The 72,089-nt window shown below is 50.3% G+C and overlaps 1 protein-coding gene across 1 annotated transcript; it reads right to left on the reverse strand.

Annotated features, from left to right (window-relative positions):
• Positions 1–24,270: 24,270 nt before the first annotated feature.
• On the reverse strand, positions 24,271–57,803 carry LOC133359957 (immunoglobulin superfamily member 22-like). Its single transcript, XM_061578522.1, is given in 26 exon segments — positions 24,271–24,407; positions 25,418–25,744; positions 27,082–27,381; positions 28,536–28,728; positions 29,866–29,954; positions 32,338–32,658; positions 33,301–33,429; positions 34,000–34,173; positions 34,759–34,984; positions 34,986–35,062; positions 36,731–37,027; positions 37,592–37,733; positions 38,420–38,544; positions 40,542–40,735; positions 42,968–43,070; positions 43,805–43,934; positions 44,880–45,022; positions 45,700–45,862; positions 46,784–46,900; positions 48,189–48,378; positions 48,703–48,745; positions 49,276–49,375; positions 50,256–50,401; positions 51,618–51,773; positions 52,589–52,790; positions 57,562–57,803. Coding segments are annotated over 25 exon segments (3,996 nt in total). The 5' UTR covers positions 52,689–52,790; positions 57,562–57,803; the 3' UTR covers positions 24,271–24,396.
• Between the last annotated feature and the right edge of the window lie 14,286 nt (positions 57,804–72,089).

Raw genomic sequence — 72,089 nt, forward strand, 5'->3', positions numbered from 1 at the left:
GATCGCCACCCTGACGCCTGCTGTATATTTGGAGTTTGCAGTGGCTCTCTCCCGGTGGTCGCGTGGATTTTTCTCTTGGACGTCACAACGCGTTTAGATGATTTGGCTGCTGCGATAAATTTCCACGTGTTAATTCGCCACTTTGCTGAGCCGCTATCGCTTGTCATAGCCAGCTCAGTGGAGCCTTATCTGGGCAAGTATGAAATAGTTTAGTTTTTGTGCCAATGCAGAAAACTATAACTGGCTTTTTACTTTAATGTTACCATGTGTAAAGCTACTATACGCGGCTGTGTTGCGCCCGAAACGTCGTGATTAAATGTATTAAAAATTTCTCCTCGGTTCTTTCGGTAAAGTCACGTAGAAGGGAAATAATAACACAATAAAAATTAAACATAATTAAATAAAATTATCATTTTATTATAAAATTCTCATTTTATTTTATGATGTTTTTTTATTATTATTTCCCTTCTACTTGACTTTACCGAAAGAACCAAGAATATGAATCCCTGTAGTTACGAAATCTAATAAAATTCTCACAACGTTTCGGCCACAACACAAGCAGCCGTCCTCAGGTGAGGATACAGAGCTGTCGGGAAGACAGCGCTCCAATGAACACCGCTAAGCTTGGCAGCGTATTTTAAGCTGGGTGGGAGGAGCAGAGCGCCTTGACAAAGGAGTTTACATATCAACAGAGGAATTTAGCATAGAAGTAGCTGTGATAATGTGAGAGATAAGCATGATGTGAAAGTGAGAAATGAGCATGTAACGTGGAGATTAGCATGATGTTAATGTATTTCATTAAAGTTTTTTTTTTATACCTACGTGACTTTACCGAAATAACCAAAGAATATGGATCCCTGTAGTCACGAATACTTCAAATCTCGATCAAAGAGTATGCAGCTCTTATTCAGAAGCGACTAGGCCATCACAAATGATAGCTCAACGCAGTGGCTCATCATCATCACGTGGACATTTATACAGGTAGGAACAGTGTTCCACACTGCCCATCAGGGATTTTTTGTCTGTATGTCTGTCTGACTGTCTGTCTGTCTGACTGTCTGTCGGGTACGGAGAGGGGAGGTGCCTAAGGGAGGAGGGTCAGGAGGGGCCTAAGGAAGGGGGGAATCAGGAGAGGGGCCTAAGGGAAGGGGGGTCAGGGGAGGGGCCTAAGGGAGGGGGGGGGGCGATAGTTAAGGGGGCTGTCTGCCTGGCTACCTCAAGTCAAGTGATCTTTTATACATACAGGTAGGAACAACAGGTTCCACACTGCCCACCAGGGATTATTTGTCTGTCTGTCGTCCACGAATGCGCTGTCCAACCAAGTTCCTACCTGCCCACTCCGAAGGAACGTGTTAATCGCATCCAAATACTCTAAACGCGTGGTGACGTTGATTCTCAAATTTGGAGGGGTGAAAACCGGAGGTCCCGGAGAAACCACGCGACCATGGGGAGGAGAGAGTGAGATAGAGAGACGCAGACTTCAACTTTACAGCAGCAGGCATCGTCATGGTTGGGATGGAACCCCATGACCTCTCGCAAACCAGGCGAGGTAGTTAACATCTCCGAGCCGCAATGCCAAAAACCACCGGACGGATGCTGATTCACTCCTAGGTCGACTCAACCTGAACAAAAAACTGAACACGATTCCAGGTGCGGCGTCCCCTGGCCTCACATTTTAGGAAGTGGCTTGCTCGCAAACGACACAGGTCTTTGTCTTTGCTTGTGTTTGCGCTGCTGCTGCAGGGGAGTGTCTCTCCGGCGACTGCTGTAACAGGAAAGAAAGTGAATCCGCGACAATGAATGGTGAGGTATGTTCATGCGGAAGGAAGCCAATCGGCGTCAAGGAGGGTGGCCTAATATTTTGGGGGGCTTTTTCAATCAACAACTCGTCCCTTTAGGTCCAGAAATCACGTGACGATGAACGTGTTTTTATTCAAAATGTCATAGCCATGCTGGATCCACACTCGAACACACAGGCACAGGTATTGAAAATTTCATAGCCATACCCGAACCATGCTTGAACACATAGGCAGAGGTATTGAAAATATGATAGCGATGCCCGATCCATGCTCGAACACACAGGCAGAGGTATTGAAAATGTCATAGCCATGCCTGATCCACACTCGAACACATTGGCACAGGTATTGAAAATATCATCGCCATACCCGAACCACGCTCGAACACATAGGCACAAAAATAATATAAGAAATAATATGATTTTATTTCTATTATTTCTTATATTATTTTTATTATTTATTTTTATTATTAATTTTTTACCTACGTGACTTTACCGAAAAGACCTAAGAGTATGATAGCCATGCTGGATCCATGCTCCATCCATGCTCGAACAGATCAAGCTTTGCATTGTTAAACAAAACCGGTCGATTCCCGTTTAACCGAGCATTGGATCGTTAAAAACACGTGGATTCCCGTCCCATTATTCCTAATGTGGAAAAAGCCGCCGCTTCCATACTCCATGTGCGGGCCGAAACACGAATAAAATGTATCATTCATTCTGTCGCGGGTAAAAAAAAATTACCCTGTAACAGCACGCCCCCCACTGTTGCTGCCCCGCTGAACCGGAAAAATAAGTAATGAATTACACTGGTAAACACACTTTTTCTGGCATAAGGTATTCCAACGGTGTTAAGGTTATTTTGGGGTGCTGATTCTAAAACTGGCATCAGTTTTTGTCTATCACATCAGGTTTTTGAGATATCAAATATTGCATTTTCAATAAAAACTGCAGAAGAAAAATATTAAATAAATGTGGATATCTATATAAAATGATATTATAAACACACTATCCTAAAAATACAGCACCATATTTTAACACTAAAGCAGTCACTGACTCGCAACAACTTGCAATCATAAGCGACAGAGTTAATTTCGGGTAAAATCAATGAAAATGGGGTATGCCGATAGCATAAAAATGAGACGTGATAGAGCAAATCTGAGATCAGATTTGGAATCAGCACCCTGAAATTAGTCTAAAACAGCTGCAAAAGTCCAAGCCAGAAAAAAATGTTCTTTTTATGTTGACCAGTTAAATAAATGTAAGGATTGTTTCATTTATTTATTTCCTTACTTTCAGTCGCCCTCCCTCTCGTTTGTTGATGGGGCTGAGTTTCCCCAATTCATGCATTGCCCCCCCCCCCCTCCCCTGGCCAGCGCTCTCCCCCTTTCCCTTGCAAAATGCCAAAGGGGTGGCCCCCCCTCTCTCTCGTCTTCTCCCTCTCTCTCTCTCTGCCTTCATGAATGCCGTCATTATCTCTCGCGATGTCGCGGTCAAAGGCAAAGGTCCCCCGTGTAGCCTCTCAACATGACTGTCACGGGGGCAAGTGTTGCGAGCAGCGAGCGGCACCGTGATGGGGTGAGGAGGGAGGGCCAGCACCACGCCCGCACGACCGCCTTTGTCTCCCCCAGTGTCAATGTCGCCTACACATCGCACCGGGTATACTGCTTTTGAGACTGAGTCGACCTCGTGCGAGGCCCACTTCCGGTTGGGACATTCGTCACCGATGCCTGCACCACCGCTACGAAGACAAAGATCCCCCATATAGCCTCTAACAGACTGTGGGGGCAAGTGCTGTCAGTAGCGAGCAGCGGCGGTAGCGCGTATATCACACACACACACGCGGTACGCGTGTGCCCGAGCGAGCTCTCAAAAGCTCCACACATCTTCTTGGTTCTTTCGGTAAAGTCACGTAGAAGGGAAATAATAAAATAATAAAAATATAACATAATACAATGCAATTCTCACGACGCTTCGGCCACAACGCAAGCAGCCGTCCTCAGGTGAAGAACAGGTCTGTCGGAAAGACAGCGTCGTGAGAATCAGATGCTGTCTTGAGAATCGGCTCATGAATCGGTTGCAACCGCAACAAACAAAAAAACAAAAACATGAACAAGAAAACATCTTAAAGTGACTATGTGCATATTCTTAGGTTTTTTCGGTAAAGTCACGTAGGTAAATTTTTTTTTAAATTAATTATTTTACTTTTATTAATTAAAATTTTTTACCTACGTGACTTTACCGAAAAAACCTAAGAATATGAATCCTTGCAGTCACGAAAGCTTCAAATCTCGAATGACTAAGTGCAAACAGAAAATCCAAGAAAAGACAGTAAGTTATTGCAGAAAAATCACCGTACACCAACACCGTGTGCAAAAATCCCAGTGGGATGCAACTCAGTTATCATTCGTGTGATGGCCACACCTGGTCACAACAAAACCTCGTTTCACAGCGAGTCGCCTTGAGTCGTCTTGAGTCTCGCTTGGAACCGAGACGACGACTCACAGAAGATGACGCCGCGGCAGATGAGCGGGCGATTGGGCTCCCTTCGCAAACGCGGATCTCCATGTCGAACAGCGAAGGATGTTTTTAAATCCTTTATATTAAGTTAGCTTGCTTGCTTGCGTGCGTGCTTGCGTGCTTGCTTGCTTACGACCGTGCAAATCTTTCGGTCGTTCTTTAACCCACTTCCCGTGATCCAATCGAGCTGACATTTTGCACACAAACTCGTTGTGCGAGACAATTAATGTTCGTGAAAATGTTTTTCCAAAATTTTACACTGTTTAGGGAAAACAAATTAAATAATTAATTACCAATTGCTTAATACTGGCAGACAATCATCTGACCCATAGGTGGCAGCCATCTCAAGCCAGAGGACGAGAGGACTCTAGCCGCCACGCATATAAAGGATTTATAGTGATAAACTTTATTTTTACGGGTTATAATTATTTTTTTAACACATCCCACATATGCATACTATCACCGGCATTGCTTGCGTACGATCAACAACTCTGGACCGGTTTCCACTTTCTGCGTCTCATCAGCAGTGTCAGTCTCCCTCGTGACCCAGTTGCTGAGTGAACTGCCAAATGTTTAAATTTCGATTTAAAACTTTCGTGACTGCAGGGATTCATATTCTTGGCTCTTTCGGTAAAGTCACGTAGAAGGGAAAAATAAAATAATAAAAATAAAACATAATAAAATAAAATGAGAATTTTATTTTATAATAAAATGAGAATTGTATTTAGTAAATTTTTTATTATTTTATTATTTCCCTTCTACGTGACTACCGAAAGAACCAAGAATATGCCAAATGTGTATATGCACGGACTTGTTTCAACATGCAGTGCCTTATCAGCAGAGGCTAGGGTAGCTTGACCCAATGCTAGCGAACTACCTGACACTTAGAGGTTAGGACCGCGTGTGTGTCTACGAGTCTCTGTGTGTGTCTGCGGGTCTCTGTGTGTGTCTGCGGGTCTCTGTGTGTGTCTACGAGTCTCTGTGTGTGTCTACGAGTCTCTGTGTGTGTCTGCGGGTCTCTGTGTGTGTCTACGAGTCTCTGTGTGTGTCTACGAGTCTCTGTGTGTGTCTACGAGTCTCCGTGTGTGTCTACGAGTCTCTGTGTGTGTCTACGAGTCTCTGTGTGTGTCTACGAGTCTCCGTGTGTGTCTGCGAGTCTCTGTGTGTGTCTACGAGTCTCTGTGTGTGTCTGCGGGTCTCTGTGTGTGTCTACGAGTCTTTGTGTGTGTCTGCGGGTCTCTGTGTGTGTCTACGAGACTCTGTGCGTGTCTACGAGTCTATGTGTGTGTCTACGGGTCTCTGTGTGTGTCTGCGGGTCTCTGTGTGTGTCTACGAGTCTCTGTGTGTGTCTACGAGTCTCCGTGTGTGTCTGCGAGTCTCTGTGTGTGTCTGCGGGTCTCTGTGTAAGTCTGCGTTTCTACGGAAGTCTAGGTAGGGGTTTCTTTACGAGTCTCTGGGTATCTGTGTGTGAGTCTCTGGGTCTCTGTTTGTGATTCTATGAATTTATGGGTCTGTATGTGAGTCTATGGGTCTCTATATGAGTTTACGGGTATCTTTGTGTGATTCTATGGGTCTCTATGTGAGTCTATGGGTCTCTATGTGAGTCTATGGTTCTCTGTGTGAGTCTATGGGTATCTTTGTGTGAGTCTATGGTTCTCTGTGTGTGAGTCTATGGGTATCTTTGTGCGAGTCTATAGGTCTCTGTGTGTGATTCTATGGGTCTCTATGTGAGTCTATGGGTCTCTATGTGAGTCTATGGTTCTCTGTGTGAGTCTATGGGTATCTTTGTGTGAATCTATGGGTATTTGTGTGTGAGTCTCTGGGTCTCTGTGTGTGAGACTATCACTCTCTTCGTGAGCCAATGGGTATCTATGTGAGTCGTTGAGTAAAGTTCTGAGTCTACGGCTCTCTATGTGAGTCTATGGGTCTCTGTGTGTGAGTTTCTGGGTCTGTGTGTGAGTCTCTTGGTCTCCACGTGAGTCTATGGGTCTCTATGTGTTGAGTCCATGGGTCTCTATGTGAGTCTATGGCTCTTTACGTGAGTCTCTGGGTCTCTATGTGAGTCTCTGGGTCTCTAACAGTTGAACCGAGATGAACCCACGATATATAAATAAATTAGGCACTAACAGTTAAACCGCAGCAGCCAATTACATGAACCGTGGACTACCCATTAACCGCGGGGGTCATTTAAATTTTACAGGCCGCAGTAAAACGACAAAGGTAGAAGTTCAGCCCTGCAAGTGCGTTGTCACGGCATGGTTGTCGATAAGGGGGACCTCTCCCGTTATCTTATCTTACATTTATATATTGAGAAAGAGAACGTATTATCTCAATGTGGTCTCTGGCAGAGGTTAAACGGCGGTAATGATAACGAAGTGATAACGATGGCAGGGGCAGTGCAAGGGCCGAGGAATGAGGTGACACTCACAACTGCCCATAGAGCAGTGTTGGCTCTGTGGGCAGTGTTGAGGCTATGGTGCAGTGTTGAGTCTATGGGCAGTGTTGAGTCAAAGGGCAGTGTTGAGTCTGTGGGCAGTGTTGAGTATGTGGGCAGTGTTGAGTCTATGGGCAGTGTTGAGTCTATGGCGCAGTGTTGAGTCTATGGGCAGTGTTGAGTCAATGGGCAGTTTTGAGGCAATGGGCAGTGTTGAGTCTATGGGCAGTGTTGAGTATATGGGCAGTGTTGGGTCTATGGGCAGTGTTTAATATATGGCCAGTGTTGAGGAAATGGGCAGTGTTGAATCTATGATGCAGTGTTGAGTCTATGGAAAGTGTTGAGTCTATGGGCAGTGTTGAGTCTATGGAAAGTGTTGAGTCAATGGACAGTGTTGAGTCTACGGGTAGTTTAAGTCTGCAGTGTTGAGTCTATGGAAAGTGTTGAGTCTATGGGCAGTGTTGAGTCTATGGAAAGTGTTGAGTCTATGGGTAGTTTAAGTCTGCAGTGTTGAGTCTATGGAAAGTGTTGAGTCTATTGGCAGTCTTGAGTCTATGGGCAGTGCTCGTCTATGGGCAGTGTTGAATGAATGTGCATTGTTGAGTCTCGAGTGTAGTGATGAGTCTATGGGCAGTGTTGAGTCTATGGAAAGTGTTGAGTCTATGGGTAGTTTAAGTCTGCAGTGTTGAGTCTATGGAAAGTGTTGAGTCTATTGGCAGTCTTGAGTCTATGGGCAGTGCTCGTCTATGGGCAGTGTTGAATGAATGTGCATTGTTGAGTCTCGAGTGTAGTGATGAGTATATGGGCAGCGCCATAACGGGGGCCATCTTTCCCTTTGTGCGTATGTCTGGCGCTCACTTAACAACACTTGCCCCAACAGGCGAGTGAAGGCTACGGGGGGGGGTGGGGGGGGAGGAGATCGTTGCCTTTTGTGTGTGTGCGTGAGAGAGTGTCAGTGAGCGCGTGTGTCAGGACGAATCGGGTTCATGCCGGATCTGCGACGCTGGCATTTCGACCGCACTCTGTGTGCCTCTCTTTGTCTTTGTGCGGGCGAGCGAGCGGTGGCGCAGCGGTTAGCGCCACGCCGTGCTGAGAATCCGAGAGACACCCCCCCACCCCCCCCCCCCCGAATTCGAGTCCCACTCACGGCCACCACCAACACCCAGTGACGAATTATCTGGACCGGTCCTGGGCCTCATCCCCTAGGTGGCGAGTGGCGTTGTTGAGTATGCTGCTGCTGATTCTTGTTTTGCTGCTGATGATGATGGGACACTTAATGATGGCTAGGCAGCTGTTGACGATGCTGATAATGCTGTTGATGATTGGGCGCCACGCTCGCTAGGAGATGTTAACTACCTCGCCTGGTACGCAGGAAGTCGTGGGTTCCTTCCCAACCCTGACGCCTGCTGCTGTATATTTGGAGTTTGCGTGCCTCTCTCTCTCTAAGTTGAGAGATGTTAACTACCTCGCCTGGTACGCAGGAAGTCGTGGGTTCGATCCCAACCCTGATGCCTGCTGTATATTTGGATTTTGCGTGTCTCTCTCTCCAAGTCGGGAGATGTTAACTACCTCGCCTGGTACGCAGGAAGTCGTGGGTTCGATCCCAACCTTGACGCCTGCTGCTCTATATTTGGAGTTTGCGTGTCTCTCTCTCCCCGTCGGGAGATGCTAACTCCCTCGCCTGGTACGCAGGAAGTCGTGGGTTGGATCCCAACCCTGACGCCTGCTGCTGTATATTTGGAGTTTGCGTGTCTCTCTCTCCCCGTCCGGAGATGTTAACTACCTCGCCTGGTCTACAGCAGGAAGTCGTGGGTTCGATCCCGACCCCGTGGTCGCGTGGGTTTTTCCAGGTTTTTTTCCCCTTCACCTTTAGAAATGCGCGTTCAAAGTATTCGGCTGCTGCTATACAGATGTAATGTGAGGATATATCCGGCTCACTGACGTATCACAACTCGTCATGATGATTGGCTCTGCCGGTCCTGGTTCATAGCCAATGGGGGGAAGCCTAGGGGCGTGGCCCTGACGTAATGGTAAGGTGACAGCTGTAAGGATTGGTTCTGCTGGCTTTGGCCACAGCCAATGGGGAGAGGAGTCAGGGGCGTGGTCCCGGGAGCTTACGAGGGGGCCTGGAATATTCCATGGAGGCTAACGAGGATTGGCGGAAACGTACCACGTGACCCGGGTATTAAATAGGGGTGGAGACGAACGACACGTGGTCAGAACGGGAACGAACAGAGGAAGGGGGCCACGTGGAAGCGGGGCTCCGGGTTGCCACGTGGCAGTGCGTCTCTCTCTCTCTCTATCTGTCCCTCTCACACTGCCTGTCAGCAGCGTGAAGGAAAGCTGTAATACAAGTTGAATTAAAGACGGATTCCAGAAGTCGCCTCAACGAGCATTATTACACATTTACCCCGCGATGATGATGACGATGGTATCAGCCACTTGGGTTCACTTGCTATCATTCCTGGCAGCCAGGGGCGCTTCTGCAAAGGAGCCACTGCGCGGCTGGTAAAATAAAATAAAAAAAAATGATGGCAATAATGGAGGCGAATCGTTGATGGCTCAGCCGACGATGCTGATGATGATGTTGATGATGGTGGTGTGTAGGTAATAGTTCCATAATGGAGGCAATTGATGATGGCCTAGTAGAAAATGATGATGTTGATGATGGTGGTGTGTAGGTAATAGGTCCATGATGGAGGCAATTGATTATGCTTCAGTCGACGATGCTGATGATGTTGATGTTGGTGATGGTGTGTAGGTAATAGTTCCATAATGGAGGCAAATTGATGATGGCCGAATAGACGATGCTGATGATGATGTTGGTGATGTCTAGGTAATAGTTCAGTCATGGAGGCAATTGATTATGGTTCAGTCGACGATGCTGATGATGTTGATGATGGTGGTGTGTAGGTAATAGCTCCATAATGGAGGCAATTTATGATGGTGGCGTGTAGGTAATGGCTCCATAATGGAGGCAATTGATGATGGCCGAGTAGACGATGCTGATGATGATGTTGATGATGGTGGTGTGTAGGTAATGGCTCCATAATGGAGGCAATTTATGATGGTGGTGTGAAGGTAATAGCTCCATAATGGAGGAAAATTGATGATGACCGAGCAGACGATGCTGATGATGATGTTGATGATGGTGGTGTGTAATTACTCAATAATGGAAGCAAATTGATGATGGCCGAGTAGACGATGCTGATGATGATGTTGATGATGGTGGTGTGTAGGTAATAGTTCAGTCATGGAGGCGAATTAATGATGGCTCAGTAAACGATGCAGCTGGTGAGGAATGTAGGTAAAAGTTCATCACACACACACATACACGACCACACCACCCTCATGTCACCATGACCGCAAGTAGCCACGGGGCTCGCTCGTGACGCCCGATCATCCGACCGAGTCTGCCGACGGCTCGCGCTCTCTAGTTCCCTCTCTCTAGCGCTCTCTCTCTCTCTCCCCTCCCCTTGACTCGCAGTAACCTCTCGTTTCTATTCTCCTCCCCTCCCTCCTCCCTCTCCTCCCCCTCCAGCCCTGCGTCGTCTCACGCAGCGCTCACGCCATCGGCTCGTCACGCATCGTCTGCCCCTGCCGCCCGGGTCTCAAGATAGCGATGTTGTGGTTAAGGGTGGAGGTGGTGGGGGGGATGTAGGGGGGCAGTGGTTAGCGCGCTACTGCGGAACGAACCCGGCGACCCCTATAAATGCGAGTCGAGAAGCACGCCTTCAGAGTTTTTCGATTATTTGGCTGCTGCTATAAACTTTTTTACCACGTGGTGATGATCATCATCATGATGATGGTGATGATCATCATCATGATGGTGATATCAGTTACGTGGTGATGATCATCATGATGATAGCGATGATGCCATCAGTTACGTGGTGATGATCATCATGATGATAGCGATGATGCCATCAGCCACGTGGTGATGATCATCATGATGATGATAATGATGATAATCATGATGATGGTGATGATGATATCAGACACGTGGTGATGATCATCATGATGATAATGATGATAATCATGATGATGGTGATGATATCAGACACGTGGTGATGATCATCATCATGATGATGATAATGATGATGGCGATGACGATATCAGCCACGTGGTGATGATCATCATCATGATGATGATGATATCAGCGCGTGGTTGAGCTGCAATCATTTGTGATGAAAAATAAGCTACACGGCTCGCTGGTGACTTACGCCTGGTAAGATAACAACAATAGTTGAGTTTAATTCGCGTGTTTTCGTTAAGTGATGTGTTCACCTTCACCATGCTTTGCACTACTATCGTATTTACGAGTATTGTGTTTGTTTAACACGAACGGCTTTCTGCGACCAAAATTATTCATACTGGTAGGAACCACCTGGTTCCACCAGCCCACAGGGGATTATTGTGTCCGTCCGTCCGTCGTGAATCCAAAAATGGGAGGGGTCGGGCTGGGTGAAGAGGGGAGGGTGGGGAGGGGCTGGGTGGGGAGGGTGGGGAGGGGCTGGGTGGGGAGGGTGGGGCTGGGTGGGGGGGTGGGAGGGGTGGGGCTGTGTGGGGAGGGGCTGGTCACTCCGTGGTGCCCTTATAAAACGCAACGTTTAACCTACTCACGCCGGCTTGTGCCCGCCCTCACAGTCGGCCATATTTGTGGAATACACCACGCCGCCGTTGACCCTGGCCATTGACCGAGCAACCCAACGTTCCTACCAGCTCCCTCCGCAGGAATGTGTTAAACGTCGCTGTGGGTTAGGTCGCGTGAGTCTAAATGTTGTGTCGTAACCCTCCACCACCCAACACAGCCAAGTGAGGTTTATCACGTAAACAAGGCGCCAATTCGTTTACGACTTCATCCCGCCGGTGTGTTGGAGAGTAAACACCACTACAGCGTTTACGATTAGAGTGTATTGTGTAGTGTAGTGTTGTTGATGTTGCTGATGTTGTTGATGATGATGTTTTTATGTTGCTGATGTTGTTGATGATGTTATTGGTGTCGTTGTTGTTGATGATATTATTGTTGATGTTGCTGGTGGTGTTGATTGTGTTGATGCTTGTCGATGTTGTTGATGTTGATGTTCATGTTGTTGTTGAAGTTGTTGTTGATGTTAATGTTCCTGGTGATGTTGATGTTATTGATGTTGTTGATGGTGTGGATTGTGTTGATGTCTGTCGATGTTTGTCGATGTTGTTGATGTTGTTGTTGTTATTGATGTTTGTTGATGTTGCTGATGGTGTTTATTGTGTTGATGTTTGTCGATGTTGCTGATGTTTATGTTTTTTTTTAATATTGTTGATGTTGTTAATGTTGATGATAATGTTGCTGTTGATGTTGCTGGTGATGCTATCGATGTTTGTTGATGTTGGTGGTGAGTGATGTTGCTGATGATGCTGTTGATGATGCTGTTGCCGATGCTGTTGCTGATGATGTTGCTGATGTTGCTGTTGCTGACGTAGTTGTTGTTGTTAATGTTGTTGTTGATGTTGTTGTTGATGTTGATGATGATGTTTTTATGTTGCTGATGTTGTTGATGATGTTATTGGTGTCGTTGTTGTTGATGATATTATATTGATGTTGCTGGTGGTGTTGATTGTGTTGATGTTTGTCGATGTTGTTGATGTTGATGTTCATGTTGTTGTTGATGTTGTTGTTGATGTTGATGTTATTGATGTTTGTTGATGATGCTGATGGTGTTGATTGTGTTGATGTTTGTCGATGTTGCTGATGTTCATGTTTTTTTAATATTGTTGATGTTGTTGATGTTGATATTGCTGATTATGTTGTTGTTGATGTTGCTGCTGATGCTATCGATATTTGTTGATGTTGGTGGTGTTGATGTTGTTGATGATGCTGTTGCTGATGATGTTGTTGTTGATGTTGCTGATGATGTTGCTGATGATGCTGTTGCTGACGTCGTTGTTGTTGTTGATGTTGATGGTGTTGTTGTTGTTGATGCCGCAAACAGGTGGCTGCGGTGCTCGACCCCACATGAAGCTGCTCGGGACGACAACCGCGACGAGGAGGAGAGGCGAGGATGAGGATGAGAGGTGAGGATCCGATTCCCCACCCGCTCCGGCTCGCATTGCTCTCGACAAAAGGAGCGCACCGCTCTCCGTCTCCAATTCACCAATTCGGCAAACATCCCCCCCCCGACCCCCTCCACCGGCCAATAATTCACTATGTAACACGATTATTTTATTCCTGGGTAGTAAGTGTTATTCTCGAATTGCTTATGAATGAAAAGTACGGAAAATGGCTGTCGTTCCCCCACAAACTTCGTGTTTGCGACCGGGACTTTCTGTGAAGGAATGACGCAAATGCACGCGTTTTCTCACTGACAATAGGTGCATTTCAAAATATCAATGTCCTTATTCTTGGTTCTTTCGGTAAAGTCACGAAGAAGGGAAGTAATAAAATAATAAAATTAAACATTATAAAATAATATTAATATGCTAAATTCCTCTGTTGATATGTAAACTTCTTTGTCAAGACGCTCTCCTCCTCCCACCCAGCTGAAAATACGCTGCCAAGCTTAGCGGTGTTCATGGGACGCTGTTTTTCCGACAGCTCTGTTCTTCACCTGAGGACGGCTGCTTGCGTTGCGGCCGAAACGTCGTGAGGATTTTTATAATGTTTTATTTCCATTATTTTTTTTATTTCCCTTCTACGTGACTTTACCGAAAGAACCAAGAATATGAATCCCTGCAGTCACGAAAGCTTTAAATCGAAAAATCAATGACATGCTCACGAAAGCAAAGTGGGGAGGGGCTGGTCACCCCGTGGTGCCCTTATAAAACTCAACGTTTAACCTACTCACGCCGGCTTGTGCCCGCCCTCACAGTCGGCCATATTTGCGGAATACACCACGCTGCCGTTGACCCTGGCCATTGACCGAGCAACCCAACGTTCCTACCAGCTCCCTTCGCAGGAATGTGTTTTTAAATCCTTTATATTAAGTTCGCTTGTTTGCTTGCGTGCTTGCGTGCTTGCCTGCTTGCTTACGACCGTGCAAATATTTCGGTCGTTTTTTAACCCACTTCCCGTGATCCAATCGAGCTGACATTTTGCACACAGACTCGTTGTGCGAGACAATTAATGTTCGTGAAAATTTTTTTTCAAAAATTTTACACTGTTTAGGGAAAACAAATTAAATAATTAATTACCAATTGCTTAATACTGGCAGACAATCATCTGACCCATAGGTGGCAGCCATCTCAAACCAGAGGACGAGAGGACTCTAGCCGCCACGCATATAAAGGATTTATAGTTAAAAACTTTGTTTTTACGGGTTAGACTTATTTAGCTTCCAAGGCTCCACTGAGCTACTGTGTAGTCGCTCTTTGTCAGAAGCGACCTGGCCACAAACGATCGCAGCTCAATCGATTCGATTATCGTCATCATCATCGTCGCGTGAGAATGCATAGCAGCAGCCGAATACTCCGAACGCGTGGCGATGTCGATTCTAAACGTGAAGGGGAAAGCCGGAGGACCCGGAGACAAAAATCCACGCGACCACGGGAAGAGAGAGACACGAAAATTACAAATATACAACAGCAGGCTTCAAAGTCAGGATTTAACCCACGGCCTCCTGTATACCAGGCGGGGTAGTTAACATCTCCTAACTACCGTGATGATGATGATGAGAGAGAGAGACGCAGACTCCACATATACAGCAGCAGCAGGCATTGTCAGGGTCGGGTTCGAACCCACGACCTCCTGTACACCAGGCGAGGTAGTCAACATTTCCTAGCCACCCGGGGGTGGGGGGGGGTGCCCTCAATAATCACCAACCGTGTGCGGGAATCGAACTCGACTCCCCGCAAGTCAGGGGTCATCGCGTGCCCCCCCCCCACTAACCCCCTGGGGTCCTTCTCAAACTCGCACCGCGCGTTCCACGCTCGATCAACCTTCCACCCAGAGACAGCGAGCTCCCCCCGTACGTCAAGAGGTGGTCTGCCGATGTTTGTACAAACACAGATAAGGCGGTTTCCACGTTGCTGTGTTGGTTGGTCTCCTGCACCCCCTCTCCCACCCCCCCTCGCCTGCTTCTCACCCTCCAACTGCCGGAGTGAAAGCCGTCGCTCATTTTTCCTTTTTTCTTCTTTATTTTGTTATTCATTTTTTTTACGATCAAAGGAAACAAGAAGATGCTCGGTGTAGTCGGCACTTTGGTTCGTTTATCATTTAGTTTTTTATGCTTTGCTTTATGTACCCCCCCTCCTCTCTGCCCCCCCCTCTCTCTACCCCCTCTCGCTCTCTTGTTTTTACGATCGGTGGAAACAAGAAGATGCTCGGTGTATTCGGCACTTTGCTTCGTTCATCATTTCGTATATTTTTTTAAACTTTGCTTTATGTAAACCCCACCTCTCGCTCACTTTCTCGCTCTCCCTCTCTCTTTTTTTTCCGCTCTTGTTTCTGAACCAGCAGCTCGCTCGGGGGACCAGGTTCCATCTCGTACGTACGCATGGAGGTGGGCAAGGGGTGAGGGGGGGGTAACCCAAATGCGTAGCTTGCGTATGGGGGGGTCTACTGACAATGTGCGCATTTGAAACGGTGGGGGGGAGTGAAGCTTCGATAATTATAATTTGTCTACATTGGCCTTCAAATGAGTTAGATAGTCCGTCGGTGGACTATCTGTTTGATTATTATTCATCCTTGATCGTTTCTGCGTGGATTAAATATCAGCCGTTTTATAGGATTCGGGAGGGGGGGGGGTGCGTCAGGCGTACGTACGCAGGTGGGGGGAGGTGTAAAAAGTACGCGTGCGTACAGGGAGCGGGGAAAGGGGTCAAGTTTTGACAGATTTTTGCGTGCGTTCTCAATGGATGCCCCCCCCCAGGTCCCTATCTTCAGGACGCCCTGTGTGCGGTGAGATGCACCGACGCACGGCGAGAACGCACCACGCGACACAATGAACAACGCCTCTCTGATGCTCTGCTGCCATCTACTGGCAGGGCAGTGGCGGGCACGGCTACTCCTCTGCTCTCACCCACGGGGTAGAAGGGAGCGAGATGGGACAGATGGAGATTAGTCCACACTCTCTTCTGCTCTGCTGCCATCTACTGGCAAAGCAGTGGGGGTACGGCTCCTCGTCGGCTCCCACCAACGCTGTAATTATAATAGATATTAAAATATGCAAAATATGCCCCCCCCCATATTTTGCTATAAAAAATGAATTGCTGGTGGGGAGGGGTGGGTGGGGAGGGGCTGGGTGGGGGGTGGGGCTGGGTGGGGAGGGTGGGGCTGGGGTGGGGCTGGGTGGAGAGGGTGGGGCTGGGTGGTGAGGGGCTGGTCACCCCGTGGTGCCCTTATAAAACTCAACGTTTAACCTACTCACGCCGGCTTGTGCCCGCCCTCACAGTCGGGCACATTTGCGGAATACACCACGCCGCCGTTGACCCTGGCCATTGACCGAGCAACCCAACGTTCCTACCAGCTCTCTCCGCTGGACAATGTGTTTGTTGCTGCTGCTTCTGCTGACGATGTTGGTCGTGGTGGACTACCGCCCTCTGCTGGTGCGATAGTTGATGCTGCGCCCTGCTTGCCTGGGTACTGCGAGTCGCGCTCAACTCCGCAGACAATTTGAGGAGGGGCGTGGGGGAGAGGGGGAGACTTAAGGGGGTTGTTAAACCCGTTTGTTTTAGTAATCGCTCGTAACCGGTAACCGCTTGGACGTAAACCGGTTTACGCACATCCGAGGTATATGGCGACTAACACAACGCTGCGACTGTTGGGACGAAGGCACGGAGATGCTGCAAGCGAGTGGTTAAAACCGGTTTGGGGCCGTCTATAAATGACGTCACGCATGTAGGGGGAGGGGGGGTCGTCAGACATTTGTGACGATGTGTGACGAAGAGGGGGGGGGGGTTTGAGAAATGTGACGTCACGTCAAAATGCGCAACTTTAATTATATCGACTTTAATAAATGTTTTCTCCTACATCAGAGTGCAGCGCCACATTAAATACGCACTACAATGACAATAGTTTAAAGCGATTTGAAGCATGTTTTATATTTTTTTTGGGGGGGGGGCAGAGGTTTGTGACGTCATATTTGAGGGGGGGGGGGGTCTGACTTTTTGTGACGCCGTGTGACGGGGGGGGGGTCAAAACATCGTGCAAAATTGCGTGACGTCATTTATGGACGGATTCTATGGTATCGTGTAGTGCAAGGCCTTCGCCATGCAGTCAACATTAGGGGGTCCAAATATTCTAGGGGGTCTGGGCCCCCCCCCCCCCCCAGGAAAAAAAATCTAAATTTGAAAAGATTTTCTGCCATTTCCTGCCTAAAATATAACAAAAAATTCACTAACACTTGGGATGGCCTTTTTTTTTTACAATAATGTCTAATAGTGTATTGAATAACATTGCTCTGTTTTGTGTATTTTTTAAAATCTTTTCTTGTTTCATTGTATGTAATGACAGAGATTAGGGATTGATAAAGTACAACCATAACCAACAACCGCCATTCGCCACTAAGTGGCGGTGACGTCATTACGACGCTTGTGCCAGGCCATGTGCACCTTGAGGCCACGTGAAGTGTCGAACGCCCGCTGGAAGGAGGTCACGGGGCAGACCCAGCAGGTGCCACGGGTCGACTGACTGAGATGACCATAACCACAATCATATAAACAGACATCAATGCATTGTGAGATGAAGAGAAGTCCAGATTTTGTGGCCAAGGTTTAGCAAATTGTTGCTTTTATTTACATATTTACAAGTAAACTCGGGTGGGCAGGAGGGGCGTTTGCTCTGCACTCCTCTCCTATCTTCTCTCCAGCCCACTCTCTAGTCCTCTACTCTGCTCCTATCTTCTCCTCTCTTCTCCACCAATCTCTTTTCCTCTCCCCTGCTCTGCAGTCATTTCTGCTCCTTTCCTCTGCTCTCCTCTCCCATCCTCTCACCTCCTCTCCAGGCAATGACGAGCGTTTTGACTTGTCATTCTTCAAGCAAAGGGCCCAAAAGGCATTTTTGCGCTTATCGTTGACACCCATAAACGATTGCCATATTCCTTCAAGGTCCAGTCTGTCCAGTTTCTCCTCTGGTGCATGTGACACATGGCCACATTATTCAGCCTCGAAGGTCTAGACCATGCCTTAAGCCTCCTTAGGGCACTAAAACTCCATCCCAGGCACGACCAGCAGAAGCCTTACTAAAGCTTCCACCTGATTGAAGAGACCTCTCACCTCTGGCACCATTTCTCTAATAACGCTAGCAACATCTGAGCTCATTATGAGACCTCCTTTGCCAGTAGCAAGAAATAGTAATAGGTTTTTACCCTTTTACCTGCCAACAAAACTGACACCTTTATACAAGGGATCATGTGTGCATTAACCACAACACTTGCGGTCAAAATGCAAACAAAAACACAACTCTGATAACACTGGTCAACACACTTTTTCTGGCATCAGGTATTCCAACGGGTTTAAGGTAATTTTGGGGGTGCTGATTCTAAATCTGACATCAGGTTTTTGAGATATCAGATATTGCATTTTCAATCAAAACTGCAGGAGAAAAATATTAAATAAATGTGGATATCTACATAAAATGATATTATAAACACACTATCCTAAAAATACAGCACCATATTTTAACACTAAAGCAGTCACTGACTCGCAACAACTTGCAATCATAAGTGACAGAGATAATTTCGGGTAAAATCAATGAAAATGGGGTATGCCGATAGCATAAAATGAGATGTGATAGAGCAAATCTGAGATCAGATTTGGAATCAGCACCCTGAAATTAGTCTAAAACAGCTGCAAAAGTCCAGGCCAGAAAAAAAATGTTTTTTTTGTTGACCAGTGTAATGTATGCACTGTCCTTGAAATTGATTGGTCCATACCCGAGACAGCTTTTCTTAGAGCCTAGTCTCACATGGTGTTGCACCTGCAGTAGTTTTGAATTTAATTCAGGAGACTCGTCTATCACCTTGTCCACATCTCCGCGTAGCAGCACATTCTCAAGCTGCTGCTGCTGCTTGTGGAATCCAGCTTGATCAAACACTCTCTATGAATTGAGTATGCACTGTGTCCAAGGCGTTGTAGAATTGGGCTCTGTACAAAGACTGGGCCTCCGGCTGGATATGGGCCATAGCCTGAATGGTGTAACGCTCTGTTGGTTTGCTGATATGAGGCATCTGAATAGGTTGTAGGTCCAACTTTGTTGCCATAGCAGTTGCTTTTGCGAACAAAACATCAAAGTGATCCTCCGTTCGCTTACCCTGCATGCTTGTTTTGACATGGTCCACAGCCTCCAACATGCCTCAAACAGTCTGTTTCCTAAGCTGCAGAGAGGTCATCTTCTTGGTTCTTTCGGTAAAGTCACGTAGAAGGGAAACGTCGTGAGAATGATTTTATTATGTTTTATTTTTATTATTTTTTATTATTTTAATACTTCCCTTCTACGTGACTTTACCGAAAGAACCAAGAAGATGAATCCCTGCAGTCACGAAAGCTTTAAATCGAAACTGCAGGGAGGTGTTCAGGCACTCCAAATCCGCCATCAGGTCTTCAGCCATTGCAAGGCCGAGCACAGTGTTCCTTTTTAGAAATGTTCCATGAAGACCATTGTCCTTAGTTGAAGTGTCAGATGAGCTGCACGATGTCATTTCTTCAAGGGATGTCAGCACTGACTCATACTGGCTGAGAACTGAGCGGATGGCAGGGACGCAGATAGGTTTCAACGAGTTGAAACCATGCTCTGATTTTGCGATTTCCTGGAAAATCACCTTGAACTTGCCAGATTGATTAAAGAAGCCCCCCCCAATTCATGCATCAGACCCATTCATCCTCTTACTAGTGGAGAGGCTACACAGGCAGCCTGAGTAACTAAGTTCACGCAGTGTGGACCATTGACAACACATAGCCAGCGGTTGTTCTTTCCTTAAAATGGCTTGCACCCTATTTGGTAGGGTTTGACTAGGTATGACATTAACATTTGGCTGATTTGGGCGAGGTCCAAGCTCATCCCCTCCCTCTACTGCACCTTTTTGTTTGCTTGTCTGTCTGCTCTCTCTCTCTCTGTCATTGTCTCAAACTCACTCTCACTGCTTGATTGTATTATCTGACATACACATGAGAAGCCATACTTTGAGGAATATCTCAGCTTAAATTAACATTAGGATTAGACTGTAGTGTATAGTAGTGTAGTGTATAGTGTAGTGTATAGTGCAATGTATAGTGTATAGCAAACCTGTCAACCACGTATCAGCGCCCTAACCTATTGCAGACCAATTCAGACCTTAATGGTCACCCAGTTTCCCTTATAAATCTCAACGTTCACCCTACAAAGTCCGATCATAAACGGCTGTACACCGTATGGACCTGAAAACTCAATTCCCTGTATAAGATCACGGGGTAAGCCATATGGGTTTAGAGGTATGGTATGGTGTAGTGTATAGTGTAGTGTATAGTGTAGTGTATAGTAGTGTAGTGTATAGTGTAGTGTATAGTAGTGTAGTGTATAGTAGTGTAGTGTATAGTGTCGTGTATAGTAGTGTATAGTGTAGTGTACAGTGTAATGTATAGTAGTGTAGTGTATAGTGTAGTGTATAGTGTAATGTATAGTAGTGTAGTGTATAGTGTAGTGTATAGTGTAGTGTATAGTAGTGCAGTGTATAGTGTCGTGTATAGTGCAGTGTATAGTAGTGTATAGCAGAGGTGTGGACTCGAGTCATGTGACTTGGACTCGAGTCAGACTCGAGTCATGAATTTGATTACTTCAGACTCGACTTGGACTTGCATAACAATGACTTTGTCCCACCTCTGGTGTATAGTGTATAGTGTAGTGTATAGTGTCGTGTATAGTAGTGTATAGTGTAGTGTATAGTGTAGTGTACAGTGTAATGTATAGTAGTGTAGTGTATAGTGTAGTGTATAGTGTAGTGTATAGTAGTGCAGTGTATAGTGTCGTGTATAGTGTAGTGTATAGTAGTGTATAGTGTAGTGTATAGTAGTGTAGTGTATAGTGTAGTGCATACCTGTCAACCCCTTATCAGTGCCCTCCCTTATCAGAGACCAATTCAGACATTAATGGTCACCTAGTGCCCCTTACAAACCTCAGCGTTCATCCTACAAAGTCCCATCACAAACGGCTGTACGCCGCATGGACCTCAATGTACAAGAATACGGGGTAAACCACGTGGGTTGACAGCTATGCAATCGTCGCATTGGGTGTCATCACCATCATCATCGTCAACAATCAATCATTGCCGGGTGAATGGCGTCCTGGAAACAACAAACGCACCGACACGCGCTTACATTTTCACGTTCAATTTTAATGCTGCATAACAAAGGCAAAGCTCCCCCCCCCATCGGTATAGCCTCAACATTCCTGTGGGGCAAGTGCCGCGAGCGAGCACAACCCGACGCAGAACGGCACGGTGGCACGCGCGGTGGATCGGCGTGCGGGAAGTGATGAACAACCACGCCCGGCCGCCTTTGTCTCTCCCCAGTGATGACGATGTTTACTAAACACCACCACCGCCGCCGAACGCACCAGGTGCTCGTTTGAGGCCGAGTCGATCTAGGGGAATCCCAAGGAGCGGTTCAGATAAGCGCTATCACTGATGTCGGTGGTGGCCGTGAGCGGGGATCGAACTTGAGCGAGCGGGTTCGATAGCGCGGCGTGCTAATCAGTGCGCCACCACTCCCCCCACCGCACACACACACAGAGGCATCGCAGTTCGATTCCCAGCGGTCGCTAGTTAACATCTCGCCACGGTGGCGAGGAGATGTGAACTACCTCGCCTGGGACGCAGAAATTCGTGCGTTCGATCCCGACCCTGACGATGCCTGCTGCTGTATATTTGTGTGTAGCTGGGAGATGTTGACCACCTCGCCTGGTACGCAGGAGGTCGTGGTTTCGATCCCAACCCTGACGATGCCTGCTGCTGTAGATTTGTGTGCGGCTAGGTGATGTTGACTACCTCGCCTGGTACGCAGGAGATCGTGGGTTCGATCCCGACCCTGACGCCGATCTCGGGGGGGAAAGCCTCCGGGCCGGTTCAGATGTTCGCTGCTCTCCACTGCCCTCGTTGTCGTTCGGGAATCGAGCCGGGATGCAAACTCGGGGCTCCAGTGGACTTGCTCCATATTGATTCTAGATTTGAAGCTTTCGTGACTGCACGGATTCATATTCTTAGGTTTTTTCGGTAAAGTCACGTCGGTAAAAAATTTAAAATTAATAAAAGTAAAATAAAAATAAAATAAAAATCACGATGTTTCGGCGGCAACACAAGCTTCCGTCTTCAGGTGGAACCATCACAGCACGCTCGCTGTATCAAGTGCTATCGTGCTGTGACGGTTCCACCTGAAGACGGAAGCTTGTGTTGCCTCCGAAACGTCGTGATTTTCATTTGATTTTTATTTTACTTTTATTAATTTAAATTTTTTACCTACGTGACTTTACCGAAAAAACCTAAGATTATGCTCCATATTGCACAACCGCTCCCAAAGTGATGCACATAAAAGGAAAGATCCACTCCGCCGCCCACCCCGTATAGCTTCTTAACAGAATGTCGGGGCAAGTGTTGTTATGAGCGAGCAGCAGCACCTGTGAAGGCGACCGGCACTGTGGCACACAAGGTGGTGGTGGGTGGCCAGCACTACGCCCTGCCGCCTTTGTCTCCCCCAGTGATGACGATGTTTACTACGCACCAGGCACTCATTTGAGGCTGAGACGACCTAAGGGAGGGCCAGGACCCGGTACAGATAATCACAACCGTGGTTGGTGGCGGCCGTGGAAGGGAATTGAACTCAGCAGGCCTGGTTCGTAGCGCAGCGTGTTAACCACTGCACCACAACTCCCCATGTGATATGCAAACTCCCACATGCACATGGGTGCTAGACTCTAACCTTGACCAGGCTCTAACCTTAACCCTCTAACCCTTTGCAGCACCGGCCCAAGGTAATAACTAAATGAACTATTTTGATTTGACCAGGTAAGGCCCACTACTAAGCTGTGTAGCTGCTTTTCAAAAAGGGCCTGACTTTCACAAATGATAGCTTAACGATTTAGCCGATATCATCATCGTCATCACGTGGATATGTCAAGCAGCAGCCGAATACTACAGACGCGTGGTGACGTTGGTTCTGAATGTGGAGGGGTAAACCGGAGGACCCAGAAAATAAATCCACTCGACCACAGGGTTGGGGTCGTGATAGGGGAAGTGATAGGGGTCATAAGGATTCGGGTGTTGGTGGGGTTGGTGATGTTGACTACCTCGTCTGGTATACATGAGGTTGTGGGTTCGATCCCGACTCTGACGCCTGTTGCTGTATTTCTCCTTCTCTCTCTCATCATCATCACGGTGGCTAGGAGATGTTGACTACCTCGCCTGGTATACAGGAGGTTGTGGGTTCGATCCCGATCCTGACACTTGCTCTAATTTTCTCTCTCTCTCTCTCATCATCATTACCATGGCTAGGAGATGTTGACTACCTCGCCAGGTATACAGGAGGTTGTGGGTTCGATCCCGACCCTGACGCCTGCTGCTGCATTTCTCTTTCTCTCTCTCATCATCATCACCATGGCTAGGAGATGTTGACTACCTCCCCTTGTATACAGGAGGCTGTGGGTTCGATCCCGACCCTGACACTTGCTCTAAATTTCTCTCTCTCTCATCATCATCATCACCATGGCTAGGAGACGTTGACTACCTCCCCTTGTATGCCGGAGGCTGTGGGCTCGATCCCGACCCTGACGCCTGCTGTATATTTCTATCACTCTCTCCCCGTGGTTCGCGTGGATATTTCTCTGGGTCCTTCAGTTATTTCCACTCCACGTTTAGAAGCGACGTCGCCGCGCATTTAAGAGTTATTTGTCTGCTGCAATTAATGTCAACGTGATGACGACGATGATATCAGCCGTCCATAAATGACGTCACGCGATTTTGTGAGATTTTTGACCCTCCCCTCCTCACACGGCGTCACAAAAAGTCACACCCCCCCCCCCTCAAATATGACGTCACAAAGCTCTGCCCCCCCCCCCCACCAACAAAAAAGTAAAACATGCTTCAAATCGCTTTAAACTATTCTCATTGTAGTGCGTATTTAATGTGGCGCTGCACTCTGATGTTGTAGGAGAAAACATTTATTTAAAAGTCGATTTAATTAAGTAGAACGTGTTGTCTATATTTATTTAAAGTTGCGCATTTTGATGCGACGTCACATTTCCCAAACACGCCCCGCTCCTCGTCACACATTGTCACAAATGTCTGACCCCCCCCGCACCCCCCTCTAGGTGCGTGACGTCATTTATGGACGGCCCCCTCAAAAAGTCAAAACAGCTACGGGGCAGGATCAGTGGCGGGGGGCATCCACACCCGGCCCAAACGAAAATAAGTCGTAGCTAGAAGCAGCCGACCCCGTGACGACCTCCTTCGTACCAGGCGGCGTGACGTTATCCCGGTGGGCACACGCGGGGGGGGGGGGGGGGGAGCGCGGTGGGGGGGGTGGGGGGTGCGAACCGTCGGACCCGAACGAAGGCTGCGACACGATCGAGCGACCACCCCCCCACCCACCCAACCCATCGACCGGACGTTCTAAAGAGATGGGGGACAAGGGGAAGAAGACGGCTTTTGGGCTGCGACGATTGGGCGGTCGACGATCGGAGAAGGGCCGTCGCACCAATCCCTTCTCGCCGTTAGTTTTCTCCTGCAAGAGAGGGGGGGGGGGGCAACGGATGGGGGGGGGGTGCTGGGGGTTAGAGATCCGTTGGTACGAACGAACGATGCGTGCGCGCGTGCGTATGTACACGTGTGTGTACACGTGTGTTGAGGCTATACGGGGGATCTTTGTCTTTGTGTGTGAGTGAGTGAGGGTGAGAGTTGGCAGAGTCGGTGGGGAGGGGGGGGGGGTACAGCTGGTGGTGCATCTATCGGTCATCTCAGTCGGCCAAGCCATGGCACATGCTGGGTCTGTCCCGTGACTTCCTCCTGTCAGCAGCGAGAGCCTTCGACACTTCACGTGGCAGCCTCAAAGTGCACGTGGCCTGGCACAAGCGCCGTGGTGACGTCACCGCCACTTAGTGGCGAATGGCGGTTGTTGCTGTCTGTTTGTGTGTGTCTGTGTGTGTGTCTGTCGCCCTCCAACAACAACGGAGGGCGGAGGAGCGACGCTCACAACAACGAGCGGAGCGCTGGGTGGCTAAAGCACAGCAAGTTGGCACAGTAGGGGGCACAGGTGGTGCATCAGCCAGTCATTTCGGTCATCTCAGTCAGTCGACCCGTGGCACCTGCTGGGTCTGCCCCGTGACCTCCTGCCAGCGGGCGTTCGACACTTCACGTGGCCTCAAGGTGCACATAGCCTGGCACAAGCGTCGTGGTGACGTCACTGCCACTTAGTGGCGAATGGCGGTTGTTGTTGTGTGTCTGTGTGTGTGCGTGTCTGTGAGTGTGTGTGTCTGTGTGTGTGTGTCTGTGAGTGTGTGTCTGTGAGCGTGTGTGTCTGTGAGTGAGTGTGTCTGTGAGTGTGTCTGTGTCTGTGTGTGTCTGTGTGTGAGTGTCTGTGTCTGTGTGTGTGGTAAACGTGATTGGCACTGTATGGAGGCAACCGTGCGCTAATCGGAGGTGCGGGGGAAGGAAGGACAACAAACTAAACACACCGGTCACTCACCAGTCACTCACCACTCACTCACCACTCACTCACCAGCCACCGCCACTCACCAGTCACGGCGAGCTTGCCCGAGCACGACGCCTCCCCGAGGTGGTTGGAGGCGACCGCCGAGTAGACGCCGCTGTCCTTGGCGGTGGCGAGCGCCACGTGCAGCGAGCACACGCCGTACGTGTCGCTGCACCAGACATTGGACGTTTCGCTCACCGGCTCGCCGTCGCACAGCCACGCGACGCGCGGCCGCGGGTTGCCGCTGACTGCGCAGCTCATCTTGACGTCGTTGCCCGGCGGCGCCACGTGGTCCTTGAGGGGCAGCACGAACTCGGGCGCGAATTCACGCTCCTTGTCCTGGTACTGGTTGAGTTTGACCTCGAAGAGGTCTGGCCGCCGCGGTGGATGATGATGATGATGGGTGCGGTGATGATGGCGAAGATGATGGTGGTGATGATGGCGATGATGATGGCGAAGATGATGGTGGCGATGACGGTGAAGATGATGGCGGTGATGATGGCGAAGATGATGGCGGCGATGATGGTGAAGATGATGGCGGTGATGATGGCGAAGATGATGGCGGCGATGATGGCGAAGATGATGGTGGCGATGATGGCGAAGATGATGGCGGCGATGATGGTGAAGATGATGGTGGCGATGATGGTGAAGATGATGGCGGTGATGATGGCGAAGATGATGGCGGCGATGATGGCGAAGATGATGGCGAAGATCATGGCGGTGATGATGGCGAAGATGATGGTGGCGATGATGGTGAAGATGATGGCGGTGATGATGGCGAAAATGATGGCGGCGATGATGGCGGCGATGATGGCGACGATGATGGAAAAGATCATGGAAAAGATCATGGCGGTGATGATAGCAACGGGGGGGGGGGGGGCGAGAATACGTTATTAAAGGTATTATATATGGAGAGAGCCAGCAATCATAAACCTTTGCACCAAGATCTGCAGTCCTCTACATGTTAAGGTGGTATAGGCCAATTAGGATAGAGGGCAATGATTGACTCTTGTTCCACGATGACCGAGATGACCTGCAGATGCACCACCTGTGCTGTGCCCCCCCCCCCTTTCTGGCACACACAGTGTCACAACTACGCACGCACACAAAGAAAAATACAAAGATCCCCCGTATAGCCTTAACAGACTGTTGGGGCAAGTACTGTTAGCAAGCACCTGCACACTCACACAGAGACCCACAGACTCACACAGAGACCCACAGACTCACACAAGGACGCACTTGCTGTTTGATATCCGCTTGAAACTTCAGCTAACTCACTCATCATCTCACTCAATTATTTACCCGCCGATTATCCACCAAAGTTTCCTGTATAGCCTTAACAGACTGTAGGGGCAAGTTCTGTAAGCGAGCACCTATGAAGGCCGGCACTGTGGCACACGAGGGGGTGGGTGGCCAGCACCACGCTAAGGCCGCCAGTGGCAATGTTTGCACACAGCACAAGGTACTCATTTAAGGCTGAGTCGGCCTAGGGGAGGTCCAGGACCGGTTCAGATAATCGTCACTGGTGTTAGCCGTGAGCGGGAATCGAACCCGGGTCGCCAGGTTCATAGCGCAGCGCGCTAACCGCTACACTACCGCTCCCCACATGCGCACACACACATTCACACACACACACAGTGACACACACCTACGTACCCACCACACACACAGACACATCGACGCACGCGCACGGTGACGCAGGACTCACTTTTCTGCTTCGGCACCTGCCACGCGTCCTTGCAGTCGGTGGGCTGGCTCACGCCGAGGTCGTTGCGCGCCATCACGCGGAAGAAATACTTGCGGCCCGGCACGAGGTTGGTGACGGTGTAGCGCGTGTGAGCCACGCGGTCCGACAGGATGAACCAGCTCATGGTGCTCGAGTCGCGCTTCATCACCACGTAGTAGACACGCTCCTCTGGGAGGTCGTCCGGCGACGGCTCCCACGTGAGCGTCACCGTCTGGCTGATCTCCTCCGCCAGGGTGATCTCGCCCGGAGGACGAGGAACGTCTGGCAATTTGGTTGTGGGGGGGAAGATGAAGAGATGTTGGACACACGGGGACATACGGGGACGGTGAGTGAGACAGAGATGAGGCATGCGGCAGGTACAAGGAAAATGCACACACCAAAGCATTCATAGCTCGGCTTGAGCCAGTTGTAGCCATGGGATTATTTTGTCCGTGTACGTACGTGGAACTTCGTTCGCACCGTACGTGGCCAACCGCGTCAATTGGTGGTGCGGGGGAAGGGCAACGACACATAAACAACAACAAGTGGTTCTAAAGAAATTATTTTCAAGTATCAAGATGTTGAGTGATACAACATCACGGTTCAGTCTTTCTGGCATGAATGCAGGAGGTGTTAAGATGTTCGAACACCAAACAGATCCACCTATCGTCACTACAAGGCATCGTCATCAAGTCTGCATGATCCACAAATCGTGCTTTTGGTGCATGAAAACCAACATTCTGTGATTGTAATGACGCACGCATCGTCCTTGGGACTGATTGGCCTACACCAGAGCTACGCAAGCCGTGTCTCACCGGTGTTAGACCAGTGAACGATGCCATGAGGCGAACAACACGAGGGCAATGCAAATATCAAAGCATCAATGGCTCGGTTCGAGTGGTTGTAGTGAGCAAGTGAGAGAATAAGTGAGTGCTTGAGTGAGTGAAATAGCGAGTGCGTGAGTGAATATGCAAGCGAGTGAGTGACTGAGTGAGTGAGTGTGTCAGTGAGTGGGCCAGTGAGTGTGTGAGTGAGTGGGTGCGTGTGTGAGTGAGTGAGCAAGTGAGCGAGTGAGTGAGTGCTTGAGTAAGTGAGTGAAATAGCGAGTGAGTGAGTGAGTTAATGTGCAAATGAGTGAGTGAATGAGTGAGTGAGTGTGTCAGTGAGTGGGTTAATGAGTGTGTGAGTGAGTGGGTGCATGTGTGAGTGAGTGAGCAAGTGAGAGAGTGAGTGAGTGCTTGAGTAAGTGAGTGAAATAGCGAGTGAGTGAGTGAATGTTCAAACGAGTGAGTGACTGAGTGAGTGAGTGTGTCAGTGAGTGTGCCAGTGAGTGTGTGAGTGAGTGGGTGCATGTGTGAGTGAGTGAGTGAGCAAGTGAGCGAGTGAGTGAGTGTGTGAGTGCTCGGTGCGATGCTCGTCGGCGCGATGATGCTCACCCGCGACCGTGACGCGGATCTTCATGGTCTCGGAGCCGGCCTCGTTGGCCAGATTCACGCTGTAGATGCCCGAGTCGGAGCGGTCCGCGCTGGAGATCACCATGTGGGTGCTGCCACCCTCCGTCGACACGTTGGCACGGTCAGGCAGCGCCAGCGTGTTCTTGTGCCAGGTTACCGTGGGCGTGGGGATGCCCTGCAGGTGGGAAGGGAGGGTGGAGGGTAGCATCAGGGTCAAGGGGCAGTTCTCAACTGTGTGTGTGTGTGTTGATCTTAGTGTAATGTATAGTGTAGTGTACGGTGTAGTGTGTGTAATGTTGAACCTCTTTCCCCCCCGTACATAGCCAACCGCATTAATTGGAGGTGTGGGGGTGGGGGAAGGACAACAAACTAAACACAACAAGAACCACAAGCAGTTCTAAACAAATGAGCTCGTCAATCTAGATGATGTAGAAGTGCATCGTACCTCCCAGTGGCTTCCTCATATTAGAAGAAAAGAACGTTCCAGACAGCCGCAGAAGCAGCACAATAAGGTGTTCAAAAACGGCCACGTGGTCAGTTTGATGCCCCTGTGATTGGCGTCTGTTTGGTGTTTGAACATCGCTACGCCCCCCTGTATTTCTGCCAGAAAGGCGAGAATCCCGTTGTTGCTTTTTCATTCAACATCTTGCTGCAGGCGAAAGGCTTCAACTCGCTGCAGCTGCTTAACTCCAGCTTACTAATGCATGGGTGTGCGCATTGCCCTTGTACTGCTTGCCTTTTCGTGGCGGCCTCTAGTCTAGCAGTCTTGGGACAATAATGCCATGGAGGAGGCTGTCTCTGGTGCAGGCCAATCACTTTCAAGGAGAGTGCGTACACTCAGAAAGCACATTCATTGGCGTTTTTTTTTACCACACGTATGAACACCTTGACACCCGCGGTATTGACGCAAGAAAGCATGAAAGCCCCATCGTATTTCGATTTAAAGCTTTCGTGACTGCAGGGATTCATCTTCTTGGCATCTTTCGGTAAAGTCACGTAGAAGGGAAATAATAAAATAATACAAATTAAACATAATAAAATAAAGGAATATAATAAAACAATAAAATAATATAATAATGTAATATAATAATAAAATAAAATATTATCTTATTTTATTATGTTTTATTTGTATTATTTTATTATTTCCCTTCTACGTGACTTTACCGAAAGAACCAAGAAGATGGACCCCATCGTATTATCATTCAACATCTTGGTACTGGAGAAAGAAGTCCCGGAGCTGAGTGCCCTGTCGCTGCAACCAACGGGCGAGCGATCGATCGGTCGATCGATTGAAGGGAGCGGTGGTGCGTACCGAGAAGCGGACTGCCAGCCGCAGGGTCTCGCCGGCCTTGAGGAAGACGTAGCTCTGGTGGCGCGAGGTCAGGTGGAACCTGGGAGCGGCTGGGAGGGAGGGTAGCGGAAGGCGGGTGGGTGGTGCAGAGTTATCAGCACCGAGGCAAAGCACCACGGGTAATCACCAGTCACCTCTCTCACAATTTGACATGTCTTTCATTTCCGTTTCGTTTCGTTTCTCAGTCCGCTTGTCCTATTGAGGATCGCGGTGGCAACGTTTTGAGTAGGGCGGTCCAGACCTCCCTTTCCCTGGCGACAGACTCCAGCAGTACATTACTATACACTATACACTACTCTACTATACATTAGTATACACTGCTACAATATGCACTACTGTACACTACTATACATAACTATACACTACTACACTATTATACATTATACACTACTACACTATATATTACTCGACACTATACATTACTATACACTACTAATCTATACATTACTACACTGTACACTTCTATACATTACTATACACTACTACACTAGACATTACTATGCTATACACTACTATACACTACACTACTATACACTACTATACATTACTATACACTACTACTCTATACACTATTACACTATACACTACTATACATTACTATACACTACTACTCTATATACTACTACACTATACACTACTATATACTACTACACTATACACTACTATACACTACTATACACAGACTCTAGCTCTTCCTGGGAAATTCCCAGGCGTTCCCAGGTGAGTCGAGGGACGTAATCCTGCCAGCATATCCTGGGGTCTTTGCCTAGTGGGAAGTGCCCGGTAGATTCCAGGGGAAATCTACTGGGAGCATCCTGACCAGGTGCCTGATCCACCTCAACTGGCTCCTCTCGATCCGGAGGCAAAGCAGTGACTCGACTCTGAGGCTCTCCCGGATTACCGAGCTCCTCACCCGATCACGGAGAGTGAGCCCGGCAATTCTGCGGAGAAACCTAATTTTTAATTTAAAGCTTTCGTGACTGCAGGGATTCATCTTCTTGGTTCTTTCGGTAAAGTCACGTAGAATGGAAATAATATTACGGTTTTTTTGGTTTTTATTATTATTTTATTATTTCCATTCTACGTGACTTTACCGAAAGAACCAAGAAGATGAAACCTAATTTTGGCCCCTTGTACCCGTGATTTCATCATTTCGGTCGTTACGCAAAGCTCATGGCCATCATAGGTGAGGGTGGGAACGTAGATCGACCTGTAAACCCAGAGCTGTGTTCAAGAGCTCAGCTCCCGCTTTACTCCCATGTCAAAACATTTAAACGTTCTTCATATATATAGAACAGAAGCTTATAAAATGTATATTTAGATGTTAATAAAAGTAGTCTCAATGGGTGAAAAGTATTGAAATGAATAAATAGATAAAAAGATATAGTTTGTTTTAAGGTTAAAATTCTTTTTGTTAAAATATAGGAAAATAAGAATATGTTAGCGTGGCAAATTTGCAAGTATAATGAAATATACAAATACAAATAAAAGTAATTGTTGATATTGGTGTCTCCCGGGGGAGGGGAGGCGGCATTGCGAGCACGCACACGCGTACACAAAGACAAAATCCCCCGTATAGCCTTTAACAGACTGTCGGGGCAAGTTCTGTTCGCGAGCAGCACATCTGAAGGCCCGAACGGCACACGAGGGGGTGGGTGGCTAACACCATGGCCGACCGCCTTTGTCTCCCCAGTGGCGATGTTTACGCACCGCACTAGGTACTCATTTTAGGCTGAGTCGACTTCGGGGAGGCCCAGGAGCGGATTAGCCAATCGTCACTGGGGTTCGGCTTGAGGGGGAATCGAACTCGGGTCGCCGGGTTCGTAGCGAAGCGCTAACCGCTACAGTTCCGCTCCTGACAGACACACACACACTAATACACACACACACACACGTGCGTACACACACTCAACACACACACTCCCAGCGTTGACGTGATGCCTCATTACAGCTGGCGGAGGATCGCTCCGACAAACTAAATGTCAAAGTCAGAGCCACTGCGCTGTGAGAGGAAAGCGTGTAAAGTTTGTATCTGTGTACTTTGTTGATATGTAAACCCAACGGTTTATCAGTTAAAAGCGTTACAAGGATAGGCATCCACACACACAGTCAAAAATATCTTTTATAGGTAAGATAATTATAATATTATTATAATATATTAGTATAATATAGTATTTCTAGATTAGAAGTTTTCGTGACTGCAAGGGTCCATACTCTTTGTTTTTTTCGGTAAAGTCACGTAGGTGAAAAATAAAATAAAAATAAATTAAATCACGACGTTTCGGAGGCAACACAAGCTTCCGTCTTCAGGTGGCACCGTCACAGCAAAATTACTTGATACAGTACGTGACTTTACCGAAAAAACCAAAGCGTATAATATAGTATGTTTTTTGTTTGCCGATAAAAACGCCCTTAAATGTGTCGTTGTCTCACCAGGTGGTGGCATGGCCACCACGTACTTGTCCAGCTCCCTCGCCTCACCGACGCCGGCTTCGTTCACGGCCCTGACACGGAAGAAGTAGCGGCCCTTCTCGCGCAGACCCGTGGCCGTGAAACGCGTGCCAGTCACCAGCTCCTTGCTGCAGCGCACCCACTCCCCGCTATCCTCGGAGCGCATCTCCACCACGTAGCCCTGTGCCTCGCTGTTGCCGCCACTGCCACTGTTGCTGTCGGCCAGCGGGGGCTTCCACGCGAGCGAGACGCTGGAGTAGGTCGTCTCGGTCACCCACAGGTCCTCCAGCTTGCCCGGAGGGTCTGCCGGGGACGGAGGGGTGACAGTTGGAGGGGGTTGAGTGAGTGGATGGGCTGACTGAGTGGGGTGGGCGAGTGAGTGGGTGGGTGGATGGGTCGGTGGTGGAGTGAGTGGGTGAATATTCAAGTCATTGAGTGGATGGGTCGGTGAGTGGGTGAATGGATGGGTGGGTGAGCAGGTGGGTGAGCAAGTTGATGAGTGGATGAATGGGTCGGTGAGTGGGTGATTGGGTGAGTGGGTAGGTGAAAGAGGGGATGGGTTGGTGAGTGTGTGAATGGGTGAGTGAGTCGGTGTGTAGGTGGGTGAGTGAGTGGGTGGGTGAGTGGGTGTGTGAGCAGGTAGGTGAGCGGGTGGGTGAGTGGGTGGATGTATCGGTAAGTGGGTCACGTTTCGGGCGTGATTTAATTTAGTTATCATTTATTTTATTTTTTACCGACGTGACTTTACCGAAAAAAACATAAAGTATGAATCCTTGCAGTCACGAAAGCTTCAAATCTAGAGTGAGTGGGTGCGTGAGTGGATGGATGAGTGGGTGAGAGGGTGGTTGAGTGGGTGGATGGGTCGGTGAGTAGGTGAATAGGTGAGTGAGTGAGTCAATGGGTCGTTTGGTGGGTGACCGAGCAGGTGGGTGGGCATGTGCTCACAGATGGGGTCGCGTGCCAGCACAGGTATCGAGGTGCTGCTGGGCGTCCCTGGCCCGGCCGCGTTGACGGCCGTCACCTGGAACTCGTATTCCACATCCTCCGCCAGCTTCCCGGCCTCCACCTCCGTCCCTGCACAACAACACACAAAGGTCCCCATGTAGCCTCAACACTACCGTCGAGGCAAGCCCTGTTCGCGAGCACCTCCTTAAAGCGGGTCTATGCCTGGTTAGTCGCACGGCGTTCTAACCTCTGCACCACCGCTCCCCACTCTGTGTTACACACAGACAGGCACAAACAGCCGGACCGCGTCTCCATGTCTCTGTAACCCTGTGTCTGTGTTTCTGTCACCCTGTGTCTCCACGTATTCTGTCTCCCCGAATGTCCTCCCGTGTCCCCGTGTGTCTCCCCGCATGTCCCCCCGCGTGTCCCGGTCTGTCTCCCCTTGTCCCCATGTCTCCGTGTGTCTCCCCGCGTGTCACCCGTGTGTCTTTGTGTGTCTCCGCGTGTCCCCACGTATCCCCGTGCATCTCCCTGCGTGTTCCCACGTGTCTCCACATCCCCTCCCGCGTGTCCCTCCGCGTGTCCCCGCGTCTCCCCACGTGTCACCCCGCATGTCCCCGTGTGTCTCTCCTTGTTCCCGGTGTCTTCGTGTGTGTCCCCGTGTGTCTCCCCGCGTGTCCCCCTCGCCACTCCGTGTACCCTGCACGAGCTGCGTGTTGACGGGCACCCAAAGGGAGCTGCCCTTCTTCCTGCGCTCCACCATGTATCCCAAGATGGCCGACCCGCCGTCGCTCTGCGGAGGCTGCCAGCTGAGCGTCACCGAGCTCTTGGTGACGTTGCTCACGACGGGGGCAGAGGGGGACCCCGGGGGTACTGAGGAAGGGGGTGGGGGGAGGTTTCAACGCACAGCAGTGAAGACCCAAAGGTGTGGGACAACAGCTTCGTGGTGATAGTGAATGTGGTGAAGGTGGTGGCAGTGGTGGTGATGGTGGTGATGATTATGATGGTGGTGGTGTTTTTGATGAAGGTGGTGATGGTGGTGATGATTGTGGTTGACACAGTAGTGGGCACAGGTGGTGCATCAACCAGTTATCTCAGTCGACCTGTGGCACCTGGGTCTGTCCCACGACCTCCTGCCAGCGGGCGTTCAACACTTCACATAGCGTGGCACAAGCGCCATGGTGACGTCACCACCACTTAGTGGTGAATGGCGGTTGTTGTTGTTGTTGATGATGTTGTGGTGCCGTTGATATTTATGTAGGTGGTGATGGTGGTGCTGATGAAGGCTTTGATAGTGGTGGTGATGGTTACAGTCTTTCGTGGTGCTGCTGATATTGATGAAGGCGGTGGTGGTGCCACTGATGAAAGCATTGTTGGTGGCGACGATCATTCTTGGCGCACCGCTGACATTTCCGACGATGTATGCCAGGCCTCCGTAGCCCCCCCACCCCCTCTCACCGTAGGGCTCCCCGGCGTAGACTTCGGCAGACTCCAGCGCCTCGCTCACCCCCTCCGTGTTGACGGCGCGGATGCGGAACTGGTACTGCTTGCCCTCCTCCACCTTGTCGTAGGAGAAGGAGGTCTCGCTGCTGTCCACCTCGCCCACCTTTATCCAGGAGGAACGACCGACCTGGCGCCTCTCCACCACGAAGCTGGTAACCGGCCGCCCGCCGTTGTCCTTGGGCTGCCTTCCACTTCATGGTCACGCACTGGCCCGTCCGCTCGGTGAACTCCACGGGGCCCTGCGGAGGCTTGGGCACGTCTGTCGCCGCAGCCGCCGACAGATCAAAATAAAATATTAAAGTGTAAAAACAACGAAGCCGTAAAAACTATGAAAATATAAAAAAACTACTAACTGTAAACTATAAAAAAACATGACCTTATCAAAACGATAAACTATACAAACTATCATCTATAAAAACTATGAACTATAAAAACGATAATACGATTAAAGCTATAATAAATAAACTATTAAACTATAAAACGATTAACTATAATAGCTATAACCAAAAACTGTAAAAACTATAAAACATAAAAAAACTATCAACTATAAAAACTATAAAGATATAAAACGAAAAAAGCTATAAAATTATAACTATTAAACTAGAAGAAACTACGAACTAGAAAAACTATATAAACCATAAAACTATTAAAATCGATGAAATATAAAAAAAAACTATAAACTATAGAACAAAATTTAAAACTATCAAACTGATTAAAGATATGAAACGATAAAAGCTATAAAATTCTATTTTTTTTATTAAACTATAAAAAATATAAAGTAAAACTATAACACAATTAAAATATAAAACATATTAAACAATAAATCTATTAACTATAAAAAACCATGAACTATACAAACTATAAACAACATAAAACTATGAAAACTGTTAAACTATAAAATTACTAAGCCCCCACTTCTAAACTATGTAGCTCTTTTTCAAAAGCTGACACAAATAATAGCTCAACGAAGTGGCTTATCATGCGGAGGAGTGGAGGATTAGCGGAGTAGTAACAGAGAAGGAGCGGAGGAAGTGTGGAGGAGCGCCCCCGCTCCGTTCCGTGGTCGCCCACTCTAAGTTGTTTATTAAGCAATGGCAGTTCATTGACAACCCCTTCCAGCACCACCACCGTAACCACCACCAGCACCATAACCACCAATACCAACACCCGCTATTCGCCACCAAGTGACGGTGACATCACCACGGCGCCTATGCCAGGCCAGGTGCACTTTGAGGCCACGTGGAGTGTTTAAGGCTCGCTAACAGGAGGTCTATGGCCAGACTAAGCAGGTGCCATGGGTTTGCTAACTGACCACCACCTCCTACACTACCACCATCACCATAACCAGCACCAGCAGCAATATAACCACAACCTTCACCACCTCCACCACTACCACCACCATTACCTAAAACCTCCACCACCATTACCTACTCCTCCACCACCACCTCCACCACGACCACCTCCACCCCAGTGGGTGTCGCGACTGCGTCCCTCGATCTCACCGATGACACCATTGGAACCTCATTTGCCAGTAAAAAATATGATAATTGTTTTTTTATCCTTCTATCTGGCAACAAAACTGACACTTTTTTTTACAAGGAGTCATGTTTGCATAGACCACAATACCTGCAGTCATAATGCAAACAAAAAACATAACTCTGATAATGTATGCACTGTCCTGGAAGTTGATTGGTCCACACCCGAGACAGCTTTCCTTGAGCCTAGTCTCACATGGGTTGGACCAGATGACGCCACCACCTCCACCACGACCACCTCTACCCCAAGGACAGTGAACATTATCGGAGTTATGTTTTTTGTTTGCATTATGACTGCAGGTATTGTGGTCTATGCAAACATGACTCCTTGTAAAAAAAAAAAAGTGTCAGTTTTGTTGCCAAATAGAAAGGTAAAAAAACAATTATCTCACCGATGACGTTGAGCTGCATGTCCACGCTGACCGAGCCACAGGGGCTCTTGAGTCGCAGCGTCACCACGCCGCTGTCCTCGCGCTGACAGTTGGCGCGGCAGAAGGAGGTCTGCGAGGAGGTGCGGTGGAGCGTGGTGCGGGCGTCCTCCTCCACCTCCAGGCCGTCCTTGAGCCACGTGATCTTGGGCACCGGCTTGCCCGTGAACGCGATGTCAATGAGCGCCGTCTGGCCCGCACGCACCGTGATGGGCTCGCGCATCAGGCGCTCCAGCAGGTCCGCGTCAATCTCGGGTGGGTCTGGGGTGGGTGGAGGGGGGGGGACGGTGTGGGGGGGGGGGGGGAGAGCACGTGGGGAGGTGGGAGGAGATGGAGGAGCGAGGAAGAGGAGGAAGGAGGGAGTAGGGAGGAGGGGAAGAAGAGGGAGGGAGGAGGGAGATATGAACAGGGGTGACGGTAGGGGGGAGAGGAAGAGGTGGGGAGGAGAGGGGAAGGCAGGTGAACGCGTGGGGAGGTGGGAGGGGGAGGGAAAGAAGGGGGAGAGATAAAGTTTAAGGATGATGAGTGAGGAGGAGGTTGAGGAGGCCGGGTGGGGGTGGAGGAGCGAGGAGGGGAGAAGGGGGAGGGGGACGGTGGAGGAGGTGGAGGAGGGTGGAGGGGAAGAAGGGGAAGGGAGTGGAGGTGTAAGAGGTTGGAGGATGGAGAGAGATATGAACAGGGAGGAGTTCCTGCCATGTCGTTGTTGTCGGGTTAACCCACAGAGAGTATTGTAACTCAGCAGCAGCATTGTCTCATCGTTACGCTGCGGGCTATAGGCCCCCTTACGAGCAATAGCCCCCCCCCCCTCCAGCCCCTCTCCCGTACCGGCCACGTTGAGGTTTCCCTCCGTCTTGACCCCCTTGGCAGTGAAGGTGTAGCGGCCCATGTTCTTGTCCTGCGTGTTCTTGATGGTGATCTTGTGCACCGCTCCCTGCTTCACGATCTTCACGTTGTCATCCTGCTCGATCTACCGGGGGGAGAGGGGGGGCAAGGGTGGGGTGGTCCAGCAGGGTGGTGATTATACTCTGGATAGTTCTGCAACTTGCTGATACTGTTGTTGTTGACGACGACGATTATGACAATGGTGATGGCGATGATGGCCATGATGGTGCTGATGGTGATACTGTTGTTGTTGACGACGACGATTATGACGATGATGGCCATGATGGTGCTGATGGTGATACTGTTGTTGTTGACGACGACGATTATGTCGATGGTGATGACGATGATGGCGATGATGGTGCTGATGGTGATGATGGTGATGATGGCGACGACGATTATGACGATGGTGATGACGATGGTGATGACGATGATGGTGCTGATGGTGATGATGATGGCGATGATGATGGCGATGATGGTGACGATGGTGGCGATGATGGTGGCGATGGTGGTGATGGTGGCAATGATGCTGATAATGGTGACGATGATGATGGTGATGATGATGGCGATGTTGGTGATGGTGGCGATGATGGCGATGATGGTGCTGATGGTGATAATGATGGTGATGGTGATGACGATGGGGATGGTGATGATGACGGTGTCCATGGCAATGATGATGACGGTAACCGTGGTGATGATGATGACGATGACCGCGGCGATGATTATAACAATGGTCACCGTGGCAATGCAACCTTCCCCGGTGGCCACACTCACCACTTTGCCGTCGCACCTCCAGGTACCCTCCACCTTCTCATCGTCCAGCACGACGGTGAACTCGGAGGGCTGCCCGGTGCGAACCTCCTGGTCGGACAGGCCACTCTGCAGCGTGGCCATGCGCTCTGCATGCACGCGCACGCAGGCACGGACACAAGTCCCCCGTTGTAGGTTCGACAGATCGACGGGGGCAATGTAGAGACACTCAGACTCACGCGGCGACCCACAGACTCGCGGAGGGACCCACGGACTCACACAGAGACACATATACACACAGAGACCCAGAGACTCAGACAGATCCACAGACTCACGCGGAGACCCACAGACTTACACATAGACCCACAGACTCACACAGAGATCCATGAACTCATACAGTGACCCACATACTCACATAGACACCCAGAGACTCACACAGAGACCCACAGACTCACGCAGAGAGCCACAGACTCACACAGAGACCCAGCGACTCACACAGAGACCCAGAGACTCACACAGAGACCCACAGACTCACGTAGAGACATATAGACTCACACAGGGACGTACCGACTCACACAAAGTCCCATAGAGTCACATACAGACTCACCTAGAGACCTATATACTCATACAGAGACCCAGAGACTCACACAGCGACACATATACACACACAGAGACCCAGAGACTCAGAGAGATCCACAGACTCACACATAGACCCACAGACCCACAATAGAGACCCACATACTCACATAGAGACCCAGAGACTCACACAGAGACCCACAGACTCACACAGAGAATTACAGACTCACATAGAGACTCATGGGACTCACACAGAGATCCACAGACTCAGTTAAAAGTCCAGGCTCACATAGAGACCCACTCGCTGTGTAATATCCACTTGAAACTTTAACTCACTCACTCATCATCTCACTCAATTATTTACCCACCGCTTACCCACCAAAGATCCCCCGTATAGCCTTACAAGACAGTTGGGGCAAGTAGTCTTAGTGAGCAGCACCTATGAAGGCTACCGGCACTGTGGCACACGAGGGGGTGGGTGGCCAGCTCCACGCCCGGCCGCCGTTGTCTCCCGAGTGGCGATGTTTACTACATACAGCACCAGGTACTCATTTGCGGCTGAGTCGACCTAGGAGATACCCAGGGACCGGTTCAAATAATCTGTCACTGGGGTTGGTCGTGGCCAGTGAACCGGTGAATAAAACTCACGCCATTCGCCGCTAAGTGACGTTAACGTCACCACGGCGCCTGTGCCAGGCCAGGTGCACGTTGAGGCCACGTGAAGTGTCGAAGGCACAGCCAACAGGAGGTCACGGGACAGACCCAGGTGGTGCCATGGGTTGACCGACTGGGACGACTGGTGGATGGGCCAGCTGTAGCACCTACCCCCCCACCCCCCCATAGAGAAAGATTCCCTGTATAGCCTGCAGACTGTTGGTGGGGGCAAGTGCTGTTAGAAGAGGAGCACCTATGAAGGCCGGCACGGCACGCGTGGGGGGGGGGGGGTGAATGAATCCCGACCGCCTTTGTCTCCCCGCACACCACACCAGGTACTAATCTGTGGCTGAGTCGACCTAGGGGAGGCTCAGGACCGGGTCGTAGATCGGCGCGCTAACTACAACCCCCCCCTCCAAAAGAAAAGACAAAGACCCCCCATATAGGGGGAGGGGGAGTAGGTGGAAGAGGGAGGAGGAGGGGGAGAACGAGGAAGAGGAGAGGAGGGGGAGGGGGAGGGAGGAGGAGGGGGGATGAAGAGGGGGGGGCGGGAGGAGGTGGAGGAGGAGGGAGTGGAAGAGGAGGAGGGTGGGAGGTGGGGATGGGGAGGGGGGAGGACGGGGAGGAGGAGGGGTGCAGGAGGGGGAAGTGGATTTTGGGGAGAGAAGTAGGGGGCGGAGGAGGTTGGCTGGAAGGGCGGGGGGTGCGGAGGAGGTGGGGGGGAGAATGGGGGGAGGAGGAGATGGAGGAGGGGAGGGGAAATAGGAGGAGGATGAGCAGGTGCTGTTAGCGAGCACCAACACACACACGCATGGCTTTTCTTAGTGGGCCTTACACTTGGTTAAAAAAAGCATTGTATCAGGGTTGAGGGGGGGGGGGCACATGCCTCAGCCCCCCCACCCTAGTGCCAGCTCACCTTCGACGTGAACGTCAGCGGCGGACACGTACTCCTTGGTGTCACCCTCCTGCACCACCACAATGGAGTACTGGCCCGCGTCCTCCAACGTGGCGTCCTCGATCACTAGCTCCTGGTGCTTGCCGCTCGACACCACCTTGACCTTGCCGCTGTCCAGCAGGTGCTGCGGGATGGGCTGCCCGTTCTTAAGCCACCTGTCCGGTGGTGGTGGTTGTTGTGAAGGTGGTGGTGGTTGTGAAGGTGGTCGTGGTGGAGGTAGTGGTGGTGGTGGTGGTGGTGGTAGAGGTGGTGGTGGAGGTAGTGGTGATGGTGGAGGTGGTGGAGGTGATTGTGATGGAGGTAGTGGTGGTGGTGGAGGTGGTGGTGGAGGTAGTGGTGATGGTGGAGGTCGTGGTGATGGTGGAGGTGGTGGAGGTGGTGGTGGAGGTGATTGTTGTGGAGGTGGTGGTGGTGGAGGTGGTGGAGGTAGCGGTGATGGTGGAGGTGGTGGAGGTGGTCGTGGTGGAGGTGATTGTGGTGGAGGTAGTGGTGGTGGTGGTGGTGGAGGTAGTGGTGATGGTGGAGGTCATGGTGATGGTGGAGGTGGTGGTGGTGGTGGTGGAGGTGATTGTGGTGGAGGTAGTGGTGGTGGAGGTGGTGGTGGTAGTGGTGATGGTGGAGGTGGTGGTGGTGGAGGTGATTGTGGTGGAGGTGGTGGTGGTGGAGGTGGTGGAGGTAGTGGTGATGGTGGAGGTGGTGGAGGTGGTCGTGGTGGAGGTGATTGTGGTGGAGGTAGTGGTGGTGGTGGAGGTGGTGGAGGTAGTGGAGGTAGTGGTGATGGTGGAGGTCATGGTGATGATGGAGGTGGTGGAGGTGGTGGTGGTGGAGGTAGTGGTGATGGTGGAGGTCGTGGTGATGGTGGAGGTGGTGGAGGTGGGGGTGAATGAGGTGGTGGTGGTGGAGGTAGTGGTGATGGTGGAGGTGGTGGTGGAGGTGGTCGTGGTGGAGGTGGAGGTGGTGGAGGTGGTGGTGGTGGAGGTGATTGTGGTGGAGGTAGTGGTGATGGTGGAGGTCGTGGTGATGGTGGAGGTGGTGGAGGTGGTGGTGGTGGAGGTGATTGTGGTGGAGGTAGTGGTGGAGGTGGTAGTGGTGATGATGGAGGTCGTGGAGATGGTGGTGGTGGAGGTGATTGTGGTGGACGTAGTGGTGGTGGTAGTGGTGATGGTGGAGGTGGTGGAGGTGGAGGTGGTGGAGGTGGTGGTGGTGGAGGTGGTCGTGGTGGAGGTGATTGTGGTGGAGGTGATTGTGGTGGAGGTAGTGGTGGTGGTAGTGGTGATGGTGGAGGTGGTGGAGGTGGAGGTGGTGGAGGTGGTGGTGGTGGTGGTGGAGGTGGTGGAGGTGATTGTGGTGGAGGTAGTAAAGGTGGTGGTGATGGATGTGGTGGAGGGTTGGGAGGAAGAAGAGGAGGGGAGGGGTGGTTAGTTGAGAGGTGAGCGGTCAGCGCCCTGCGCTACAAACCTGGTGACCCGAGTTCAAATCTCGCTAACGACCACCACTTGCCCCAATCGTCTGTCCAAGCCTACACGGGTGACCTTTCTCTTTGGCTGTGGGTGGTAGGGCAGATGGGAGACGGTGAGGGGGTGGCTTGTGAGTGGAGTGAGTGATCGCGGGAGAAGATTAAGAGGGTCAACGTGGCCTCATATTTTGATGCCATCAACAGCTACCAACACTACTACCACACAACCACCACTTACCATCAGCACCGCCACTACCAGCACCAAAACCACCACCATCAACACTAAAGATAAAGATCCTCCATATACCCTGCACAGGCTATTGGGGTAAATGCAGCTATGAAGGGCGGCACGGTACACAGGGAGTGGGTGGCCAGCACCACGCCCGACCGCTTTTGTCATCCCAGTGGCGATGTTTATACACCACACCAGGTACTCAGTTGAGGCTCAGTCGACCTAGGGGAGGCACAGAACCGGTTCAGATAATGGTCACTGGTGTCGACCGTGAGCAGGAAACGTGAGCGGGAATCGAACACGGGTCGCCGGGTTCATAGCACAACGTAGCGCTTACCGCTACACTCCCGCTCCCCACTACCACCAGCACCAGCAACATTACCAGCTCCACCACCACTAGCACCACAACCAGCACAACCACCACCATCATCACCACCACTACTACACCACCCCACCCCAACCATCACCAGCAACATCACCAGCACCCCCACCATCACAACCGCCATCACCACCACCCCAACCTTCACCAGCATCAGCAACATCACCAGCATCACAACCACTATCACCACCACCCCCACCATCACAACCACCAATCACCACCACCCCCACCATCACCACACCACCACCCCCACACCACCCCCACGAGCACCACCATCACCACCCCCAGTAGCAGCAGGAGGGGTTGTCCCGAGGCGTCACCTCACGGTGACGTCCTTGGTGGTGACCTCGCACTCGAGACGAGCGCCGCTCTTCTCCTTCACGCGCACCGTCTTCAGGTTGCTCGAGAACTTGATCGGCTCCTCTGTGAAGCAGCAGGTGGTCGAGTCCGAGGTGTGGAGGTGTGAGGAGGGGAGAGAAACGTGGGTCATGAGTGGTGACGAAACTTTGGGTAGCGCGGTGATGATGGGGGGTGGTAGTGTGGCCGCCCCCCCAAGATATATTATAATTACGGCCTTGGTAGGTACTCTGCCCATGGTGTCCGTGTGGTTGATATAATTTTATCTCTAAGCTATTCTAATTTGATCTTACCAAGTGAAAGGTCTTCTTGAGCAATATAGCTGCTTTTTTCAGAAGCGACACTGGCTATCACAAATCATAGCTGCTCAACCAAGTGGCTTATCCTCATCATCTTCATCACGTGGACATTTATAGCAGGAGCAAATTACTCCAAAACGCGTGACGTTGAATCCACGCGACCACGGGGAGAGAAATACCGCAGACTCCAAATATACAGCAGCAGGCATCGTCAGGTCGGATCCCACGACCTCCTGTAGACCAGGCGAGGTAGTCAACATCTCCTAGCCATGCACAAATATACAGCAGCAGGCATCGTCAGGGTCGGGATCGAACCCACGACCTCCTGCATATCCAGGCGAGCTAGTTAACATCTCCTAGTCCATCGTGATGATAATGAGAGAGACGCAGACTCCAAATATACAGCTCTACTCCCGCACCATCACCCCCCCTCCTCCCACAATCATCCTACCCCCGCCATCCCTCCCTCCCCCCGTCGCCCCCCCCCCTCCGTCCACGCACTATCGACGATGAGCTCGGCCGACGAGGTCTGGTCGCCGATGCAGACTCCGTAGGTGCCCTTGTCGCTCAGCCGCGCGTCCTTGATGATCAGCTGGTGGATTTTGCCCCCGTCTCGAGACACGATCTCCATCTTCGTGGGGGGCCCCGGGCGGTCAGGCGGTCGGCGGAAAGGCAAACAACAACAACAACAACCCCCAAAGGGGAAGATCCGTTCGGTTCTAGAATTAGCGGTTAGATTCATTAAATAAATAAATAAGCAGCAACCGCGACAACCTCGAAATTTCAAGAGCCGCCCGTGCGACGTGACTACGAGATGGCTGTCTGTCTTATCGCGCGCGTGTGTGTGTGTACGTTGAACTTCTTTCGCACCGTACGGAGCCAATCACGCTAATTGGAGGTGTGGGGGTGGGGAAGGACAACTCACAACAACGAGGAGCAGTTCTACAGAAATTTGTTTGTCAATCTATCGGAAGGGAAGAGCATTCCAGATGGCCGCAGAAGTGCATCCGAAAGTGCCGCGTGATGCAGTGACCATCTTTGTTCGATGGCGAGCCAAAGTGTAGTGTAGAGCGCTGTGTAGTGTATAGTGCAGTGTATAGTAGTGTTGTGTATAGTCATGTAGCGTATAGTGTAGTGTATAGTCATGTAGTGTATAGTGTAGTGTATAGTAGTGTATAGTCATGTAGTGTATAGTGTAGTGTATAGTATTGTGTATAGTGTAGTGTATAGTAATGTAGAGTGTAGTGTATAGTAGTGTATAGTGTAGTGGAAATGAGTTTATAATGTAGTATATAGTAGTGTATAGTATAGTGTATAGTAGTGTATAGTCACGTAGTGTATAGTAGTGTATTGTCATGTAGTGTATAGTAGTGTGATGTGTAGGGTACTGCATAGTATTGGAGTGTAGAGTGTAGTGTATAGTAGTTTATAGTGTAGTGTATACTAGTGTATAGTGTAATATATAGTAGTGTATAGTGTAGTGTATAGTGTAGTGTATAGTGTAGTGTATATAGCGTCTGAAAACGCGCAATGCAGGCGACCATCTTTGTTCGACGGCCAGCCACGGAGCGCTGACCTTGTCGCTGCGCTTGATTGGCATGCCGTTGAAGGTCCACTTGAGGTCGCCCTGGCTCTTGGAGAGCGCCACCTCGAACATGGCGATCGTCTTCTCCTTGCAGTGCGCCGGACGCAGGTTGGACAGGATGCGGCACGGGTCATCTGGAGCACGGACGGGCGGTGGGGGTGGTGGTGAGGGAGGGGTGGGAGGAGGGGCCGAGGGATGGGGGGAGAAGGGTTCTCACTCCTCCACCCTGCTCCTTCTCCTCCTCTCTCCTCTCCACCTCCTTTTATTCTTCCTCCTCCACCATCTCCTCCCCCACCTCTTCCACCTTTTCAAGGATCACTTTGAGATCTCCTCCTCCCTCCTTATCCCTCCTCTCCCCTGTCCACCATCACCTCCCCCACCTCTTCCACCACCACCTCCTCCACCACCTCCTCCTCTACAACCTCCTCCACCATCATCTCTCCTGCCTCCAACACCACCTCCTCCACCACCTCCTCCTCCACCACCTCCTCCACCACCTCCTCCACCACCTCCTTCTCTCCCCTCTCCCCTGTCCTCCACCTCCTCCTCCACCACCTCCTTCACCTCCACCACCACCTCCTCCACCATCACCTCCCCTGCCTCCAACACCACCTCCTCCACCACCACCTCCTCCACCACCTCCTCCACCACCTCCTTCACCTCCTTCACCTCCACCACCACCTCCTCCACCTCCTCCACCACCTCCTCCTCCACCATCACCTCCACCACCTCCTCCACCACCATGTCTACCACTACCTCTCCCACCTCCTCCACCACCACCTCCTCCCCCACCCTCCACCCTCGTTCTCACCGATCACTTTCAAGTTGGCGGTCCACGTCTTCTCGTTGGCCTCCACCGAGTAGGCGGCCTGGTCGCTGAGGTCGGCGTTGGCGATCACCAGTGTGTGCTTGCTGGAGAACTGCTTGTGCTCGTACTTCCCCGCACTCGCGGCCGTCATCAGCAGTTCCTTGTTCTGGTGCACCACCACCAAGGGGAGATGGCGGGTAGACGGGGGGCGGGGGGGGTGGAGAGAGAAGGGGGGACGGGGGAGGAGAGATGAGGGAGATGAAGGGAGAGATGAGGAAAATTGGGGTGGGGGCGGGGGTGATTGGAGTGATAAGGGAGAAAAGAGAGAGAGAGGGGAGAATATGGGGAAGAAGTGGGGGAGATGGGGGAGGATGTGGGGAAGATATGGGGGAGATGGGGGGAGATGGTGGAGATAGGGGTGAGATGAGGGAGCGATGGGGGAGCGATGGGGGGGAGATGGTGGAGATGGGGGTGAGATGGGGGTGAGATGGAGGGAAGATGGAGGAGCGATGTGGGGGAGATGGGGAAGAGATGAGCGGGAGATGGGGGGAGATCGGGGGGAGATGATGGAGATGAGGGAGATGTGGGAGATGGAGTGGAGATGGTGGAGAGATGGGGGAGATGAGGGAGAGATGAGGGGAGATGGGGGAGAGATGGGGAGAGATGGCGGAGAGATGGGGGAGAGATGGGGAGAGATGGGGGAGAGATGGTTGGGAGATGGGGAAAGATGGGGAGAGATGTGGGAGAGATGGGGGAGAGATGGGGGAGATATTGGATAGAGAAGAGGGAGGGAAAATATGAGGGAAATGGGGGAAACATATGGGGGGAGATGGGGGCGATGGAGGGGAGATTTGGGGGAGATGGGAAGGATATGGGGGAGAGTAGAGAAGGAGGAGGAAGGTAGAGAGAGAGGGAGGGTGAGATGGGGGAAAAAGAGAGGAGCGGTAGATGGGGGGGGGGGGGGGGGGGACGATGGGGGGCGATGGGTGAAGGGGGGAGTGGTGGGGGAGAGAGAGAGGGCGCGCCGGTTCAAGGTGTAACCGGTGTGACGTCTGGCTCGACCTCTCGATCTGGGATGCGAACTGACCTTGAACCAGCGGACGCGCTGGTGGTTGGGGTCCTTGAATTCGAGGTGGACCTCGAAGATGGCCTTCTCGCCCGTCTTCACCACCACGTCCACCATGTCCTTGAGCAGTGTCACCGTCTGCAATCAGACGCGCACAAAGATAAAGATCCCCAGTATAGCCTTAACAGACTGTCGGGGAAGTGCTGTTAGCGAGCACCTATAAAGGCCAGCACGGCACACGAGGGGATTGGTGGCCAACACCACGCCCGGCCGCCTTTGTCTCCCCAGTGGCGATGTTTACACATTGCACCAGGTACTCATTTGAGGCTGAGTCAACCTAGGAGAGGCCCAGGACCGGTTCAGATAATCGTTACTGCTGTTGGCCGTGAACGGGAATCGAACCCGGTTCGCCAGGTTCGTAGCGCAGCACGCTAACCGCTACACTACCTGCTCACGCGCGCACACACGCGAACACAGAGACGCACATACAACAAAAAGCGCATTTCGCCACTAAGTGGCGGTGACATCACCACGACGCTTTTGCAAGGCTATGTGCACCTTGAGGCCACGTGAAATGTCGAATTCCCGCTGACAGGAGACCATGGGGCAGATCCAGGTGCCACGGATCGACTGACTGAGATGACTGGTTGATGCACCACCTGTGCCCCCTACTGTGCCAACTGGATGTGCTTTAGCCACCCGGTGCTTAGCTCGTTGTTGTGAGCATCGATCCTCCGCCCTCCGTTGTTGTTGGAGGGCGACTGCCTCCAACTGCCCAGCAGCAGCGTCCTTTACGAGCCTCCGACATAGAGGCCGATCTTGACACCGCTGGTACCAGTCTCTGGCAAATCCACAAAGCTCCACATCCTCCTGTACCACATCACTCCATCTCTTCTCCAGCCCGCGTCGTGCCTATTTAGCCCCCTCGATCCGGCAGAACAAAAGCTGTTTAGGCATGCGGTGGTTGGGCATGCGGGCTACATGATCCAGCCAACGCAGCCTTGCCTACCAGAGGAGCTCACTGATGGGAATATGTCTAGATCTTTCAAGAAGTTGTGAGCTCCTCACACAATCCAGCCTGGTTAAACCCAGGATGGATCGTAGACACGCCAGCCTGAATGTTTCTAACCAGCGCAGATGTTCTATTAGAGGGCTCCACGTTTCACAAGCATAGAGAAGGAAGGGCATGACGGTGGATAAAGAGATCCGAAGTTTCGTGCTGAGTTACAGACCAGATAGCTGCACACAGCATTATGCAGCCGGTGAAAAGATTTATGCCGACCGACTGATTCGACGTGAGATCTCTGCTGTCTAACCGGAGCTGTTCATAAGCACACTGCTCAGTTATGGGAAACGCTCCACTCCACAACTGCTCCATCACCACCACCACCATTATGACTACCACCGCCATCATCACCACCATCACCTCTATCGCCTCCTCATGCTTCTTCTTCATCTGCTTGAGCTTCTTGAGCATGCCACGGAAGTCGGTGATGCCCAACTCGAAGCACACACGCTCCAGGTCCTTCTTCTCAGTGTTCATCAGCAGCTCCATGATCTCCTTCTCCGTGAGGACCTTCACCTCCTTGGGTGGAGGTGGAGGCGGCAGCTTGGACCTGGAGGAGGATAGAGGAGGATGATAGAGGAGGAGAATAGAGGAGGAGGAGAAGATAGGAGGAGGAGAATAGAGGAGGATGATAATAGATCTATAGATGTAGGTCATCGTAGATAGATTATCGATCTATAGTTTGTAGACCTTCGTATACAGATTGTAAATATATAGATTTATTTTATACCTACGTGACTTTACCGAAAGAACCAAAGAGTATGGATTCTTGCAGTCACGAAAGCTTCAAATCAATATATATAGATGTTGACCCTCATATATAGATTATAGATATAGACGCCTTGTATTGGGGATTGGAGTTCCTGGCCCTCACCTTTTTTTCATCATCGACTTGAAGTCCACTGTTTTTTCCTGATCTGAAACGTTCACACAGAGAGGAAATGAAGGGTGAGGAGGTGAGGTAGGAGTAGAATACTCTCCTGAAGACTTTCTCACAACCACCCACCTATCTACCCACTCACCCACCCAGCCACACACTCACAGACTCATCGACCCACTTACTCACCCATCCACCCACTCACTCATTCACTCATCCACCCACTACCCACCCACCCATCCACCCACTCACCCACCCAGCCACCTACTCACAGACTCATCGACCCACTTACTCACCCATCCACACACTCACTCATTCACTCATCCAGCCACTCACCCACCCACCGACTCACCCGCTCATCGACCCGTCCACTCACTCACCCACCCACTCACCAATGCACCCAATAATCCACTCCACTCGCCCATCCACCCACCCACTCACTCATTCACTCACCCACCCACCACTCACCCATCCGCCCACTCACCCACGTACCTACTCAACAAACCCACTCAGCCCAGACACCCACACACGCATCCACACATCCAGCCATCGACTCGCCCACCCACTTACTCTCAATCACGGTCAGGCTGAAGGTGCAGGTCGCCTCTGCGTAGGCGTTGGTGGCCACGCACTTGTACGTGTCCGTGTCGTCCATGGTGGCATTTTCGATCTGTACCCAACAGACATACAAAGCTCCCCATGTAGCCTTCATAGACTGGTGGGGCAAGTGCTGTTGGTAGCGAGAAACAGCACCTATGGAGCCCGGCACGATGGCACACACAGAGGGGGTGGTGGGTGGCCACCAGCAGCATGCACCGCCCGGCCATGCAGTTGAGGTGTGGGGTGGGTGAGGTAGTGGCCGTAGGGGTCGGGTGAGATGTGGGTGAGGTGGCCGTGCGGTTGAGGGGTGAGTGAGGTGTTGTCTGTGCAGGTGAGGTGTGAGTGAGGTGGCCATGCAGGTAAGGTGTGGGTGAGGTAACTGTGTGGGTGAGGTGTGGGTGAGGTGGCCGTGCAGGTGTGGTGTGGGTAAGGTGGTGACCGTGCTGGTGAGGTGTGGGTAAGGTGGTGGCCGTGCAGGTGAGGTGTAGGTGAGGTGGTGGCTGTAAAGGTGAGGTGTGGGTGATGTGGTGGGCGTGCAGGTGAGGTGTGGGTGAGGTAACTGTGTGGGTGAAGTGTGGGTGAGGTGGCCGTGCAGGTGTGGTGTGGGTAAGGTGGTGGCCGTGCAGGTGAGGTGTAGGTGAGGTGGTGACCGTGCAGGTGAGGTGTGGGTGATGTGGTGGGCGTGCAGGTGAAGTGGCCATGCGGGTGTGGTGTGGGTGTGGTGGTGGTCATGCGGGTGAGGAGTGGGTCAGGCCAAGGCCGTGCTGGTGAGGGGTGGGTGAGGTGTTGTCCGTGCGGGTGAGGTGTGGGTGAGGTGGTGACCGTGCAGGTGAGGTGTGGTTGAGGTGGTGGGCGTGCAGGTAAGGTGGCTGTGCGGGTGAGATGTGGGTGAGGTGGTCGTGCGGGTGAGGTGTGGGTGAGGTGGCTGTGCGTATGAGTGAGGTGGACACCTGGAGCGAGTGCTCGCCCGTGATGGCATCGTATCGGTCGCGAAATCGCTCTCCGAACTCCTTGACGTCGTTCCCAGCTCCGCGCTTCCAGCAGACCTTGGGCTTGGGCTCTCCGGCAATCTTGGCCCTCATGAAGACGTTCTTACCTTGGGGGGGGGAGGGGGATAGGGGGGGCGAGGGCCAAGAGAGTCTCACAACCCATCTTCGTGTGATCCATCCACCAACCCTCTCTGCTGCGGCCTCCACAGTTGCTGGGTGATTACAGACAGCCAACGCAGCAGCAGCAGCAGCAGCATAGCCACCACCAGCACCAAGTGCAGTTTTATAGCCACCACCACGTGCAGCACTATAGACACTAAAGACAAAGATCCCCCCGTATAGTCTTAAAAAACTGTTGGGCCAAGTGCTGTTAGCAAGTGGCAGCACCTATGAAGGTCGGCACGGCACACGAGGGATTTGGGTGGCCAGCACCACGCCCGGCCGCCTTTATCTCCCCAGCGGCGATGTTAACTCCACACCGCTCCAGGTACTCGTTTGAGGCTGAGTCGACCTAGGTGAGTCCCGGTACCAGTTCAGATAATCGCTATGACTGGTGTTAGGAGGCTGTGAGCATGCATCGAACTCGGGTGTCAGCCGAGTTCATAGCCCCGCACGCTGTACTAAACTATTTGTATTTAATCTTGATTTGAAGCTTTCGTGACTGCAGTAATCCATATTATTGGTTCTTTTGGTAAAGTCACGTGGGTAGAAATAAAATAAAATAAATCACGACGTTTCGATTGCAACACAAGCGACCGTCATCAGGCGGAACCGATACAGCAGGACAGTTGTTTTTATCGAAAAAACCAAAACTATTTGTATTTTATTTTATCAGGTGACGCCCACTGAGCTATGTAACTCTTTTTTCAGAAGCCGACCAGGCTGCAACAAATTTTAGCTCAACAAAGTGGGCTTATCATGTGGAAATGTAAAGCATTCACGTACACTAAACGCGTCATGTTGATTCTAAAAGTGGAGGGAAAACCCAGAGGAACCCGGAGAAGAATCCATGCGACCACCACGGGGAGAGAGAAAGAGAGACGCAAACTCCAAATATAGAGCAGACGTCAGGGTTGGGATCGAACCCACGACCTCCTGCATACCGGGCGACGTAGTTAACATCTCCTAGCCACCGTGATGATAATGAGAGAGACACAGACTCCCGATATACAGCAGACATCAGGGTCGGGATCGAACCCACGACCTCCTGCATACCAGGCGAGGTAGTCAACATCTACTGTGGCATACACGCTAACCATTGCTGCACCAACACCGCGCTCCCCCCCACCCTCCCAAGTGACCCCTCCTTCCTCTGTAGCTCACCCTCGGGCACGTTGAGGGGAGGGGGTTTGATGGTGAACTCGGGCAGGCTGTCGCCCGGCTCCACGTTGGTGTTGAAGGTGACGAGCGAGACGGTGGACGTGGTGATGGACGACTTGCGCTTCACCGTGGAGCTCGTGCTGCTCGTGGATGACGACTCTGGGTGCCACGGTGAGGAGCGGCAGCGAAGATAGTGGAGGAAGGACGAGGAGTGGAGGAGTGAGGAGTGGAGGAGTGAGGAGTGAGAAGCAGAGGAGTGGATGAGTGAGGAGGTGGTGTGAGGAGGGGTGCCGAGTGAGGGGTGAGGATGGAGAGTTAGCAAAAAACAACATCATCATTAGTAGTAGAGGAGGAGATACAGCGTTATCAGCAGCAGTAGTAGCATCAGCAACACCGCTGTGTGCAGACACAGCTGCTTAGCCAATGGGAAGGCTCCCCATGCCGTAGTGCCTACAATAGTTCACTGCTCTCATATTTAAGGTTAACAGAGGCTAAAACGTGCAGGTTTTAAGAAAAAAGAACGAAAGTCATGAGACTACGTTTTGAGTAATGGAAAAATCACTACTGCGCCATGAACGGCATTACGTTACTTATTATTCTTCATGATGAAGGGCTATTGCGCGAAACGTCGCCGATTAAATATGTATTTTTTCTGATGGCGTTGGTATTACAATGGTCACGTTCCAGTGACGGGTAACATCCCCGTGATTATGCTGACGTCACAATGTTTGCTGAATATGTGTCCTGACTTTTGGGCTGCCCTATATAACAATAATTCTATGTGTCCTGACTTTTGGGCCAACCTTGTTAATAACAATAACCCTATGTGTCCTGAAGTTTGGGCCACCCTGTATAATAACAATAACCCTATGTGTCGTCACTTTTGGGCCACCCTGTATAATAACATTAACCCTATGTATCCTGACTTTTGGGCCACCCTCTATCGTAGTGCACGGCGTTGTTGTATTTCTAACCATGCTGGACAATCCCCGTGCTGCCCTTCCGTATGATTTTGGTCGTCTTGGTGGTGGTGGTCCTCATGGTCTCGAATCCGCCCTTGAGATTCCGGTCCATTGCAAAGGAGGGCGACGGACTTCAGGAGAGCAGGAGACGAGGATGCGGAGGAGTTGGAGGAGTTGGAGGAGGATGAGCAGGTGGGAAGGAAGATGATGAGCGCTGTACGTGGGAGAGGGGAAGTTTGCCGGGGGATAGATTATCACGGATGGATTGGGTCATTCTTATGCTCAACCACACTGAAAAGACATCGTTGTCATGTTCACCATCATCATCACATCATCATTTTCAACCACGACCAGAGGATGCCACCATCATTAGCAGCAAGGTGTTTATGAGTAAGCAGCATTGCTACTGTAGCCGGTGTGAGCTCACCTGTGATTAATCGCACGTATTATTGTACAATCTGTAGCATATGGGTACCTAATAAACCATTTTGCATAGCTGAAGGTAGCCAGGTGCGTTTCATGATCATAATTTAAGATCAGGAAAAGGGTGATCAGGGATTGGATTCCGAGCCCCCACGTGCACAGTAGAGTACAATTTTAGATTTAGGGCTATTTTCTGCACCAGTAAGCTGCAGTCTACATTAGCTCCAATAATATATAACTTAAATTTGAATGTCAATCGACTGACAGGAACTCGGTAATGTTAATTGACTGTTGATTGAGTTCGTGGTGGTAACTAAAATATGCATAGTTAAGACTTTGTTATTAAAGTTGATTTCCCATCTGCATAACATACACATCTCAAATATTAACACTGACACTCAATCCCATTGGCAGAGGAATTCAGTTGCGGTGTTGCGACATGGAGGATATCTCTGCTCGCTATCGCAGGTGCGAGATGTTCACTTATATTTTTATTTGTATTTTGTTCGCCGTTTTTTGCGAGGGAGAAATCGAACAAAAATAAGATGGCGTCGCGCCTCGTGGTTATTTAAATGCTTACGAGAGTGTGAGGTAACTTATTTATTTTAAATCAAATCCCACTCGAATGAATAGATACAATCGAGTTGCAAGACGATGATAGTGTTTTGGTGATGAAAATATAAGTTGTTTTGTAATAGTTTACAACGTTTGGCGTCACTGCGTTGCTTTGCGCTGTTCATGAGGAAGGCACAAAATGGCCGACTTAGAGATTAAGTTTAACATTGAACTCATGGAGCGGGCGGCACGGGTGTGTTCTCAGAGGTTACATGACATAACAAAGAATAATTGTGGCATATGTTTATTGTAAGTAAAATATGAATTATCAAATTTACATATTGTTCAGAAATTTGATGTTAAAACAGTTGGTTTTATTGCATTGCGCAATATATGAGGATGGCACAAAATGGCTGACTTAGAGATTAAGTTTAACATTGAGGTCATGGAGCAGGTGGCACGGGTTTTCTTTACAGAGGTTACATGATATAAGAAATAATAATTGTTATATATGTTTATTGTCAGTTAAGTATGATTTCTCTAATTTACGTATTATAATTTTACGTTAAAACATACCTGGAAAACCTTACGATTTACCCAGCTGTTTCAATACGACAACAAAAATGTTTTTTCTTTGTTTGTGTTTCTCCCTTGTGATGGGACTTTGTAGCATGAACGTTGAGATTTCTAAGGTCATGGGGTGACCAATAAGGTTTGGATTGGTCTGTAATAAGGTAGGCACTGATAAAGGGTTGACAGGTATGTGAACACCAGGGGGGGGGGGATTGTCATGAAACGGTAAAACTTTCGTTCAAAAGCCCTCTATGTATCTCTAAGGATCTCTATGGGTCTCTGTCTATAAGCATTCCTGTCAACCCCTGATTAGCGCCTACCTTAGTACAGACCAAGTCAGACCTTATTGGTCACCCCGTGCCCCTTATGAATCTCAACGTTCATCCTATGAAGGCCCATCACAACGGAGACACACAAATAAACAGGCACACATTTTTTTTGGCCCGCATTAAAACGGCTGTACGCCGTATGGACTTGAAAACTCAAATGTTCTGTACAAGAATAGGGGGTAAACCATATGGGTTCACAGGTATGTGTTTAGCCGCTGTCAAGTCGTCCACCACTTGTCCGGAAGAAAAAACACAATGCAGAGTCACTACTCATCCTCTCCGAACTTTATATTATTTGTTTAATTGTTATTATCGTTGTTGTCTATTCAGACGACCTGTCCCTCCGACCTCAAAAGGATTCACGACTGGAGGGGACAGATCAGATGCCAGAATGTTCACTATCATGATCATTTTCACTGTCACCATCACCGAATGTCCATCATCATCATCACCGCTACCATCACCAGAATGTTCACTACCATCATCATCATCACTATCACCTCAATCCCATCAGCACCCTATCAACATCAACACCATCAAAGCAACAACAATATCACCCATAACTGCAACATCACCATCACTGCAACATATCCCATTACTGCAACATCACCTTCACTGCAAAATCACCATCACTATAACATTACCATCACTACAACATCACCATTACTGCAACATCACCCATCACTGCCACATCACCATCACCAAAACATCACCATTACTGCAACATCACCATCACTGCAATATCACCATCACTATAACATCACCATCGCTACAACATTATCCATCACTGCAACATCACTCATCACTGCAACATCACCATCACTGCAACATCACTTATCACTGCAACATCACTCATCACTGCAATATCACCATCACTGTAACATCACCATCACTGCAACATCACCATCACTGCAACATCACCCATCACTACAAGATCACCATCACTGCAACATCACCCATCACTGCAACATCATCAATCACTGCAACATCACCATGAATGCAACATCACCCATCACTGCAACATCACCCATCACTGCAACATCACCATCACTACAACATCACCCATCACTGCAACATCACCATCACTACAACATCACCCATCACTGCAACATCACCATCACTACAACATCACCCATCACTGCAACATCACCCATCACTGCAACATCACCCATCACTGCAACATCACCATCACTGCAACATCACCCATCACTGCAACATCACCCATTACTGCAACATCACCATCACTACAACATCACCATCACTACAACATCACCATCACTGCAACATCACCCATCACTGCAACATCACCCATTACTGCAACATCACCATCACTACAACATCACCATCACTACAACATCACCATCACTACAACATCACCATCACTGCAACATCACTATCACTACAACATCACCATCACTGCAAACATATCATCAACAACACCGATCACAGCAACATATCCGCTATTTGATTTTGTGTTTGCATTCAATCAACAAATTCCACTGCTGGATGATGGAAGGTCTGCCGAACACTGTATCAGCTTCGCTATTGTTGGGTCCACGGTGGCTAGGATATGTTAACTCCCTCGCCTGGTATACAGAAGATTGTAGGTTCGATCCCGACCCTGACGCCTGCTGCTGTATTTTTGGAGTTTGCGTGTCGCTCTCTCTCTCATCCATCACCATCACGGTAGCTAGGAGATGTTAACTACCTCGCCTGGTCTACAGGAGGACGTGGGTTCGATCCCGACCCCTGACGATGCCTGCTGCTGTTGTTTATGTGGAGTCTACGTCTCTCTCTCTCATCATCATCACGGTGGCTATGAGACATTAACTACCTCGCTTGGTGTACAAGAGATCGTGGGTTCGATCCCAACCCTGACGCCTGCTGCTGTATTTTTGGATTTTGCGTGTCTCTCTCTCTAATCATCATCACGGTCACTAGGAGATGTTAACTACCTCGCCTGGTATGCAAGAGGTCACCGATTTTATCCCGACATTGACGATGCCTGCTGATGTATATTTGGAGTTTGCGTGTCTCTCTCTCTCTAATCATCACCACGGTGGTTAGGATATCTTAACTACCTCGTCTGGTATACAGGAGGTCGTGGGTTCGATGCTGACCCTGACGGCTGCTGTGCATTTCGAGTTTGCATGTTCTATCTATCTCGCCGTGATTGCGTGGATTTTTCTCCGTGCCCTCCTAATTTTTTCATCCACATTTAGAAACGTGCGGTTGGAGTATTTGGCTACTGCTATACATTTCGACGTGATACGCGACTTCGTTGAGCTATCATTTGTGAGTGCCAGGCTCGAGGCCGGGTGCCACTCACTAACTCACTCACCCACCGACTCACCCACTCAAATCCCATCCCTTATCTAGCCCGTGCCACTCACTAACTCACCCAACCACCGACTCACCCACTCAAATCCCATCCCTTCTCTCGCCCGTGCCACTCACTAATCCACTCACCCATCAGCCCATATTTTTTAGTCTGTGCCTCTCACTCACCCACCCACTCACGCATCAGCCCTTCTCTTCTCTAGCCTGTGCCACTGAGCACCATTCACTCACCCACTCACTCACCTACTCACCCATCAGCCCATTTTTCTCTAACCTGTGCCTCTCACTCGTGCATCAGCCCATCTCTTCTATAGCTTGTGCCTCTCACTCACCCATAAGCCCTTCTCTTCTCAAGCCTGTGCCACTCGCCACCACTCACTCACTCACCCACTCACTCACTCACCTTCTCAGCCACTCACCCATCAGCCCTTCTCTTCTCTAGCCTGTGCCACTCGCCACCGCTCAACTCACCCACCCACTCACTCACCTACTCACCCACTCACGTATCAGCCCATCTCTTCTCTAGCCTATGCCTCTCATTCACCCATCAGCCCATCTCTTCTCTAGCCTGTGCCACAGAATACCACCCACTCACTCACCTACTCAGCCACTCACCCATCAGCCCTTCTCTTCTTTAGCCTGTGCCACCCACTCACTCATCAGCCCACCTTTTCTCTAGCCTGTTCCACTCGCCACCGCTCAACTCACCTACTCACTCACCTACTCACCCATGAGCCCTTCTCTTCTCCAGCCTGTGCCACTCACCTGCGCTATCTCTCCAAGACTCAACGACAATCGCCAGCAGGGAAGGCGACAGAGAGGCAGAGAAGCGATGCGAGGACAGACACTCGATGGTCGGGTGATGGTTGGTGATGGTTGGTGGTGGTGCTGGAGGTGTCTCAAACCTCTGCGGCTACGCTACCAAAGGAACAGCGAGCCAACTGGAAGGTCGGTGGACTTGACGTGCCTCGTTCTGTCTGCACCACCGCCTCCGAACTCGATCCTCTCTTCTCGAGCCTCCAGCCCACCCACCCCCACACGCGCATCCAACGCACCCACCCCCTCACATCCACGTCAAAGACAAAGATCCCCCGTGTAGCCTTCACAGACGTTTGGGGCAAGTGCTATTAGCGAGTAGAACTTGTGAAGGCTATCGGCACTGTGGCACACACCGCGCCCGGCCGCCTTTGTCTCCCCAGTGGCGATGTTTACTACGAATCGCACCACGTACTTATTTCAGGCTGAGTCGACCTAGGGGAGGCCTAGGACCGGTTCAGATAATCATCACTGGTATTGGCCGTGAGCGGGAATCGAACTCGGGTGGCCAGGTTCGTAGTGCAGCACGCTAACCACTGCACATGCACACAGACACGTACACATTCACACATATACACGTGCACACACACGTACACATACACACACGTGCACACACACACGTACACATACACACACGTACACTTGCACACACGTACACATACACACACACGTGCACACACACGTACACGTGCACAAACACGTGTAGACACACCAGTGTACACACATACACGTTACACCCACGTACACATACACACACGTACACGTGCACTCACATACACGTGCACATACACACACGTACACATACACACATACGTACACACACGTACACGTGCACACACATACGCGTTTGCACGGACCCGCATGCGCGCTCGACTCCCCAAACGCATTGGGATCGCTGTCTGCTCCCAAAGGTTCCCCTTGGCTCTGGCCATATAAGTCCCCCTTTCTGCCAAAGGAGATGACCGCGAGTGGCTAAATGTGAACCCGAGGTCTTCTCGCGGGACCAGGCCGACGACTGAGTTACTGGTTGCTTGCTGCTGCTGCGTCTGCAGGTCTGCGGATTGCCTGGAGGCTAAGCGGTTTAAGGGACGATACATCAGAGACGGGCAATCAACGTTGACCCCCCCCCCCTAATCGGTCGTGTGTGAGATGTTGAACTTCCTTCGCACCGTACGTAATGAACCGTGCTCATCGGAGGCGTCGGCACCGTCTCTCGGCAGTTGTGATCCAAACGATTTGTGGTCGCTTTGTCCAATCAACCATCATCACATCGTCTCCCACCATCACATCTACCATCATCACATCATCACATCACACATCATCCCATTATCCATCCCATCATCACATCATACATCTACTCTCATCACATCACATCATATATCATCACCACATTACATCACCACATCATCCATCTCCCATAATCACATCATCACATCATACCAACATTACATCATCACATCATCAAATATCCATTCATTATCCCATCATCACATCATCCATCATCCCATCATCACATCATCCAATTATTCATTCATTATCCCATCATCACATCATCCATCATCTCATCATATCACATCATCCAGCACATTCACAATACCATCATCATCCTATCATCCATCATCCCATCATCATATCATCCATTATATCTACCATCATCACATCACCCACATCACATCATCCATTATCACATCATCCATCATCACATCATCCATCACATCTACCATCATCAAATCGTCTATCATCACATTATCACATCATCCCAGTATCCATACCATCATCACATTATACATCTACTCTCATCACATCATCCCATCATTACATCATACATCATCCATCATCACCACATTATATCATCCGAACATTACATGATCACATAATACATTGTAACATCATCCCATCACGTCAACCCATTATCCATTAATGATCCAATCATCACATCATCCATCATCACATCATCCCATCATCATATTATCACATCATCCAGCACATTCACCATCCCATCATCATCACACCATCAATAATCACATTATCACATCATCCACCATCTCATCATCGCATAATCACATCATCCATCATCACGTGATCCTATCACATCATCATCAAATCATTACATCATTCATCATCAAATCATCCTATCATCCATCACATCATTCATCATCACATAATCCATCACATCATCACCACATTATCAAATCATCACATCACATTATCCTATCGTCTATCACATCATTCATCATCACATAATCCATTACATCATCACCACATTATCATTCATCATCACCACCACATCATCCATCTCCCATCATCGCATCATCCATCACATCATCCCAACATCACAGCATCCATGGATGACGTTGCGAATAAAGTTCAACATACCGACGTAAAACTTGCCCCAACAAGTCCCGTTGAGGCTATCCAGTTTCAGTTTCATTTATTTGGTATAGCCCTGTGAGCCATTCGGCTCTTGAAACGGGTGCAACCGCAACAAACAAAAACATGAACAAGAAAACTTCTTAAAGTGACGACGCGCAAACAGAAAAATCCAGGAAAAAACCAGCAAAGTCTTCCAAAAAAAAGCACCGTATATCAATGCTGTGTGCAAAAAATCCCAGTGGGATGCAAGTCAAACAATAACAACCGTAAGACAATTTAGATTAAAGTTATCAGTCTAACTCTGTACTACAACAAACAAATATGGCTAAACCAAAACGTTTTCGAAATCACCAAAATAAAGCTATAAAAGCAATGCAACGGTGATATACGGGGGAGCTTTATCTTTGGAGGCGGGGTGCTGAAGTTAGGTAGGAGGAATGGTGGTGGTGGTGGGGGGGCTACTGGGCAGTGAGAGCAGCTGTGCCCAGCATGCGCTGAAGAGTCGGGCAGCGGCCGGCCGGTCGGTCGCGAGCGAGCGAGCGAGATGCTAAATTTAAGGAGCCATTTAGGGAGGGAGGAGCTCAGTGCTCGCCTATCCAGGATGCCTGGAGGGAGGTTCCAGTTTCCCCCAGGGCCGTCTCAAGGCAGGCGAGCTCCGTGTATTTACGGCTGCTGATGCTCGGGCAGCCGTGTATGTGCCGTATGTTGAACTTTCATGCGCACCGTACGCAGGCAAATGCGCTCATTGGAGGTGCGACGGGGGGGGGGGGGGCAAGGAATTTAAAATCTGAACACACCACGGAGATGGAGCGGACGAGTCGAGGCGCCACGGTGGCAAAAGGAAGATCGTGGGTTCCATCCCGACCCCGACCCCTGCTGTACATTTGGAGTTTGCGTCTCTCCCCCCCCCACCTCCTTGTGGTCGCGTGCATTTGTCTCCGGGTCCTTTTCATGGCGAGAATCAACATCACCACGCATTTTGAGTATTCGGCTGCTGCTATAAATGTCCACGTGATGATCATGATGATTATATCAGCCACATCGTTGAGCTATCATTTGTGGCCATGTGGCTTCTGAAAACGAGCTACATAGCTCAGTGGGCCTCTTAGTTTGTTGTACTGCCCCTGCACCTACGATTAGCACGGTTGGCTATATACGATGCTATAGAAAGTCAACATACATAGTACTATGCTACCTACTACACTACTATACACTACACCATACATTACTATATACTGCACGGTACACTACACTATACACTGCACTGCTGTACACTTCTATACAATAGATTATCCACGACACTCTACACCACGATACTAAATTGAGAACTAATTTATTTAGAACGCTTCTTCTCGTTGCGTGTTAGTCTGTTATCCTTACCCAACGTACAGTGCGAAACAAGTTCAACATGCAATATACATGAATGGTAAAATACATTTATATGTTTTATATCTTTTGGAGTCTATCTCTGCCACGCCGCCGCGAGAGGGATTCGCGACGACGCTCATCTGACCGGTGACCTAGGTTCAATTCCCGGTCAGGGCTAACATGACTTGGCCAGAGACGATATGGATCTCCAACCTCATAGTAGGGTAAGTGGCCGTCCATAAATGATGTCACGCACCAAGGGGGGATCAGATATTTGTGCCGATGTGTGACGACGGGGGAGGGTGGGGGTGAGAAATGTGACGTCATATTAAAATGCGCAACTTTAAATAAATATAGACAACACGTTCTACTTAATTAAATATACTTATTAATACATCTTTCTCCTACAACATCCGAGCGCAGCACCACATTAAATATGCACTACAATGACAATAGTTTAAAGCGATTAGAAGCATGTTTTATATATTTGGGGCGGGGGGGGGGTAGAGCTTTGTGACGTCATATTTGAGGGGAGTCTCACTTTTTGTGATGCCGTGTGACTAGGGGGGGGGGGGGGTCAAAATCGTCCAAAATTGTGTGACGTCATTTATGGACGGCCCCTAACGAGCAGTGTGGTAGGTAGGCAGGAGGGGGGAGTGCCTTGCCCCCCCTGGTGACCAAAGCTATGAGTTGGGGAGGGGGGGGGGCCCTTGAGACAACCACCGTGATGAGATTTGTATTCAACAACAGCAGCGGTGGGTCACAGAACAACAAACAACTTATTTAATTACGCCGTTCAAACGCATTTATCTTTTCACGAAAATTATTTCATTCACGTTCCTTTTTGCCAGGACCCAGGTCCAGTTGGACGTGCATCAGGGTATCGGGTTCTCTCCCATACATGAGGTAAAAAGGGCAGAACCCCGTCGAGGCATGAGGAGCCAATCTGTACGCGGCCAGCGCTCCCGGGATGAACAGGTCCCCAGTCCGATTGGGACATGCTGACGTGATGACACAGCATGGACGTGAGTGTGCGGTTCAATCGCTCTACCATCCAGTCAAACTGGGGGTGGTAGGGCGAGGTGCGGACTTTCTTTGTGCCAAGGAGGTCACAGACCTCCTTGAGCAACCGGGAAGAAAAATGCCACCCCTGATCCGTCAAGAGCTGTTCTGGCACCCCCTTGTCAAGAATATACCCCTGAACGAACGCCTCAGTGATGGACGAGGCCGATTAGTCCACAAGAGGCCACGCCAAAGGCCAACGCGTGAGGTACTCCACATCCACCAAGAGGTACCTGTGGCCCCGTTGGGATGCAGGGAATGGCCCCAGAATGTCGAGCGCCACGAGCTCATTTACACGAGAAACCCGGGTGGACTGCAGTGGGGCCCGATCCTAACCAACTGGAGCCTTCCTCCGCACACAGTCGTGGCACCCCTTCAAAATCAGAACCACATCATCTTCCACCCCCAGCCAACAGTAATCCCGTTTAAGGGTCAACAAGGTCTTATGGTAGCCGAGGTGCATACGTTTCTCGTGAATGACTCGGGTCAATTTACCTCGCAAGCCAATGGGCACAACCACATCCAACTGGGCATCCCAACGCATGAGGAGGCCTTCATGCACGGCAATCACCGGGGCAGCCGACGGAGCTGAGCTCCGGGCCTTTGAACCAACACGGCATCACAGACTCAACAGAGAGCAATCCTCCATCTGCATCTTGGACCATACCTCCCGGGGGAGTCCCATGCCAAAATCAGCAGGCAACGCCACACCCGGATGGGGCGCCGCTTTGGCCGATTCTACCGACTGGGCCACGGTGTCCGCTGGGGCCTTACAGCGGCTGGAACCGAGAGCATAAGCGCAACCGCCATCCAGGGGTAGCCTGGAAAGGCCATCATCATTCCCATGCCGAGTCCTCTTCCTGTGGATGACATCAAAGGGGTACTCCTGGAGCACCACGAGCCAGCGGGAGAAGCTGACCCGAGGGCTGGTCAATTCACAGGGAATATTGCAGGGCCTGCATGGTTGGTTCGGACGGTGAACCGGCAACCAACAAGTACGGTCTGTACAACTCGACAAAAAAAAACTATAGCCAGCAGCTCCCTCCTGGTCCAAAGTACCGCTGCTCAGTGGGGGACAAAACACGGCTACCATAGGCAACTACCTGCTCCGCCCCATCGACGACCTGAGCCAGGACAGCCCCAGTGTCACTGGCGTCGGTGTCGAGGAGGAATGGCCGTGAGAAGTCTGGGTACCACAAGGGCGACGTGTCTGCCAAGGCCGTGTGAAGCACCACAAAAGCGACTTCCTCCTCCTTCCCCCAGCGAAATTTCTGACCCTTAGCAGAAAGTGAGTGCAGTGGCTTTGGAATGGTCGCAAAATCACGGACGAACCGGCGATAGTATGACGTGAAGCCAACAAAGCTACGCACCTCAGCTACAGATGTAGGAGCCGGCCATGACCGGACACAAGCAGTCTTTTTCAGATCCGTGGCCACACCTGACGCACTCACAATGTGTCCCAAATACTTCACCGATGGTTGCAAAACATGGCATTTCGGTAGTTTGAAACATGCCTGCCACGACCGGGGTGGCATGTGCCAACACGGTACCAAACGTGACCTGCAAAAAGGGCTCTTGGCCCTCCGACACGGCCATAAAAGCACCCACCAACCTGTCGAATCTTTAAAAATAATTCGAGGGAGACAAGAGTATTCCTGTCTCCGGGGACTCTAATCTCAACGGCCAGCACAGCCTGAGGGGTAGCAGGATTTACGAACCAGGTGGAACCGTGACAGACATTGTAGTCAAAGCCCGCACACTAGCAGCCAGAGGGCCCAACCCCGTGGGAGATCATAGGAAATGCAAGCGGCCCCCCGACGGCATCTCCACGCACCATTGGTCGACCAGGATATGCCCGGGCATCCGAGCCAAAAAATCGGTTCCCAAGAGCCATGGTACAGCCAAGGTCTTGGAGGCCAAAATGGGCCCCACCAATTCAATTTCACCGATCGCTACTGATGCGGCCCAAAATGCCGAGGCTGTCGCCGTTGGCGGCCACGCAAGCCTCGAGAACCAGCCGCAACAGCCCAACGCTGCGTGTTAGTAAATGAAAAATGGCCTCTGAGACCATGGAGGTGGACGCACCAATGTCCACCAGGATCCGCACCTGGACCCCCTGCACGTGCCCCACAACTGCCGAGGACCCTGCCACGGTGGCTACCACGCGGTGTATGAGGGCCTTCCACTGGTGAGTCTGTCTGGGCCACCTAACCGACGGCCACGACCCCGCACTCAAGCCCGAACTCCTAGAGATGATACCCTGAGGATGGACCCTAACCTCGCTAGATGCATGAGGTGGGGGGAGCGGCCATACGATCGATGCGTCGCGACTTGCCTGTGGACCCGGAGGTCCCGCCGCTGGAGAACCGGTCGCAGGAGAGGAGGTCTTCATGAAGGCCCCAGGGGCATTGTTGCAGCCCCGCTCGAAGTGGCCCTGCTGGCCACAGCTGAAACAGGTCGACTGCCCCGCAGCCTGCGGACGAAGGGGACCCGTCCGCCACCGCCGTTCCGGCCGGCGATCAGCAGCACCCATCCCGCGTCGGTCGTAGACCGCCACGGTAGCGAGGGCGTCCACCCCCTGAGGTGCCGCCGCCGCTGCTGGCGTGGGAACTCCAACACACGCTGCCACCGCAGGTGGTCGTCGCAGTGCGAGATGCGTTTGGATGTTCAGCGCGATGGCCAACGACGTGATTTTGGACTCCTCGGCAATAGACAACGCGATGCCCAGCTCCCCCACGAGGCCCAACAGCCTCTCTAGGGCCAAGAGGTCCAGCGCCCTCCCCTCAAGGTCGGGGTACGCGGCCCGAGCCAGCGCCAGGAGGGAGCAGCGGAACGCCATGGGCCATTCCCCCCCCTTCATGGCGAACGGCGTGACGGGGGGGCAACCTGCGCAGCCGCAGGTGAGCCGACCCCGCACCCGGCCCAGACTCACCTGCTGCGCCGCTCGCCGACGACTCCAAGGCTGCAGCCCCGGCACCGGGTTCGCCGGCAGCCCTGGCACCCGGCGAGGACGTCACCGCAGGCGCGGCCGCGGCAAGCATCACCACCGCGGCGTACCACGGGCCCACGTTCGCGTCGGCGGCAACGTCCAGAGCGGCGGCGCCCATGGGTGCGGCCATGACAGGTATCATGGTGGCGGTGTCCCGGCGTCGCACAAAAATGGCGCCCGGTTCCGGCATCGCACCAACAATGGCGCCTGGTACCGGCGTCGCACAAAAAATGGCGCCCGAGTGCCGAGGCACGTCCACCAGCGAGTTTGCGGCAAGATCCATTTTCATGGGCGACGCGATGTCGGTGACTCCGCGATTTTGACCCGCCGAGTGTACGCAGTCTCCCACCTCGGCCAACATGATGGCGAGCTGCGCCATCGTGAACTGCAGCAGCTCCTCCGACTGCCGACTCCTCTAACTCCAACCCGTCCGTCTCTGCGGGGCACATCTCCGGGGCCCCCAGCCTCTGGGATTGTCGCCAGCTCTTCCTCGCCGGCGTCCTCATTGTCTAGATGCACCGCAGGCTTAGTTTTTCATCTCACGCCGGACTTTGACATTGCGGCGCGTGACAAAACCACTTCTGGCACTAGTTGTTAGTGGTGCAAATGACGACGCTGACGCAGTTCTTTGATAAGGGCTGATGCCAAGTTTTATTAAGGGCTTATGCCTAGGAACTAAATAGGGGCTTACGCCTAGGAACTTAATAGGGGCTTACGCCTAACAGTGGACAGCTGGTATAGTTCTCCCCAGGGAAAGGGTACTGGGAGGTCCCTAGCACCCACCCAATATATTCGGGCTCTTCCCTCAGCACCGACCGAGGGATCAGCTGACTCAGTCAGCCGGGTGAAGTAGTCGCCCTAGCCTGGTGCTAATTTCCCCCTACCCTGGGTCCCAACTCTTAACCTCTCTCGTTCCCGGCCCCTGACGACGACCCTGATCACGTCACCGGTCCCAGATTATATCCCAGCGTGACCTGACGTCATCCATTATCTTCCCCAGGGTGACATGACGTCATCCACTACTCCGCTACAAATATGAATACACATATATTGATAAATATTACCTTAATAAATATCTCCATATAAATAAAGACCTTAATCTGTCTCAAAAACTCTAGGGTACTTCTCGACAAGGTGGAAAGCTTCAATTTCATACACAGGTAGCTTTAAAAACACATATAACAGGGACACTCTCAAAGTCAGAGATTTTTCATTTAAGGTCCCAAAATCTCGATTTTAAGTGCCCCATTAACATGTTTGTGTGCGTGGTGTCATTCAGAAACTGTTCAATATATGATTGCGGTTTTTGACGTTTTATATAGCGTTAAACAGATAATAAAATGAAAGTGAGAACCATTATTTTAGCATTTTTTTAATTTTGGATTAAAGCAGTTTGAACAAAAAAAACACGCATTTTATGATGTTCACATCTGAATAATTCGAAAAGCTCAAAGATAGGGGAGCTTCCCCTCATAGACTATCAAGTTTATTATTTCGTGTTCTTTCTTAAAAAAGAATATAATCTTTCAATTGAGCGCATTCCGATGGCTATGCGTCTTTAAATAAGTGACATCATGGGACCTCTTTAGCCAGTACCAAAATATACTAATAGGGGTTTTTCCCCTTTTTTATGGCAACAAAACTGACACCTTTTGCAAGGAATCATGTTTACATTAACCACAATATTTGCAGTCAAATGCAAACAAAACTCTGGTAATTTATACATTGTCTTTGAAACTGATTGGTCCACACCAGAGACAGCTTTCTTTGGAGCCTCGTCTCATATGGTGTTCGACCAGATGACGCCAAAAGGCGCACAGTTCAAGACAACGCACTACCAGAGTAATGAGGGCTCGGGGTGAGCAGCTACATAATGGGACCTCTTTGCCAGTACCAAAATATACTAATAGGGGTTTTCCCCTTTTTTCTGGCAACAAAACTGACACCTTTTGCAAGGAATCATGTTTACATTAACCACAATACTTGCAGTCAAATGCAAACAAAAAACGATACTCTGGTAATTTATGCATTGTCTTTGAAACTGATTGGTCCACACCAGAGACAGCTTTCTTTGGAGCCTCGTCTCATATGGTGTTCGACCAGATGACGCCAAAAGGCGCACAGTTCAAGACAACGCACTACCAGAGTAATGAGGGCTCGGGGTGAGCAGCTACATCATGGGACCTCTTTGCCAGTACCAAAATATACTAATAGGGGTTTTCCCCTTTTTTCTGGCAACAAAACTGACACCTTTTGCAAGGAATCATGTTTACATTAACCACAAAACTTGCAGTCAAATGCAAACAAAAAACGATACTCTGGTAATTTATGCATTGTCTTTGAAACTGATTGGTCCACACCAGAGACAGCTTTATTTGGAGCCTCGTCTCAAACGGTGTTAGACCAGAGGACGCCAAAAGGCATTTTTTGTATTCTGACCACATTCATTGTGGTTAATGCAGACATGATAACTTGTGTACTAAATGACTTTGTCACACACTGCTGGTCTCCGTTGCTCTTTATTTAGCTTCTTGCTCGCACCCCGCTGGTCCTGACAGCGGACCAGCGTCTCCTCACGCGCGCCCTGCACGCGCTCCCTCGTCAGTCCTTCCGCCCCCCCCTCCCCACTCAGCACACCGCTGGCCGACGGTGTGCCGAAGCTCCTCCAGCCACGTGGCTGATGGCGCGGATCCCCTCCGGCCACCCAACGTGGTCCAGCTTCTTCACTCCAACAACTGACCCGGAGCCCTTCCGGGCTCCCACCTATATCCCCTTTACCACATGATCCTGTCTCCTCCCCTTCCGGACCGTCAGATCCGGCCTTCCCATAGCGCCCTGCTGGCTCCACCCCCATTCACCTTGCTTCCGATTGGACCCGAGGTGAACGGCGGGCCCTTCCCATATGCCCCTATACTGGGCTCCGCCCCCCAATACCCCGGGCCGTATGATTGGGCCAGAGCCCAGCAGCGAACTTCCGTTTACGCTCACATTACACTTGTAAAAAGATTTAAGTTTGGTGTTTTTACATCTTAACACCTGTTTTGTTGCCAGAAAAAAGTGGATAAACCTATTATCAACAACAAAAGTAAAATTCTCGAGTCAGCCCCACTTCTCTTAGGCCCCACAGGGTAGTTTCTGCATTAATTGTACAGATGTATTGTTAATATTATTGAATACCCCCAATAGTTGAACATGACCATAAAGCATGTTCGTAATCGTGTATTACACCTGGAGGGCACCTCAGGCAGTCTGGAGACGAGCTGCACTAAACTTAGCCCTCTGCTGTAGGCCCCGTGTAGAAATTTGAATTGGACAGTTCTCACGGGGAGGGATCTGACCCCTTGAGAGGTGGAATTCAAAATCGGGGCCCATGACTTGTTGGGGATTGGCCGATTCACTCTTTGCTTTCATAGCGCCAGAGTCTCAGGTCGTCCACTATCTGTCGCTGAAAGCAGAAGCCGGTACGCCTCAGATAGTTTGCATCTCTCTTTAATGAACTAAAATCTTAATACAAAGTAAAACCCAATGTGGCAGTGGCAGGCCTCTCGAGAATAAGAGTCCCGTGACTTGGCGTGACTCTCTTGGATAGACAGATCGAGCAATTCATCATCATCATCACTGTGTGTGTGTACGTTGAACTTCTTTCACACCGTACATAGCCAACCACGCCAATTGCAAGTGCAGTGGGGGAATGGACAACAAACTAAACACAACAACAACAAGCAGCAGTTCTAAATAAATTAGTTCGACAATCTAAATGATGATGTAAAAGTGCGTAGCTCCTAGTGGCTTATAAACATCGGAAGGGAAGAGCGTTCCAGACGGCCATAGAAGCGCATCTGAAAGCGCCGCATGATGCAATGACCATCGTTTTCGATGGTTAGCCAGAAGTGTAGTGTATAGTGGGGTGTAGTGTATCGTGTAGTGTATATTAGTGCAGTGTATCGTAGTTTAGTATAGTAGAGTGTAGTGTATAGTGGTGTCGTGTACAGTAGTGTATAGTGTGGTGTAGAGTATAGTTGTATAGTGTATAGTAGCAGGGGCGGTTTCTTCATTAGGGCGATTGAGCGACGCACCTACCAATGTCATTGAACCCAGAGTTACGCGAGCCGTTACTGTGCCTCTGGATATAGTCCAATCAGCGTCATGTCACGTTCTGTGGAGTACCGCCTCTTTTTGGGCGATTTCACTCTGGCTGAGAATCGCCCAGAGTGTTCCCATAGACTTACATTCAAAGATGTTTTTTTCGAACGGCGGGCGCTCCAATGCATTCTCTATGGCTTCCGGGAGGGCTCGCACTAACGTGCTTACATCATCATACGTAAGCACGTTTCAGTCAACAATATTATTTGTCGCCACCTAGTGGAATCTTTAATAAAATAAACTTAGTGGATTGTAATAATAGTGAGTATAGAAACAAACAAGATGTATTGTAAGAGTAACCTTATTTTTCATTAATATTAAAGAAGTGAAGTTGCCTTTACATGCTTAAGCTGTTAATTTATCCATTGCATGGGTGGACCTTATCCTTATCAATCATCCAGACATTTGCCCCCCCTGAGAGATTTTGCAGGAGCTGCCACTGTATAGTAGTGTAATCTATAGTAGTGTACTGTATAGCAGTGTACTGTGTAGTGTATAGTGTAGTGTACAGTGTAGTGAATATACCATCTGAAAGCACGCAATGCGGTGATCGTCTGGTTTATAACCGCGTCCTCTGTAGCCTCCCCCGTCCTCAACACACCACCCCCCTCCCGCCACCCCTCCACACCACTCCACCGCCTCTAACCCCCTACAGACCCTGAATCGTGGTGGAGAAGTCTCGCCCCTTTTTTAGGAAGGATGTTGGTATCCTGGGGGACGATCATTCACTCGGTTCGGATATTTCGGGGAGATGACAGCCGGCAACTGTGGAGGGGAGGAGACTCCGTCAAATGACACCACTGCCCCCATATAATCTTATCTCTATAACAGAGGGTTATTTTTTTAGTGGGGGGGGGGGGGGTGTTAAAGATTTCGTAAATATAAATGTGTGTGTCGTCAAACCAGCCGCCACCATCACCGCCACCACCCGACATGGCCAATGACTAAAGGTTTTGTCAAGTAAACAAAAAAACTTGGCCTATGCAGTTAACTAGTTCAGCACTAACCGGTTGTGTGTTGGAGAGTAAACCCACAACAACATTTACGATTCGAGTACTGTGTCGTTTCTCTGGCATTTACAGCCAGCCTGGGTTGGGCTGTGACGGGTTAAATGACTAATTTATATTTACGCGATCTAACCCAAAAAAACCTCTATTGGGAATAATATCAGTCGCCGAATCCTACGTGTTAAACAATCGTATTGGCCTTGGCGAGGGTTAACACTATATCCCTTCTCCCATACAGATGGAAACAGATGGAGATTAGTTCACTTTCTGTACTGCATAAGCTCTTCACCAATCCCCGCAAGTGGTGAGAAGATGTCATCAATTAATAACATGGTTTCGTTTAGCCTATAGACAGGGTGCAGTCGATGGGCAGTGTTAAGTCGATGGGCAGTGTTAAGTCTATTTGTAGTGCTAAGTCTATGGGCAGTATTAAGTCTATGGGCAGTGTTGAATCTATGGGCAGTGTTGAGTCTATGGGCAGTATTAAGTCTATGGGAAGTGTTAAGTCGATGGGCAGTGTTAAGTTAAGTCTATGTGTAGTGTTCAGTTTATGAGCAGTGTCAAGTCTATGGACAGTGTTGAGCCTACAGTATATGTGTAACAGGTTCCGGAGACACTTGTAGATGTAACTTCTTTATTACAATACAACACTCCAACAGTCCTGATACTCTGTTACAGCCTAGGTACACAGCCTAGCTACACAGCCTAGATACTCTAGATACTCTACTCTGGCTCCGCTCGTCCTCACAAGGTCGTAGCGTCGGGAGTTCCAGAGTCCCAGCGCTGGCTCTCGCAGCATCCCAGGGTCTTCAGATGGCTGGTCGTGGGTCTTGGGTCTTGAGTTACAACTCGCCCCGATCGTCCAGGGAGCTCCGCTTATATGCCCAGTCCCCAACGAGGGGTGGGGCCGTGTGCGCCACCAGACATCCCACAGAGCACACACAGCCCCCCCCCGTTGGCGGCGCCCAGAGGCTTAAGCGTCTGGACCCCCTGGGAACCCAGCGCCTGGCGCCCAGGGGATTACGCGTCTGGACCCACCTGGGAACCCAGAGCCTACAGCAGCCCCTCCCTTCTTATGTCACTACATTACCCCCCTCTATGTAGCCTCCAGCCGTCCCGGCTGTCAATAATTAGAAAGTTTAAATTAACGAAAGGGAGAGAGAGAAGAAAAAAAATACGCGAGCTTCAACAGGAAAAGAAAAGAGAACACGAAAGCAACCATAAATACCATAACCAACCTGTACAACTCTACACTATATACAAGCATCAATCAACAAAAAGGTGAAGCAATGACACGTGAACAAACGACCCGCGGCCCACCTAGCCCTCCTCGGGATCCGCATAGAAAACGGGGAATTAACAACAACAAATATACAGATTCCGACGTGTTGGATGCCCAACCAACACCGGTAATCGAACCGAAATCACACAATCACCGCATGGATGGCAGGGATCCACACCACCCTGCCAGCCTCCCATCCGTCAGGTGGAGAGAAGGCGAAGACCAACATGTCGAGCATCCCTCTACACGCACT

Source organism: Lethenteron reissneri, chromosome 66, assembly GCF_015708825.2.
Source record: "Lethenteron reissneri isolate LAM-NWPU_2019-01 chromosome 66, ASM1570882v1, whole genome shotgun sequence".
Classification (NCBI taxonomy): domain Eukaryota; kingdom Metazoa; phylum Chordata; class Hyperoartia; order Petromyzontiformes; family Petromyzontidae; genus Lethenteron; species Lethenteron reissneri.